The sequence below is a fragment of the Misgurnus anguillicaudatus genome, chromosome 21 (assembly GCF_027580225.2).
Source record: "Misgurnus anguillicaudatus chromosome 21, ASM2758022v2, whole genome shotgun sequence".
Taxonomy (NCBI): domain Eukaryota; kingdom Metazoa; phylum Chordata; class Actinopteri; order Cypriniformes; family Cobitidae; genus Misgurnus; species Misgurnus anguillicaudatus.
The window spans coordinates 6,013,034-6,085,122 of record NC_073357.2 but is presented as its reverse complement, the minus strand read 5'-3'; the positions used below and the strand labels follow the sequence as shown (position 1 = coordinate 6,085,122).

At 38.5% G+C, this 72,089-nt stretch overlaps 2 protein-coding genes across 2 annotated transcripts; both read left to right on the top strand.

Annotated features, from left to right (window-relative positions):
* The first annotated feature begins 15,226 nt into the window (after positions 1 to 15,226).
* LOC129424417 (transmembrane channel-like protein 3) lies at positions 15,227 to 63,473 on the top strand. Its single transcript, XM_055181109.2, is given in 24 exon segments — positions 15,227 to 15,529; positions 18,387 to 18,533; positions 29,384 to 29,459; positions 30,343 to 30,424; positions 34,587 to 34,693; positions 36,826 to 36,924; positions 37,008 to 37,150; positions 37,497 to 37,644; positions 40,627 to 40,670; positions 42,700 to 42,847; positions 43,064 to 43,173; positions 43,271 to 43,355; positions 45,406 to 45,690; positions 46,264 to 46,392; positions 50,441 to 50,508; positions 50,824 to 50,952; positions 54,914 to 55,024; positions 58,290 to 58,415; positions 58,520 to 58,598; positions 58,768 to 58,810; positions 60,377 to 60,641; positions 60,753 to 60,824; positions 61,191 to 61,980; positions 61,982 to 63,473. Coding segments are annotated over 24 exon segments (3,465 nt in total). The 5' UTR covers positions 15,227 to 15,422; the 3' UTR covers positions 62,054 to 63,473.
* A 1,390-nt stretch (positions 63,474 to 64,863) lies between these two features.
* On the top strand, positions 64,864 to 70,921 carry stard5 (StAR related lipid transfer domain containing 5). The gene is made up of 6 exons (XM_073859421.1): positions 64,864 to 65,406; positions 65,494 to 65,543; positions 65,816 to 65,948; positions 68,722 to 68,842; positions 69,086 to 69,176; positions 69,301 to 70,921. Exons 1-6 carry the CDS (start codon positions 65,317 to 65,319, stop codon positions 69,443 to 69,445), a joined length of 630 nt encoding a protein of 209 aa, XP_073715522.1. The 5' UTR covers positions 64,864 to 65,316; the 3' UTR covers positions 69,446 to 70,921.
* The last annotated feature ends 1,168 nt before the right edge of the window (positions 70,922 to 72,089 follow it).

The following is a 72,089-nucleotide window of genomic DNA, read 5'->3' as shown; positions in this document are numbered from 1 at the left end:
TTTGGCTAAACTATTAATTTAAATGTTAATTTAAAGCAAACACATTTGACCTAATACGAAATTTTTGTATAAGTGTAGCAAACTATCCGTCCGCTAGATGTCAGCACTGCCCTATGCATCCTTCAGTTAAACTACACTACTAGCTTAGTATCTTAGAATGGTCAGATGAGCTTTTATAAAGTGGAATAAATATCAAGGTGGTTTTCTGGAAAACCTTCAAACATGTTTGAAATTGACCAAGCAAAAACACCCGACCACAAGAGACATGGACACTTTGAGCTATACAGGAGCACATCTTTGCAATAGTATATACTGACAAATCTTTGCATTAGCAGGACAAAATGTTATGGGTTTGAACCCAACACACATACTGATAAAAAATGTATACCTTGTAATGCACTGTAAGTCAATTTGAATAAAAGCATCTGCCAAATGCATAGATGTAAATTAACCGAATATACTCATCATTTGGCGAATGCAAAACGGTTTCTCCTACAAAGGCATCAGTGTTTTACCAACCTGGGCCGTATGAACAACTATAAAGTGCAGAAATGTAACTCTTTGCAACTTATTTTTATCAGCTTCTTCAATGTGTTGTGACTCATCATCAGTCCTCATCTCTCAAAATAGCAGGTAAGTTTATTTTTGTGCTGAATCTCTGTTTCTTTTATGTTTCTAATAAGCTTTAGTGAAGCGAACTACTACGTAGACACATCCATGTCGCGTTTTACTCTATTTTTAGGGCTGTAAGGATTTATACCTTATATTTTACTTTGGGGATAAATCACCCAAAAATGACAATTCTGAGTTTCTTTATCTGATGAACACAAAAGAAGATATTTTGATTAATTATGGTAAGTACATAGCAGATTGTCACAATTGACTTCCATAGTAGGAAAACAAATATTATGGAAGTATTGTAATGTAACGATGATATTTTGATAAATGATGGTAAGCACACAGTTGATGGTACCCATTGAATTGTATTGTATTTCTTTTTCCTACTATGGTAGTCAATGGTTACAATCAGCTGTGTGCTTACCATCATTTATCAAAAGATCATCTTTTGTGTTCACCAGAAACTTTCAAAAAAGAACAACATGAGGATGAATGATGACATTTTTGGGTGAGCTATCCCTTTGAATACTGTCCACCTCTGCTATATTCCACTGTTCATCTGATCTGTCTTCCATCATGAAATGTTTTTGACATAACCTGGATTAAAGTCTAATAAGAAAATCGTGTTTTAACAGTAACATGGTTCAAGCAATATCTTCAAAAACATCATAAGGTAGTGTTACTCAAAATGTACGCATATGGTCTGCTCTGTGGCCCCTTTTTGAGAAGGTAATTGTAATTCCTAATAAGAACACAAGGTGTCGCCATTACATAGGGCACCATTTGTCATTTTTGCTCTTTATGAAAAAGACTTTACCTTTGGTCTTTCTTATTGTCAAAGGAGTTATATGCAAGAATTTTCTATTAATCGTTTTTTTTTTATTGTCGATGTCTGAACAACTTGTAACCAAACTTAAAAAGCAAGACCTTCCCCAACCTCCAAGTCAGGTTGTCCATGAAAGCCTGTATTACATGAAGGACACAGGATAGTTTTGATAGAAAAAAATCATATGATTTAGCATTTATGCACGTTTTGTTGCCTTAATTTTAATCTTCTTTAATCTGCTTTGTTGTTATGAGCTATATTTATATACAGCAATATTAATATTTAAAGCATTTTAATACTATATTTTATAGTATACCTTAAAATATTATAAATAATATTAATTTTTTTTAAATATATTTTTAAGGCCTTTTATGCCTTTATTTTTGGATAGTGTAGTAGGAAAGTGTAGTAGAAAATTTGACAGGAAAGTGTTGGGTGAAGATGGGGGGAAAGGGGAGCAGGACCGGCAAAGGACCACAGAGCCAGGAATCGAACTCGAGTCGCTGTGAGCGCACTGGCGCTATATGTCGGCGCACTAACCACAGGGCTATTGGCGCTGACATATTAAAAATTTTAAGGGCGCACGATGCGAAGTTCGTCATAACATATAAAGATACAACGAACAATATCGTGTCTTACCTCAGGTATCCAGCGCTGATGCAGTTGCTGTGAAACTCACTACATAAATAATGCTTTTTTCCTACCACACTGACTACGTCATAAGGTAAGATATTAACTTAGATTTTACAAACTAGTTTTACTGTTTAGACTTACACGAAACACAGCGTGTTGAGGACATCTGCTGGTTAGCCGCTGTGTAAATGCAATAAGAACAGCATATTTACATATTCAGTGACATGTTATCAATTGCAAAAGTTTTTATTACAAGAAATATCCCCCAAAAAAGTTAATGTCATTAAAGGCAAGTATTTGTGCGAGGGCCCCATGCGTGAGCGAATTAGCATAAAGTTATCGTCATAACGTGGACGCTAACATAGTTATCGTTATAATTAACGTTACATATATCGTTATAATGTAAACAGCCCTTAAAGCTCTTTTCACACAGAGATTATGGAAAATACGCAGAACATGCATGCGGGATCGTCCGATTATTGGTTCTTTCACACTGCCAATGATTTTCCAGAATCTGTGCGTGCATTCACACACATACGGTAAAGATCCTGTAAACACACAAGATGTATTTAAAGTCCGGCACTTCATAGGTTTTTTCCACAGCGTCTGAAGTTAGCTAATTATCCATAATTTCTCTCTTGAGATACCGAGCTCATGTTTGTAGGCTTATTATAAGGAGCGCATGATGCGGTGTTAGTGTCACAATTGGTTAGGAGAGTGAGGACGCAAATGCAGAGATCAATGAAATAAATAACATTTAATATAAAACAGGAAAATAAAACACGAGTATGAAACAACGGACGTAATGAAACAACGGGAGTAATGACAATGATCCAGCAGTGAGCAAACAGAAAACAGGAGTATATATACACACAGACTAAATGACAAACAGGTGTGATGAGGCAGGTAATTAATCAAACAATCGGAACAGAGACAAGACATGACACGGATTAACCGTGACATTACCCCCCCCTTAAGGAGTGGCTCCCAGACACTCAAACATAAACAAACAAAAGTCTGGGAGGGAGGATCTGGGGGAGGGACGGAGGGCTTGGAGACCAAGGTGGAGCCGGCGGAGGCCGTGGCAAAGCCGGCAGGGAGCCGGAATGAAGCCGGCACGGCACGAAGCCGGGACGAACCCAGCAGTGCAGAGAACCGGGGTGAAACCGGCAGGGTAGGAGGCCGGGACGAAGCCAGAAAAACCGGAACGACCATCTCAGGAACCGAGGCAGATGACTTGACCCTCCTGGGAATCGACGGGGATCCGATTCCCCCGAAAGTCACCTCCCACCATCTCAGGGAAACGGGCACCACACGGTGGCGACCACCCCGGGGAAACAATCGGGCGTGGCGTCCGTTCCGAGCCCTGAATCGAGCACGGTGGTGGACCTCCCAGGAATCGGAGTAGACGACTCGACCAGCAGGCGAACCAACAGAAACGATTTTACCCTCACATGAGCCGGCTCGAGTGTCGTGGCCGCCACCTCGGGGAATTAATCGGGCGTGGCGACGGGTAACTTGAGCTCAGCCTGGAGTTTCGAGCATTCCCTCTCGGTAAGCTCCAAGGGGCACCGGGACTTCTAAGCTTGCAGATCCCAGTGCCCACTACTCCCCCTCAAAAAAATATTAGGGGAAGCTCTCCTCCGCCAACTCGCTGCGTCCTTTGATGGCTGGATCATTCTGTCACGATTGGTTTGGAGAGTGAGGACGCAAATGCAGAGTTCAATGAAATAAATAACATTTAATATAAAACAGGAAAATAAAACACGAGTATGAAACAACGGACAGGTAAGCACAACAGGAACAAACGGGAGTAATGACAATGACAATGATCCAGCAGTGAGCAAACAGAAAACAGGAGTATATATACACACAGACTAAATGACAAACAGGTGTGATGAGGCAGGTAATTAATCAATGAATGTCCAGGTGACAACAATCGGAACAGAGACAAGACATGACACGGATTAACCATGAGAGTTAGGGTGTGTGTTAGAGCTAAATCATAACTTTATGTTGCAATGACACCTGCGTCCTCACTACGACACGCCCCTTACGGCATTGTGTCCACCTCTTGTTCAGACAGAATGCTTTTCATGATCATTACGGCGATGTTACTAGGTCCGCTTTACGCAAGCGATCCCAGAACATTTACGGGACATGTTGTGTTCACATAGGAGGTGCTCTGCCAATTTTAAGGAAATTTCCCGTGACCAAAGTGCAGTGTGAATGGGGTTTAAGGGTTCACAGAAACTATTAATAGCTCACACGCAGGTCCATCAGAACAGGAATGTTTCAGCTTTCAATTGGAAAAACAAGTTAAGAGAGACAAACCTCATATTCAAAATCCTGCTTTTGATTACACGAAGAGCAGGCTGAATGTTTAAAGATTCCCTGCTGATACACCAGATCTTCTTCCAGAACGGTTCGCTATTTCGGAACCCAAAAAGCCATTTCTGCTAAACAGTATCATACAATTTCTGTCTTGAAAATCTGCTGAAACACTTTTCATCTAATGTAAGAGTTCAGAAAGCTCAACAGGAATTTACAGTGCTACAGTAAGTAATGGTCTACTGTAGCTTTATCATCCTTTCAGCAAACTGCAATCTGGCCTTTTTTGTAAATTTGTAAATTTATATTTGAAAATATATTTCTTTGACGTATGGGTATGTTGTCCTTTTTATCTCCAGGCAAACCAAAAGGCTTCACTAGTCCAGCGTTACTCGATTAATTCAAGACGTACAAACAACTTTTAATTTTTTTTTTTTAAATTGCCAGCTACTAAAAATAGTGTATTGTAGATATACAGTGCAACATCAATAGCCTTTAAAATAGTGTAGATGTGGTTGGTCCTATAAGCACAATCAATACATGGTTAAATCAAGTGTAAAGCGAAGCTGAGTAATTTATAAACATTATCTGACATGACAAGGTTATGTATGGCAGTGAGTTGTACATAAAGCCTTAAGACATCTTTATAACAAGAGTTATTTATTTATAACAACTTTATTTATAGTGCTTTTTGGTGATTAGTTTTTTTTCTAATTAAAAATCCTACGTAATTACAATAACTTACTGTGAAAATATAATCATGATATCTTCAATATTGATTAAGTAATGTCATGTTAAAATCCCAGCAGATCAACATAGGCTAGCATGAAAAACTCAAGTCAGCCCATCTGGCACCATCAGCCATGCCACAACCAATGTCAATAAAATCCACTTTTCTGATCCCCATCCTGATGCTTGGTTTGAATTAACAAATCTTCTTGCCTCAATGCACTGAGTTGCTGACACGATTATATTTGCATTAACAACTGAACAGGTGCATCTTATAAAATGGACAGTGAATGAGTGTAATGCTGATAATATCATTCCAGAGGGCTACTTTTTTATATAGTCTACTCAAAACTTTTTTATTTTACTTGTTGATATGTTTTATCATTATTTAAAATGCAATATAATAATTTAAATGTACATGATAATATAAAAAATATGTAATCAATAAATATTAAAATTGAGGTTATAATTGAATGTGCTTTGGCGGGCAACTCACAGACTCTGTGCACCCACGGGCGCCATGTTGGAGACCACTGATTTAAACCATATTAGAGTGCAAACATTGACTAAATGATTTGTAAGCAGTGCCAAATGTTAAAATGTACATTTAATTGAATTACATATTATTTCTTTCAATACTTAAACTACCCCTTATTATCAATGCCTACTTTAATAAAAAATCTGATTGAAAAAAAAATTGCATACTTTACATCCATCCCTTATTTGTGTGTTTTGAACATTACTTTCAGCATTTTTTAAGTGCAGTTTTCACAGATATATACTTCTGGGAGATCCGTTGTATCTTCAACACCAGGTATGCAAGCTAAATGCTCCCACCTACCGCAGGAATTGCACTGCACCTAACAAAAAAGAGGGGCATGAAATAAAGCAAAACATTCTAACAATACATAAAATACAAAATTTTGTGTCACATTTATGAAAATCACATACTGACAGAATTCACCATAATGAGGATGTCATTTTGCATTGAATAATAATAAAATGAAGTTTAGTCATGGTACTATTAAGCAATAGTGTTCTAAATGCTTAAAAAAAGATTTACTGGAATTCTAGTCAATGAAATTTTTCTTCTAAAAACACTTGTGTGTGTTGACAACTGGTGTGTTACAGTAACTGAAGTATGTTTTCACAAAGAAGGTGGTGTGGTAGGGGCTGTATTTCTTGATTTACAGAAAGAATTTGACACTATAAACCATAATACTCTATTGCATAAATTATATGATTTTAATTTCTCAACACATTCTGTAAATTTGATCAAATCTTATCTTTCTTCTTGTTCTCAATTAGTAAAAATTGATAATTGTAATTCTAATTTAGTAGGTCTATCAACTGGTGTACCGCAAGGGTCAATATTGGGCCCAATTCTCTTTAGCTTGTACATTAATGATTTACAATGTAATATCTTAATGTATGCTGATAATACAGTCATCATAATACTGTATAATACTAATATCATGGCTGAAGTATAATAGAGAACAACACTACTCATACATTTTTACTGTATTTAAAGAAAAGGTGCACATATGAACATGACACTAAAACATAGTCAAGAGTCAAATTTATTTCATCCATAAAAATGCTCATACTAGCTTACCATCATGTTCTAGCACTCCTAACAGATCTCACATCGGTCTGCACGTCAAGGACCACTCCTGTTTTAAGGAACTCTTCAACAAACTTAAAGAAAGGTATAAACATCACATTTAATAAACACTCCAAATGATTTTTCAATTTTTTTACAATATAATTTACTTTTAAGATGAGGACTCCACAACTAGTCCCTTCCTCTTGTGTCTGATGATGTAACGTCTTTGTAGTCCAAACTACATTCCGCAAACAGTGGTCCAATATTTTTAAGAAATTCCTGAAAACAAATAATTTTATTTGTTAAACTCTGCATGAACCACTGTACAGTTGAAGACACTTTATTTTCTTTCTGAAGAATTCACTGTGCCTGCACAATGTTCAAAAGTTACATTTCTTTAATTAGCAATACAAACATGTTTTCAGTGCTTCGTGAAATGAAATAAAGTCCTACCTCCAATTCCTCAGTAATTTCCTTTCATACCAATGTTCATTTCCCATTGGATCTATGACAGTTAAAGAGTTATCTGACATTGTAACAATCTGAAACAAAAAATGTACTAATTATTTTGTATATTTCTAAGATTTGTATAAGAACTTTAAACATTCTTTCTTATACATACCACAAGAATCCAATTATTTCCAGGGTTGTATGGACATAGCCACACATCAGTGTCTGGGATGATCATCTACAAATGATAGAATTTAATGCCACTTCTATGTAGTGTACCATAAAAAAAGGGTATAATCTGAAAAGGAGTGGATCTATTTTTTTCACAGACTTAACCTGTGCTGACTGCTCACCTTTCTCACACATCTGAATCTCCCACTTAGTGCAGGAGCAGACAGATGGCAGGAGATGGATCTTCAGTGAACGTGCATAAAGTTATACAAATTTTGGCAGACTTAATATAAATCTACACTAACAGAAGTAAAACCACCTGCTGACTAAAAATAAAGCAGAAATCATCTAACAAAGAACAGGAAGAGAACGACATTTATTTAGAATTGCTCTTATAATTATGCATTCAGGACAGTTTTCTATGAGACAGCAAACATGTATTGTGGTGCATTTTGCAAGTATAGATATAACAAGATGCACCCGTGCTCACCAAAAATAAAACCTGGGAAGCGTATTTAAAACATCCCAGTGTCTTGTTTAATAGTCCTACAAAACTACCATGGGAAAAATTGGGCAGCATAAAAGTGTAATACAAGTATAGTGTTAAAAGTCTGATATTATAATAATGATGGTAAATGGTGGTTGATGGTAAAACTCCAATCTGCGATAATGTTATTCACCACGTTTTTTGTCATTGGATAAAGGAATGCTAATTGGCGTCAATGCAGAGATTACATATTTACTAGGAAAGGTTCAACTTCGCAAAGAAAATAGTATTTTAATTCCGCACAGTGTGTTTACCTCAAGCACTTATTAAACATCGTGCCACAGGGCAAGGTAAACCCCGTCTGCGACCATGTCATAACTTACACCTCATTTTTTCGCAGACAAAACATAGATTATTAAAAATTTACTTTAAAAGATTTGATTATGCAGTGAAAACAGTATTTTAATTAAACAAGATTTATTTTACTTAACACAGTTATCCAGATGTGAGGCAAGGTAGCTCAAAATTATGGGCGGGACTTCAGATATGAGCCTCCCAAGTGTGACAACGTAATGCGCGTGCCCAGAGTGTGTAGGTAGCTCATTCTGAGAGGTAGTTAGTTTAGTTAGTTTGGTTAGTTAGTTAATAAGTTAGTTAGTTAGTTAGTTTGGTTGGTTAGTTAGTTTAGTTGGTTAGTTAGTTTGATTAGTTTAGTTAGTTAGTTAGTTAGTTAGTTTGTTTGGTTAGTTAGTTAGTTTGTTCGGTTAGTTTGTTTGGTTAGTTAGTTTGTTTGGTTAGTTAGTTCAGTTAGTTAGTTAGCTTGGTTAGTTAGTTGGTTAGTTTAATTAGTTAGTTAGTTAGTTAGTTAGTTAGTTAGTTGGTTAGTTAGTTAGTTTTTTTGGTTAGTTAGTTTGTTTGGTTAGTTAGTATAGTAAGTTAGTTAGTTAGTTGGTTACTTAGTTTGGTTAGTTAGCTCGGTTAGTTAGTTAGCTTGGATAGTTAGTTTAGTTAGTTAGTTTGGTTAGTTAGTTAGTTAGTTAGTATAGTTAGTTAGTTGGTTAGTTAGTTTTTTCGGTTAGGTAGTTTGTTTGGTTAGTTAGTTAGTTGGTTACTTAGTTTGGTTAGTTAGCTAGTTAGCTCGGTTAGTTAGTTATTTAGTTAGCTTGGTTAGTTAGTTGGTTAGTTTAGTTAGTTCAGTTAGTTAGTTAGTTTGGTTAGTTAGTTAGTATAGTTAGTTATTTAGTTTGTTCGGTTAGTTAGTTTGTTTGGTTAGTTTGTTTGTTTGGTTAGTTAGTTAGTTTAGTTAGTTAGTTAGCTTGGTTAGTTAGTTAGTTAGTTAGTTAGTTAGTTGGTTGGTTAGTTAGCTTTTTGCCCCAAATTTTGTATTTTTGAAGAAACCTATCCATATTTAACTGTTTTCCTGCCATTGACAAGTTCTCTTATCAATTATCAATTGATATTTGCCACAAAAAAAGTTCTCCTGACGAGTTTTTATGGTTATCTGTAATACCGCAATAATCCACTAAATGTAGTTACCCAATTTATTAAAAAACTGAAGCAAAAAATTAAGTTAAATTTAATACAACCCTTCATGTATGTTTTGATAATCGTTCTGAATCTGATCTCTAACAAAATTCCTTTCAGAAAAAATGCAATTATTTCAGCTTTTTGCTATTTTTATTATTATTATTATTATTATTTTTTTTTTTAAGAAAAATGCCTTTATTAAACATTTATAAGCAGAGAAAAAGGTATAGATTGGATGAAATGTTTTTTCCCCATTTTGTTTGTATGTTTATTGTTTGTTTGAAAGCAGAGGGTCTGTTCTTTCATTTGATATATTTGTATGTTTATATATTTATAGAAGAAAATTTTCCATGAAGTCATTTTGTGAAACTTTTGTAAAAACCACAAAATGCTGCCAACTTTTAAAAAAAAGGCTGGCTGGAAATGAGTTAAAGCATTTATATTCACGTCACATTGAAAGAAAAACTTTTTATGTTACAAACCTGTAAACATAAATGTTTAAAAAGGTTAAAATTAAATATATTTTCAACTGCAAAATATTTACATACTTATACATTTTATACAAACTTTTATATTTATATATTTTTGCTGTATGGGTTGTAAAAATTAGAAATGTATTTTGTTGCCCTTGAAATACATTTTGAAATATATGTTTATATTTTAGCCAGCATACCCAACGTTCTGTTTGCCATTATTAATGTTATTCACCCTCATCTCGTCCTAAAAACATATATTTGTGTAATATTAAAGGAAGTGAATGCCGTAATGAAGTCATTACAGCTCGAATGATTAATGCACTGTTTGTGTTTCTTGGTATGATAACTGATATTATAATAAGATTGTAATAATGACTGATGTGATTTTTACATGTCAGTTTCAGTAAAGCGCTAACGCACTCAATAGGACCTATTGATTTGTTTTTATTTGGTTAAACCTTAAATTGGAACCTTACCTCTGGGACTATTTTTAACGTTTGTTGCTGGGCTCAAGATAGACACTCCATTGTAAAAAATAAACAAAATGGCTGTAAATCTGATAATTGAATCCTTTTAAAGGTATTTTGGGACTTACTGTAACCTCAGTCTGCAGTCACCTAAAAATAACTTCATATGAACAGATGTACTAAAGGCCCACAAGTGTATTGAAGTGTAGAGAATGAACACGATGAGAGAAAATTAGCAAAGAACGAAAAAGGACTCGGCCATTACCTTTCATTTAATTTATGCTTGTTTGAACACTAGGATTGGCACAGGTTTTCCTAACAGTGCTCGGGCGAAGGCCTGATGTGTGTAATGTGAGACAATGCCAAACTTTTAGTGTCCTAATAAAATCATCTCCCTGTAGAGGTTTGAAGGGCGTTTAGTGCAGTAAGAGTTCTCAAATAATTGCTTTTCCTCAGGTTCACATGACTTTCGGAGGGATAAAATGAGTTCTAGACATGCTGTATTAGTTTAAAGTGCACCTATTTTAAAGTGTACAATGTGTTTGTGTGGTTTATAATAAAAAAAACACATTATTTTCCACATACCGTAGATTTTTGTAGCTCCAGATTTCTCTTACTTCCCGAAACGTACTGATTTTGTACAAAACTCGTCGATTTGAAAAGTGCCATGTCCCTGATTGGCCAGCTAATCTGTTATGTTGTGATTGGACTAAATACCTCTGACCTCAACAGGAAATGTGACGCTCCTTACCATGTTTGAAAGATTTGGTCACAATGCAATGCTAACAGGAGTTAACTCACAGGCTTTGAGTCCAAGTGTTTGTTTGTTGTTGTCCAAAAGAGATTTACGTTGGAGACGATAACTCGCGTTGTTGTTTACTTTGGGGTTTGTACTTTTGCATATCATTAATATGTACTAATACACACTTACACACCAAAGGAAATGTAAATTGTGAATCTAATAATAGGTGCTTTTAAAGGAAACGACTGGACTTTCTATCATAAATCTTATCGAGACAATATTCATATTGTAATAAACTAGTTACACTAATTTACAGTATTTTATTTTTCTTTCATATATTTCTCTCTTTATGTTTAGTTCTTTGCTGGTGTTAAAATGTCTAAAAGTATATACGCACCAAAAGCAAATCGAATATGCACATCGAGGGACTTCTCTATGTTACTCATGGGATTACTTTTTCATGTCACTTCAAAACAATGCTCTCTTCCATTTCCTTAGACAATCGAACGTGTCAAACCAGATGTATCAAAAAGCTCTTTGCTGATTGGCTTGCGTGAAATTGTGTCATGTGAATTTCTGACTCGAGTTAAAACGTTTCAACTTGCGTGGAGGAAGCGATTGAGGTAAGTCATGTGTTCGCAGCAATCACCAAATTCGCATAATTTGCATCATCGGGTGCGATTTTGTGTCTATTTGTGTCTTTGTGTAGCCTGACGTTGTCATACTCAATTCTAGTCAGAATTTGAGTCTGATACCGCTCCATTGAGCTATAATTATGAGGCGTGTTTCAACCGAAAAATGCCTCCGCACTCAATTGGATAGACCTACGACCAATCAGAGCAACGGAGTGTGTGACGTATGTTGAAATTACGTCTTTGCAGCCTGACCGAACTGCTAGTTATTTTGCTACAATGACACTAACATTGTGATTATACTAAGTCTGAGTTATCGAACGTACATCAACACCTACTATGTTTACAACGTTTTGTTTATATCACAACATGAAGTATTTACTAAGTCATACAGTAAGATTATCTCTTACCATTTGTACGTTAGGTGAACTTCATATTTAAATATTTAAATTCACATTACGGTATGTACAAAAGCGTAGTGAGTATGCGCATCATGTACACGCTCTAGATTACTCATGGGATGACTTGTTTTTTACGTCACTCGCGCAAATGAAAACCACACTCTTTATTTTCTCATGAAATCGGACATGTCAAACCAGACGTCTCAATAAGCTCTTGACTGATTGGCTTGCCCAACAACGCGTTATGCAAATTTCAATTTCAACTTGTGAGGAAAATGCAATTTCGTGCGTTTGCAGTGAACACATTGCCCAATGTGAATTTGCGTCTACTTGCGACTTTGCATGTGATCTACTTGCGCAAATATTTAAATTGGCTTTTGGTGTGTACGTAACATTACACTATCAATGACGGCTTATAAACTGCTCCCTACAGTATTTTTTACTGTAGGTTAAACTTACTGTACCAAATTGATTAATTCCTTAGTTTACCTTTTCAAAAATAAATGCTTTCCATTTTCAGCAATGTGACGATTGCAGATGCGCACATTGCGATGTCGATGCTGAAACTACACTCTAAAAATGTTTGGTTACACTGTAAAAAAAACGCAGCTTTTTTTTTAAATTAATATATCTTTTTATGTTACTTTAACTTAAAAAAATTAGTTTTATAGGCTATGCCAACTTATCAAAAGGCATAATTTAAAATATTAGGTTAGATTTACTTGCAAAACCAAGTTGTTTTAACTTCATGCTTAATTTTTTTTCAGTATATTTTTAACCCAGCATTTTGTCAGAAAAGTTGTGTTAAAAATTAATGCTTAGTTGTTTCGACTTATTGTTAGGTCAAATCTAAACATTTTCTGGGTTAATTTAACCAAGACCTGGGTTTGTCCCTTTTTAAGGTAAGCATTTTTTTTCTTTAATCTTTCTTGAATTTAGTGTTTAAGAAAAATGTTCCAAGATTTTTTTACTTCCCCATTGGCAGATTTTTTTGCTTGTTTGATGCACAAAATCACTTAAATTTTATATTTTTGGTCTAAAAACTAGACTTATTTTCCTAGGTCATTTTGCTCATCAAGAAGCATCTTCATTTAAGAATTTTTAAATATTTTTACAGAAAAAAAGACAAAATACTAAGAAACTTTTTCTTGAAAAGTATTTTTTGCAGTGTACTTTATTATGCAGCCCTAATTCAGAGGTTCATGTTAGGGTTTTTGTGTGGTGGAGGACGAATGACAATTAACAGAACTTTAATGTACAAGTACTTGGAATATACAACAACAATGTAACATACAACAATCAAACATACAATAATGCAACCTACTATGCAACAAAATATAAAATGCAATGCAAAAATATAAAACTTAAGCTAATTTGTGCTTAAAACAAGTAAACAAATCCAATGGAATAAGAAACATTTTCTTGAATTAAGTGTTTATGAAAAAAGTAAACAAAAAATCTTATTCCATTGGCAGATTTTTGATTTGTTTTAAGCACAGATTCCCTTAAATGTTATATTTTTTGTCTAAAAACTAGACTTATTTTCCTAGGTCATTTTGCTCATCAAGAAAATACATCTTAATTTAAATTTTTTTTTAGATATTTTTACTGAAAACAAGACAAAAATACTAAGCAAGAAAGTTATTTTTTTTGCAATGCATGTCTTTTTAACTTTAATAGTTTATAAAGCAGAACCTTTATCCAGTATAAAGAAACTTTTGAGCTGCAAAAAATGACTTTCTTACTGACTTTTTGTCTTGTTTTCAGTAAAAATATCAAAAAATTCTTAAATCGTGATGTATTTTCTTGATGAGCAAATGACCTAAGAAAATAAGTCTAGTTTTTAGACAAAACATATCAAATTTAACCGAATTTGTGCTTAAAACAAGCAAAAAAAAATAATCTGCCAATGGAATAAGACATTTTTTCTTGAATTTAAAGAAAAATTCAGCAAAAATTCAATTGAATTTGATATTTTTTCTCTAAAAACTAGAGTTGTTTTCTTAGATCATTTGCAATACATCTTAAAAAAAATAAATCCTGAAAACAAGACGAAAATACTTAGTAAGAAAGTAATTTTTGCAGTGTAAAGGTTGTTTATTTAGTACAGGCAGACAAAAACATTTAAGGAACCTTTATTTTTAAAAGGTGTTTTTAAAAGTATATTAAACCACCTTTACTACAACCAAATGTTAAAACAGTAAAAGACTTTGACGTTCTCTGGGTGAAATGAGCTTGGCACAGGTTTCACTGGGATGCTGCATAAAGAAGATTAAATTACACTCTCCTGTTCATTGAATTCAATCTGGTGTCATTTGTCTCTACAGACCGTCTGCTTTATTTCGAGGGATGGCAATGTGACAGATAGTGGTGTTACATCTGGCACATTATCATACTAAGCTTCCACGGCCTCTTTGTCTTTTTCACGCGGGAACATTTATTTTCTTTGTACGTGACAACATATTATAATTTCAGTGCACCCTAAGCTCCAGTTCTGAGGAAAACTGGAAATTTGCCCACGTATACCTACTTAAAATTCACAAGACGTTGTTATCGGGTATATTATCTGTCCGTTTATTACAGTTTAGGCAAAATTTTTAGAGGATTGATCGCAGAACAATCACAGAAAAACTTGGAATGTGTTCGGGGGTTTCTGGTGGGACCTTAAAATCTGCACTAAATACTGTAGAAACAGTTCACCGAAAATGAATATTTAGTTTATGATCTTGTCTCTTATTTGTTTTGTGAGATGCTAATCAGTGTCCGAGGTGCTCTTTAACACATACTGCTTTGTGCTTTATATTGACAGGACTATAAAACATGACAGGACTACAGTGCCTGATCTCTGTATCATCATGGAAATCATCATTCTGAAATGTAGAAACATCTTGGAAAATCAGTGTCATATGGACTAAAATATATGTTGTTATTTTATGATGTTTTTGTCCATTTGGAGCTCATAAATCCACCATTGACTTTACAAAAAACAGAAACTGAGATATCCTGTCTAAGATCTCCTTAACATAGCATTTTAGGGTGTCCTATTCGTTCAACATTGTGAAATATTTTATCGATTTATATATTTTCTATCTTCAGGATCACTTTGTACAACACCACGTGTGTTCCCTGACAGAATGCAGCTCTTATACGCTGTTACTTTAAGAGTCCAGTTCATCCGTCATTGGAATGATGCTTAGTGAAGTCCTCTGGTGGAGGGGCTTAGTTCAGCATCAGTGCAGGATTCAATCAGGATCAGACTCATCCTCCCCTTCAGAACCACAGAAGAACTTCTGCAGAAACTTTCACAATTTCTGGATATAAGCGACATGACAGAACCAGCGACAATAACCAGACCACTGATATCCTCAAAGCGTCACAAGAGTGTAAGAAAGAGTACAAGAAGGATTTATTCACCATACCACGATGATAACGGGTGAGTCGCTTTTCCAACTCTTACAGAACTCACAGCCTGTTTTACTACTAAAGCTAAATTGAACGATTTCCCAATGTTTTGGACATTTTTATTAGGAATGTTTATACTGTGCTTCATCCAGTTGGTATTCTGTCAGCAGAAATAAGCAATATCTTCTTTGTACTCCTATTTTATTTTAAACATTTTTATTTTGTGCATTGATGTTTAAAATGTTTTTATTTATTTATTGACAGTTTGACTTTATATGATACACATGCAAATTATGTATATATATTATATGGTACAGTATATGGCCTAATTTTGATGCATCAGCTGCTTTGCATATACAGTGTACATTGATTTATGTGACCCTGGACCACAAAGCCATTCATAAGTCGCATGGATATATTTGTAGCAATAGCCAAAAATACATTGTATGGGTCAAAATTTTAAATCGATCATGTAAGATATTTTCTACTGTAAATATATCAAAATGTATTTATTATGAGTTATATGTTTTGCTAAGGACTTCATTTGGACAACTTTAAAGGCTATTTTCTCAATATATATATTTTTTGCACCCTAAGATTCCGGATTTTCAAACAGGTGCATTTTGACCAAATATCGTCCTGTCCTACACTGCAAAAAAATGACTTTCTTACTTAATATTTTTGTCTTGTTTTCAGTAGAAATATCTAAAAATTCTTAAATCAAGATGTATTTTCTTGATGAGCAAAATGACCTAAGAAAATAATACTAGTTTTTAGACAAAAAATATACAATTTAAGTGAATTTGTGCTTAAAACAAGCAAAAATTACTGCCAATGGAGTGAGAAAATTTCACTTGAATTATGTGTTTAAGAAAAAAGGAATCTTATTTCACAATTTTTTTTCTCACCCCATTGGCAGATAATTTTGCTTGTTTTAAGGACAATTTCAATTAAATTGTATATTATTTGTCTAAAACCTAGACTTATTTTCTTGGGTCGTTTTGGTCATCAAGAAAAAGCATCTTAATTTAAGAATTTTTTGATATTTCTACTGAAAACAAGACAAAAATACTAAGTGAGAAAGTCATTTTTTGCAGTGTAACAAACCATAAATCAATGGAAAACTTATTTATTCAGAATTCAGATGATGTATAAATCTCTAAAAGATTGTATAAAAATATATTTATAAGACTTTATTTGTCATATTTAAATACAAATGGACACTATGGGCCCTATTTTAACGATCTAAGCGCATGGTCTATTGCGCTCAGGAACAGTCTAAATGGGCGTGTCCGAATCCACTTTTGCTAATTTAACGACACGAAAAATGGTTTGTGCGCTGAGCGCACGGCCAAAAGGGTTGTTCCTATTCTCGTAATGAGTAATGGGTGTGTTTTGGGCGTAACGTGCAATAAATCAATGAGAATCTTATCTCTCATCCCCTTTAAAAGCCAGTTGCTGTGCTAATTGTGTTGTTTTCATTTGTATTGAAATTATAATTTTTTGAATTAAAACATTTAAAAGTCATTTTCTTTTAATCTTGAAAGTAAAAATACCAGGCTTTTAATTGCTGTAAATGTATGGATATTCTGAAAATACTTTATTTGTAACAAACAGGAGATAAAGGATTTACAAACGTGTGGAGAGCCTTCAGCACTCAGACAGCGGCATGTTTTTTTTTTATAAAGCATTACTTAAAATGTTTCTCATCTCACCGTATCCACAGGTACAGAGTCATCATATACAATAAATCCGTAGGGTAGCATTTAAAAAACATTTAAAAATAGATGCATTTGTTTAAAGGAAAACATTTAATTACTTACCAGACTACAGGTGAAGCAGCTCTTTATGCCTTCTAACGTCTCATAATTGGTCTTTATTTATGTCCAAGAGACTCAATAATAATCTTTTACATTTTAATCCTTTAATATTTCATATTATAAAAAGGATTTTGTTCTGCTGCGCATCATCCATGTGTGTGAAAAGCAAACGCGCATTGTCGTCCTGTATTGCGAACGCGCTCATTAAATAACAAAAACAATATTGCGCCATTGACTTTAGAGCAAGTTTTAGTTGGTCAATGGTGTAGTCTATTTTAGTTGCTTCAAAATAGCAACAAGCCAACAATGCGCCTGAACACACCTTGTTTTCAGACCAGAACCAGCTAAATTGGGCGCAAATGCATTTGCTATTTAAATAATGGGTTTATGATAGGGCCCTAAATCCAGCCCAGTCTCACGAAATTTTGTTATATAGTCAAGTAATTTTTTGATTCTTTTTTCGTGATATCACGAATTTACAAGTTTTTCGTGATCGTATAACGAATTCCTGTTTTTGTGTGATTATCACGTATTGGTTACTCAACTGTTTTTTCCTTCTTACCATTGTCGCTCGGTTTAGGGTTAGATTTACATAAAATGACATTCTTACCCAAACCCAACTCTAACCCTAACGCCAGGCGACATATAATAAATCAGAAAAAATAGTATAAACCAATGTATAAAGTGACATTCTAATGCAAGCAACAAATCTAACCCTAAACCGAAGCGACAATGGTTTAAAAATAGGAAAAAGCAGTTGAGTAACCAATACATGATAATCAAAAAAGGAATTCGTTATACGATCACAAAAAAGAATCAAAAATTTACGCGACTATATCACGAAACCTTGTGAGACTGGGTAGCCTAAATCAGATACAACTGAAGGGCTGTGAATACAGATTAACATTATCTGCAGTCTGTGTTAACATAGCATTTATAGCCACATCTACAACAGCTACAGTAATTTATATTTATAGTAAAGTAATATTTCTTCTTTAAAATTTTGCTCCAACCATGTTACTGTACGGTTTACTGAAGCGATTATTGATCTCTTTGATTGTGTTTCAGAGCGTCTGATGATGAAGATAAGGATGGAGAGAGAGTGGACAGTAATGATCCAGAGGAGATGTTCCAGAACATTCAGCAACAGAAGGAGATCATTGCCAACATCCGAATCAAACCCTGGCCAATTAGACGCAAACTGAAAGTGCTTAAGTAAGAACCTACTGAGTAGCTCATGGTTTTACTACAAATACACCAATAAACCAAAACACCATTAGAGATGCACCGATACAACATTTATGTGCCGATAAATATTTTTGTCTTGTTTTCAGTAAAAATATCTTTAAAAAATTCTTAAATTAAGATGCTTTTTCTTGATGAGTAATAAGTCTAGTTTTATAAGTCTAGTTTTTAGACCAAAAATATCAAATTTAAGTGATTTTGTGCATAAAACAAGCAAAAAAATTTGCCATTGGGTTACGCTAATTTTTCTCGAATTTGATGTTTGGGAGGAATGTTCAGGATTTTTTTGCTTACCCCATTGGCAGAGTTTTTTGCTTGTTTTGTGCATGAAATCACTTAAATTTGATATTTTTGTTCTGAAAACTAGACTTATTTTCTTGGGTCGTTTTGCTCATCAAGAAACAGCATCTTAATTTAAGAATTTTTCGATATTTTTACTGAAAACAAGACAAAAATATTAAGATTTTTTTTCTTGAAAATAATTTTTTGCAGTGTACTCCTTCATTCAAATAATGATGTCCTTAAATCCTAGAAGTGCAAAGCATAAAAACTACAATTATGTTGCCAGTGCCATCCAATTTCACGATTTTGCATTAACATGTAATCAATAGGGAATGAGATGAAGCATAATTGGCGTGTTGTCCGAGGGGAGGGCTCGGAGCTCGGAATTTTTTACCACAAACCCAGAGTACTCCCCCCTCTTTAATTGGGATAGATAAACTAGCTAAGATTGAGGTGTTGGGGTGGAGGAGGGATGCTGCAAAAACTGTCACGGGACAGAGGTGAGGGACGGCTATATATAGACACCACTTCGCGATGATTGGTTGGATTACATGACCATAAAATAAAATTCGTTTAAAATAATCACACACGTTTACTAACTATGTGTTTCCGGCCCTTGGACAACCAGGATTTAATCTGCTTGATCATGAGTCGCCCTGAGCACACTGGTGTTATATGTCGGCACACCACGGGGGCTATCGGGGCCGACATAATCAGGTGTTTTTAAACAATCCGCTAATGTCAAATAGTGGGTAAAATTGCTTGTCGATACCGATTATAGGCCGATATATCTGTGCATCCTTAGTTGCTATAGTTAAACAGAAACCATAGTTTAACCATGGTTCCCTTTCAGTCGGTCACTACGACGTCACGTCGTGACCGACGAATTGGGAACCGCTTCGCGGGTGACCTATCTGCTTCGAGAAACCTTTAAAACGCCAATGAACTTGGCATGCAGATAATTGCATCTGCCGGCGCCGCCCCGCCGCATAGGTATTTAATGAGCGGCAGGTGCAGTTATCAAATCAGCTTTTTAGCTTCGAAAGCTGGCAGACTAACACTGCTCACGAGAAGCTGCTCTAATTCTGAAGGAATAGATCTCTGCGTGTCAGTTGGTTGGGCGAAGGCACCACAGCGAGGCTCGCGAGTGTTTCCACCTCTTTCTTTTCACTCTCTTTTATTTGAGTGTGTGCGTTCTCCTCCCTGTGTGCTTCATCAACTACACAGCTAAAAGAGTGATTTCCCCTAAAAGAGCTGCAGTTGAACTTGCGTCTTTTTAAAGACAGCTGTTCACTGCTCACGGGCGTTAAGCGTCTTTTTAAAGATGTCTTTTCGTCCGTGTTCGACTCCTGGATGCGGCAAGTACATGGGTCCTCGCGATGGACACGATCGTTGTCTCTCATGTCTGGGTCTCCAGCATGCTGAGGCGGCTTTCGTGGGAGGGACATGCTCCGCTTGCGAGAGCCTGACTCTTGCGGATCTGCGGGGTCGTGTGGCGTTTCTCCGGGAACGCCGCCCTCCGTTGCTGATCACCGCCAAGAAGGCGGCTGTGAAGCTACGGAGAGACGACCTCCGCCTCACGGTGCTGAACCGGCAAGCTGGTTCGTCCAGCGGCTCTCAGCCACCGGATCCGCAACCATCTGAGGTTCCGATGGAGACGGAGAGCGCGCGTTCTGCTCGCTTTCTGCATCCGTTGGACCTCCCGAGGATTCCCTGTCTGTCGTAACATCGGAGGGGGGGCCGTCATTTTCGGACGTTGATCCGGATCCTCTCCCTCCTTCGGGAAGGGTTGCGGTTCCTGATCTCGACCCGGAGATGACGGCTATGCTCGCTCGGGCTGCGGAGACGGTCGGGTTGGAGTGGAGAGCTCCTCCCCCTCCCGTACCGTCCCGCCTAGACGATTGGTACTTTGGGGCTGCACGGGCTTCACAGTCTTCCCCACCGGTACCTTTCTTTCCCGAGGTGCATGATGAGCTGACTCGGACGTGGAAAACCCCGGTTTCCTCCCGGAACCGTCCGTATCAGCCATCACCCCTCACCTCCCTTGATGGGGGGGCCGCTAAAGGGTATGCCGGTATCCCGACAGTGGAGCGTTCGGTAGCGATGCAGTTGTGTCCTGCCGGCGTCTACTGGAAGGACCGTCCTGCCCTTCCCTCACGGGCCTGCAGGCATTCGTCAGCTCTGACAGAGTCTGCATACCAGGCCTGTGGGGAGGCGGCCTCAGCCATACATGCCATGGCTTTGTTGCAGGTTCATCAGGCTAAGGCTCTGAAGGATCTGCACGAGGGAGGTCACGATTCGGCGGTCTTTAAAGACCTGCGTGCGGCTACGGATCTGGCGCTACGTGCGACCAAGACCACCACACAAGCCGTCGGTCGTGCTATGTCCACCCTGGTGGTCCAGGAGCGCCACCTCTGGCTGTGCCTTGCGGACATGCGGGATGCCGACAAAACCCGGCTTCTAAACGCCCCGGTGTCCCAGGCCGGCCTGTTCGGCGAGGCGGTGGAAGACTTCGCACAACAGGTCTCCGCCACCCAGAAGCAGACTGAGGCTCTGGCTAACATCATGCCGCGTCGAAAGAGACCAGCACCTGCCCCGTCGACGTCGGCACCTCAGTCTGCCCCTCGCCGAGGGCGTCCTACGGGCGCCCCCTCCGTTCCTCATCGGGGCCGTCCAAGAAAGCGAGGAACCGGCCGTCAGCAGCCCGCCCCGCCCGCTCAGCCTGGTGGAAAGCGAAAATCTAAGCGGCCCTGAGATGGGCGACCTGGAGGTGGATGGGATAGCTCTTCGGGAGATGGTGAACGCACCACTCCCCCCCCGGAGGAGGACCGGGTGGGGAATCTTTGGTTTTCATTAATTTCCGTTCCGCCGGCTTTTCAGCCGGCACCCACAAAACCACAAAAAGAGCGAATTCCTCTTCCTCCTCCAGGTCATCAGAGGCAGTCGGGTGTGACGGATGGGCTCATAACCCTACGTTCTCCCCTTCCTCTCTCGCCAACGGATGTGTTAAGCGCACCGAGATATCTTCATCAGAGTCTTCCCCGCGCAGCCATCCATCAGCGGAGTCAGGTGAGTGCTCATTCTCACAATACACATGTCAACGCAGCCCAAGAGAGCGCGTCATCGAGCACCGCCGTTCCGCTCGCCGCGGGTACTACGATTGTGCCGTTAATTCCCCTCGCCCGGTATCTGGAAGCTTGGCAGCAACTTCCCAGTCCGTCGTGCTGGCTTTTACGCACGATCCGTCTTGGCTATGCGATACAATTCGCCCGGCGACCTCCCAAATTTACAGGCATCTGTTTCACTATAGTGAAACCCGCCGATGCGCACGTACTACGTGCAGAGATTGCTGTCTTATTGGCGAAAGACGCGATTCAGCCGGTTCCTCCAGCCGAGATGAGGTCAGGGTTTTACAGCCCTTACTTTATTGTACCCAAGAAAAGCGGCGGGTTGCGACCGATCCTGGATCTGCGCGTTCTGAATCGAGCACTTCACAAGATGCCGTTCAAAATGCTTACGCAGAAAACCATATTTAAATGCATTCGCCCACAGGATTGGTTTGCAGCCATCGACCTGAAGGACGCGTACTTTCATGTCTCAATCCTTCCCCGGCACAGGCCGTTTCTCCGCTTTGCGTTCGAGGGAAAAGCATATCAGTACAAAGTCTTACCGTTCGGGCTCTCTCTCTCTCCCCGCTTCTTCACAAAAGTGGCAGAGGGCGCTTTAAAACCTCTCAGAGAGAGCGGTGTTCGCATCTTGGCATATCTCGACGATTGGCTCATTATAGCACAGTCGCGTCAAATGCTTTGCACTCATCTAGATCGGGTGCTCAAACACCTCGCCCGTCTCGGTCTTCAGGTCAACCGAGAGAAGAGCAAACTGTGCCCGACACAGAAGATCTCTTTTCTCGGCATGGAATTGGATTCGGTCAATCTTACAGCACGCCTCACGGAGGCGTGCGTTCAGTCGATTCTGGCTTGCTTGAATACGTTTTCGGGCAAGACTGCGGTCCCTCTGAAACAATTTCAGAAATTACTGGGGCATATGGCTGCAGCCGCGGCTGTAACACCGCTCGGTTTGCTGCATATGAGACCGCTTCAGCATTGGCTTCACGACCGAGTCCCGAGGAGAGCGTGGCTAACCGGCTTTCACCGTGTCACGATCACACCGAAATGCCGTCTCACTTTCACCCCGTGGTCAGACCCAGCGTTTCTCAGGGCGGGGGTGCCACTGAGACAGGTCTCCAGACATGCAATAGTATGCACAGATGCCTCCAACACGGGGTGGGGAGCCACGTATGGCGAGCTTGCAGCTTCAGGAGTATGGACATCACCCCAGCTGCATTGGCACATAAATTGCCGAGAACTGTGGGCTGTATATCTTGCGCTCGTCCGCTTCAGCAGCGAGTTGAGAGGCAAAGATGTATTAGTTCGCACAGACAACATTGCGACTGTTGCGTATATCAATCGCCAAGGCGGAGTGCGCTCTCGTCACATGTCGCATCTCGCCCGCCATCTCCTCTTTTGGAGTCAGAAGAATCTGAGGTCTCTTCGTGCCATTCACATCCCGGGGTCGCTCAACGCAGCGGCAGACGCGCTTTCCCGAGCAGCGCGCCCCGGCGAATGGCGACTCCACCCTCAATCGGTCCAGCTGATTTGGAGACGTTTCGGCAGAGCGCAGAAAGATCTGTTTGCATCTCCAGAAACAACCCACTGTCGCCTATTTTATTCACTGGACGAGGGATCACTCGGCGTGGATGCATTGGCGCACAGCTGGCCGAGAGGTCTTCGCAAATACGCATTTCCCCCAGTGCGCCTCATTGCACAGACATTGTGCAAAGTCAGGGAGGACGAGGAGAAAATTCTTTTAGTTGCTCCATATTGGGCCACCAGGAGTTGGTTTCCAGAGCTCACTCTCCTCGCGACAGCCCCTCCCTGGAGGATTCCCCTGAGGAGGGACCTTCTGTCTCAAGAAGGGGGCACATTATGGCACCCCCGTCCCGATCTGTGGAACCTCCATGTGTGGTCTCTGGACGGGGCGCGGAGGTTGTAGGTGATTTACCCGTATCTAACACCATCGCTGCAGCGCGAGCGCCGTCTACGAGACAGGCGTATACGCTGAAATGGAACCTGTTTGTTGTTTGGTGTACTTCTCAACGAGAGGACCCCCGAGAATGCCCGATCAGTATTGTGCTTTCATATCTCCAGCACCGCTTGGAGAAGAGGCTGTCACCATCTACTATTAAAGTAGATATCGCGGCAATATCCGCGCATCACGCACCCATAGACGGTAGATCTGTGGGTCAGCACGATCTGGTCATTAGGTTTTTAAGAGGTGCACGGAGGCTCAATCCTTCGCGTCCTCCCTCTATTCCTCCTTGGGACCTGTCCATGGTGCTGAACGCTCTCAGGGACTGCCCATTCGAGCCTCTGCAGACGGTGAGTGTCAAGTTTCTCACTATGAAAACTTTGATGCTCCTCGCACTGGCTTCTATTAAGAGGATAGGGGATCTTCATGCATTTTCGGTCAACGATTCGTGCCTTCAGTTCGGGCCGGCTGAATCCAGCGTTACACTGAGACCCCGGCCGGGCTACGTGCCTAAAGTTCCCACCACTCCCTTTAGGGATCAAGTGGTAAACTTACAAGCTCTGCCTTTGGAAGAGGCAGACCCAGCTATGGCTTTGTTATGTCCTGTACGTGCACTACGTGTGTATGTGAATCGCACTCAAAGCTTTCGGACCTCAGAGCAGCTCTTTGTCTGTTACGGTGGTCAGCAGAGAGGGAGAGCTGTCACTAAACAGAGGATGTCTCACTGGATTGTAGACACAATCGCCCTGGCTTATGAGAAACAGGGCATTCCCTGCCCTTTTGGTTTGAGAGCCCATTCAACCAGAAGCGTGGCTTCATCTTGGGCTTTGGCTCGTGGTTCCTCGCTTTCAGATATTTGTAGTGCTGCTGGCTGGGCGACACCTAATACATTCACTAGATTCTACAGTGTTCGTGTTGAGCCGGTATCCTCTCGAGTTCTCTCGTCAGATCAGTGAGAACATCGAGGAACGGCTCCTGTGTCGGTTTGGAGCCTTTCTTTTTGGCTGCGCAGAAACCGCACCAGTATGGAAGGCCATTAAGGCAAAAACGTTACAAAAATGTTTTTTGTCTTTTTCCACCGCTTGGCGGCCGATGTTGCGGAGCATCGGCTGCCAGCCTCTCACTGGATGTATTCTTGACTATCTGGGTGAGGCTAGCGCCCACATTGCGCCCCCTAGTGGTTTCTTTGTGAGTATTTCCGTGGAAAGTTTATGATTTACCACGTTTCCCTTAGCGGAGTTCCTCTAGTGTTGCTAAGAGAGTGTATTTTTTAGAGACTTCGTGTCTTTTTTTCTATCACCTTAGTGGTAGACCCCTAGAGGGTTTTTCTTCCGCAGCGATCTTAGTCCCGCCTGACGAGTTCGCTTCCCAGTTCGCCTAGTCACTATCGTGGGTTAAGGAACAAGTAGTGACCGGCCTCTGCTTCAACCCCATTTCCGTTCCCTTAAAGGGGAGAGTCGGAGGGTTTACGCAGGCACTGGAAGGGTCAGCTTCAGTGGCGCTTTGGTAGGGATTCCCAATTCGTCGGTCACGACGTGACGTCGTAGTGACCGACTGAAAGGGAACGTCTCGGTTACATATGTAACCTTCGTTCCCTGAAGGAAGGGAACGGAGACGTCACGTCCCGTCGCCACAGTTTGCTGTTCCACTGCTGATATCGGCCGGACCCTTTCCTTCTGTCCAGCTTTCTCAGCAAAAAATAGCTGATTTGATAACTGCACCTGCCGCTCATTAAATACCTATGCGGCGGGGCGGCGCCGGCAGATGCAATTATCTGCATGCCAAGTTCATTGGCGTTTTTAAGGTTTCTCGAAGCAGATAGGTCACCCGCGAAGCGGTTCCCAATTCGTCGGTCACGACGTGACGTCTCCGTTCCCTTCCTTCAGGGAACGAGGGTTACATATGTAACCGAGACGTTTTACAAATGGTAACCAAAAATCATGGTTACTACACTTTTAGTCTAATAAAACTATAGGTATATTTTGTAAAGGTTAAAGAACGTAAAACAGGATACATCAGGTGATAAACTTGTATTGTTCTCCAGTCAGCCATTAAAACTGGCATATGAAAATAAGGATTTATAAGTTCAACATTTATTAGGCCAAAAAAAGTGGTCGTACAATGACCAAGCTCTCTGATATATAACACACCATTAAAAAGTTTTGAGCTACGGCTAGTGATGGTACAGCATTACAGACAGGACAGCGTTGATAGATAGATCTGCTTGTTTTTTTTTTCTAAAATGATAATTCAAGTCCATTATGGTAATTAGCTCACGTAGAAAAAAGCATTAAAAATATTTAAAACTGAGGATAATGGTGGTGAAAAGCATCTACGCATTAAATCCATAGAGTAAATAACAATTTACATTCAGCTCTTAAAACCGGCCACCATGTTTACAACACAACGCCTGGAGTGCAAACTAAATTAGCTGAGTAATTATTTCATTAGCCCCGCTGGCTCTTTCTCATTACTCTCGGTGCCGTTTACTTCAGGCGGGGGTCAAAGATGTACCCGTCGTGAATGATTATTTTAGGTGAAGTGTACAAGCAAACATTTATGATTTATGCATGGCACTCTCCGAATGTACAACCACAGTCCAGCTTAGATGTTACACGTTTTAAACATTTTGATTTTACATCTTGCTTCCCTGAATCACCAGGGCATGTAGACTTCCAATGGCCTGAACATTCGCGCATCCTCCCTAATGTTCAGAGATGATGGTGGCACGACTAATGCTTTTATTAGCCATTTATTTTTGAGGTTATGTGTGATGGTGCGTGGAAGACACTTCATGCTACATTTTATGAGCATTGTAATAATGCCTGGGTGAGCACCCGTGATTACATACACCCACCTTTAGAAAAAAAATCTATTTGTTTGGTTTCTCCATTATGTTGCCATTAATGTTTTATTACTTTATATGAATGATGCTGAAAACAATGTGCAGTGCACAACACAAAAAAATGATTTTCTTACTTAGTATGTTTGTCTTGTTTTCAGTAAAAATATTTAAAAATTTAAAAATTAAGATTTAAAAAATATTATTTTCTTGAAGAGCAAAATAACCTACTGTAGGAAAATAGGTATTGCTTGTTTTTGTTAGATTTTTTCTCTAAAAGCTAGACATATTTTCCTAGGTCATTTTGTTCATCAAGAAAATATGTCTTAAGGTGATCGCACACCGGTCGCGCTGCTCAGCGCCGCGCCGTTCTAAAAAATTCGAACACATTGGGCCCTATTTTAACGATCTGAAACGCAAGTGCGAAGCGCAAAGCGCAAGTGACTTTGTGGGCGGATCTTGGGCGCTGTTGCTATTTTCCCGGCGGGAGAAATGACTCTTGCGCGAGGCGCAAATCAATAAGGGGTTGGTCTGAAGTAGGTTCATTATTCATAGGTGTGGTTTGGGCGTAACGTCAAATAAACCAATCAGAACGCTATCCAACATTCCCTTTAAACGCAAGGGCGCAAGTTCCATGGCGGGTTGCTATTATAATGACGGATTTACCAGGCGCACGCCAGGAGCGGTTCACAGCCGAGGAGACCCACGTTCTTGTAAGAGCAGTCAAAGACAGTTTTGTATGGGGATGAGAAACCCGCACAAATCAGCGTCGGTTAAACAGGCGTGAGAGGAAATATAGCCACAATTGTCTCATCAGCTGGCATCCGCTATATCAGGAGACGAGGGAATCCCAAGCTTGCCAGCATAAATCGGGCACGCCGTGTAACGGGAGGTGGATCTGCCTCTACACATGACCTGACGCCAGCAGAGGACATTGCTGCGTCCACTGACTTCAGACTCGTTTTTTTTGGTTAGTAGCGCAATTGTTTTTTGAAACTGCAAAATAGCATAAGAGATGGTTTGCACCGGAACACGCCTCCTTTTTTGCGCTGAACCGCCCAGGGAGCGCAAGTTCATTCCCTAGTTTGCCGACGTGCATCTGTGGAGGGAAAAACCTGCTGTGCGCCGGTGCAAAATACGAAATGATACATGCGTCACTGACAAAGTCAATTGCGCTGGGTGCAAGATAGGGCCCATTGTTTTCTATGAGTATACGCACACCGGCGCCGCCAAGCTGTGACTCAGGAAGTTGCTCAAATTCCTGTCGCGCCACACAGCGCCACTCACATAGTTTAACATTAAATAACATCATATTTGTCCCAAATGATTAACGATTAACATTGGCTGCTTACGTATATTTTGCATTTTGAAGTAGTGGCTATCTGACGAAGCTCGCGCTATTTAATGTGCACATCCGGTTTACTATACCTCCGAGTTGTCCTAGATGCAACCCGACACGGTGTGTGACCGCCTTTAAAGGTGTAGCGGAGGATTTTCTCGAATTTTAGAAAATGAACCGCCTTCTCCACTTTTTAAAAAAATGCAATTGCACAACACTCCTGATTGACAACTATTATTTTCAAGAAAAAAAATATTTGTATTTTTGTCTTGTTTTCAGTAAAAATATCTAAAAATTCTTAAATTAAGATGCCTTTTCTTCAAAACGACCCAAGAAAATAAGTCTAGTTTTTAGACCAAAAATATACAATTTAAGTGATTTCGTGCATAAAACAAGCAAAAAAAATCTGCCAATGGGGTAAGCAAAAAAATATTGAACATTTTTTTAAACACTAAATTCACTTAAAAATTAAAAAAATTCACTTAAAAAGCACTTAAATTTGATATTTTTGGTCTAAAAACTAGACTTTTTTTCTTATGTCGTTTTGCTCATCAAGAAAAAGCATCTTAATTTAAGAATTTTTTGATATTTTTACTGAAAACAAGACAAAAATACTAAGATTTTTTTTTTACAGTGCACGTAAAAATTTGTCAGCCCTTTAAAAAGACACTTTAAAGCTTTTAGAAGTCACAAGTGGAGGTATTACTGGTGTGTATTATGTCTTAGAATAAAACGTAAAAATATATTGGGCTTATGTTAACCCAAGATCTTATTTAAGGAGTTTAACCAAAACCCCATTCAAAAAACCTATTGATTTCAGGACGATAGAACCGGAAGAGCTAAAATGCTAACTCACTTCCGTGTTTTGCTTACAAAAATATGTCATCCCTGCGACACTCTATAAGGAACAAGTGTGGTCCAACAAATTAATACGAATTAGCCACATGGAAATAAAACATACAAATTGCCATGAGATTGTCCCCTATGTTGTTCACCATTACCAATTGCTGGTCAACCAGCCTGGTCTTTTTGATGATCATGGTTAACCGTACTGTAAGACGCTTGCTGGTTATGCAGTTGTGGAAGTCTATGCACACTGTACCAGCATTCAGTCCCGAGGACCAGAATTTAAACCGCAACATATGCTGATGATTAGCAATGTCGATCTTTTCAACAGCGATCGCCATTCTGGATTCATTATTCACCACTGTACGGAAAATGATGTGGAATGATCCAGATGACCAAAGTTTTGTGTTTTTGCTTCTTCAGGCAGGCTAAAGAGATGGTCCTCAAGTATGAAGGCAGATTAACCAGGACACGAGGTTACCAGGCAGCCGGGGCAGATGTAAGTTGAATGCTATTTGTTTGGTCAGGTAGAAATAGAATGTGGCCCCATCTAAATCAGTGATTCCCAACTCCAGTCCTCGCACCCCTCGCAGAACGTTTTAGATGTAAATTTTGGAAGGAGCCTGAAAAGTGGAACCAGGCGTTTCATGTGAGACATCTAAAACATTCTGGAAGGGGGCCGAGGACTGGAGTTGAGAACCACTGATCTAAAGGAACTTGTTAAGGGATTATTAGGGTTAGGGTTGAGAATATTTATCTGTTGCTTACTGTAAAGAGACATGTATTTCTCTTATTGATCATTTTTGCAATGTTGCCAATGATTTCCTTAATTATTTATTTAAGTAAAAATCTATCCATGCATTCGTCCATCCTTGTATTCAAGTTTTAGCCCCTCTTTTACTTTCTTTCATTAGCTCTGCGTTTATGAGAAGTTCAGCGTCTCTGCCTCAGCGGCACTTCTCATCTGCTCTCAGACGTTGCTCTCAAATTTATGGCCTGTTGTTATAGCCTGGTTTAATTAAAATGTCCAATGCCATTCGCCGAGGCTGCCCAAGCACCATTAAAATTAATTGACTTTTTAGCAAGTGGATTTGATGGTGAATTATTAATTCCGATTATGGCTTTCATGGCAGGTTGAAAATCAGATACCCGTACGCAGTGACGCATCAGATTTATGCATTCAGATTTTCGTTACGCATGAGGAGCTCTTTTGAATTACACTTTGGATTAAATGTTTATTTATTTATGAATTTATTTATCTGCAAACTATCGCAGATTTTTTCTTGAGTGGCAAAATTGGCCGTTTAATACAGTTGGTGTATTGAACGCACAATTATGCCTTTGTTCATACCTGTACGTACCTGTTTGTGTCTCATTTACAGTTGCTGAAGAAGATTTCGAGAGTTCTCTACAACATTGTTGTTCTGTTTGTACCTTGGGAGATGAGGATTAAAAAGATTGAAAGTTAGTGCCAAGTTAAAGTGTATTTCGGTGCTGTTAATGTGTTTAATTTGCCTGCAAATAAGGCTATTAGTATATTTACCGCAGATAACTCATAAACACACTGTGGTGGTTTTCCGGACAGGGCTTATCATAGTCCCAGACAAAAATGCAGGTTTGAGCTGCCCTAATTTAAAAACCTTGTACTGAGGTATCTTAACATATGTTATTGCCATTGTTTAGTCTCAAGATACACAACAGTAATAATTTTGTATGTTTTGTTTTTTTTTGTAAAAAAAAATTCCTAATATAACTAAGGCCTAGTCCTGGATTAATCTAAACCCAGTCCGGGAAACTGCACCAATACTATTTTAGCACATTAAATATTTGTTAAAATGGTTTTGATACAGTAAATCTGTTAGGACTAACTTTGTTAATATTGCATTGTAAAACATATTTTTCTAGACGGGTGATTAATAGCAGGTACATTTGGTTTACTGCACTTTTCAAATGGTTATTTTTTTTTACTATTTTAATAATTTAAAACTCATTGTCGTGATCACAAGATTCCATTCAAAAAGTGAATCTTGTATATAACATTCATTCATTACACAGACTGATATATTTCAAATGTGTATTTCTTTTAATTTGGATGATTATAACTGACAACTAAGGAAAATCCCAAATTCAGAATCTCAGAAAATTAAAATATTACTTAAAGGAGACAGAGAATGAAAAACCATTTTTACCTTGTCTTTGTTGAATAATGGTAGTCTACCCACATTCACAAACATACAAAAAGTTCTAGACATTCTAAACATCTCAGTCTCATAGAAATTCCTCTTTTAGAAATGTCAACCAGAAAACAGCCCAATCTGAAAAACTGATGCTTATGACATCACATGCATCTCCCTGCCCCTTCACTTTAAAATAATTGGCTACATTTTACAAGAGTGGCAGCAAAGTCAGCCAATCAGTAATGAGATTGCAAGTTAAGCCAGTAGGGGGAGCCAAATAGGTGCAAAACCACTTGTTTAAAATCCCCCACCCTAATAGAGCTATTTAAGAGAGGTTTTTAGGAAGCTTCTAAGGCATTACAGACCCAAACAAAAAAAATTTTGTCTACATGTCACATCACAGAACAAGGATAAATACCCTGTTCAATCATTCTATGCCACCTTTAAGACCAATATAAAAGACAGGATTTTTAGAAATCTGGGCCATGAAAATATTTAGTTCAATACTCAAGACTTAGTTGGGGCTCCTTTTGCCTGAATTACTGCAGCAATGCGGTGTGGCAAGGAGTCGATCAGTCTGTGGCACAGCTCAGGTGTTATGAAAGCCCAGGTTGCTCTGATAGTGGCCTTCAGGTCTTCTGCATTGTTGGGTCTGGCATATTGCATCTTCCTCTTCACAATACCCTATAGATTTTCTATGGGGTTGAGGTCAGGCAAGTTTGCTGGCCAATTAAGAACAGGGATACCATGGTTCTTAAAGCTTTGGCACTGTGTGCAGGTGCCAAGTCCTTTTGGAAAATGAAATCTGCATCTCCATGAAGTTGGTCAGCAGCAGGAAGCATGAAGTGCTCTAAAACTTCCTGGTATACGGCTGAAAACACAGTGGACCAACACCAGCAGATGACATGGCACCCCAAACCATCACTGACTGTAAAAACTTTACACTGGACCTCAAGTAACGTGGATTGTGTGCCTCTCTTCCTCCAGACTCTGGGACCCTGATTTCCAAAGGAAATGCAAAATTTACTTTCATCAGAGAACTTTGGACCACTAAGCAGCAGTGCAGTGTTTTTTGTCTTTGAGACACTTCTGACACTGTCTATTGTTCAAGGTGGCTTAATGCGACAGTTGAACACAGGTCTTGCATACGTCTTTGCAAAGTGATGGTTTAAGCACTGACTCCAGCTGCAGTCCACTCTTTGTGAATCTCTCCCACATTTTTGAATGGGTTTTGTTTGACAATCCTCTTCAGAGTGAGGTTATCCCTATTGCTTGTACACTTTTTTCTACCACATCTTTTCCTTCCCTTCGCCTCTCTATTAATGTGCTGGACACAGAGCTCTGTGAACAACCAGCCTCTTGCACTGACTCCTTGTGCAAGGTGTCAACAGTCGTCTTTTGGACAACTGTCAAGTCAGAGTCTTCCCCATGATTGTGTAGCCTACAGAACTAGACTGAGAGACCATTTTAAGGCTTTTGCAGTGTTAATTAGCTGATTAGAGTGTGGCACCAGGTGTCTTCAATATTAAACCTTTCACAATATTCTAATTTTCTGAGACACTGAATTTGGGATTTTCCTTACCCCTAATTTCCACCGACTGCGGAAAGGCTGCGGATCCGTTGCGGAGCGGCGGCGGAGTCAATCGGTTTCCATTCAAGTCAATGTGTGTATTTCCACTGACTGCGTTCCGAATCCGTCACAGCTCCGGCCATCCGCAGCTCTCCTTCACAAATACGCCGAGCTTCTATTTTTGACGGATGCCGGACAGCTCCGCAGGGCGGAGCCATGACTTTATCGCGTGATCATACCTGAATTAGCGAGATCTCGTGTTGTGATCTGGGCTTGTTTGTAATAACGTCATAATTCAACGTCATAATGGGCGGAGACCGAACTAGATATCGTGCGATCTTCATGTGAATTTGCGAGAACTCACGGGTCCTCGTCACTTCAGCACGCAGCCGCTCTGCAACAAATACGGATCCGGTGGGTATTGACGGACGGCGGAGTGCGGAGCCGTAACGCAGCGGACCCGCTCTGCAGCCGTTCCGCAGTCGGTGGAAATCCAGGGTTAGTTGTCAGTTATAATCATCAAAATAAAACAAAAAACAAAAAACATTTGAAATACATCAGTCTATGTTTAATTAATGAACATAATAAACAAGTTTCACTTTTTGAGTGGAATTAGTGAAATAAATCAAGTTTTTTGATAATATTCTTATTATATGATTAGAACCTGTATAATATTTTCTTTTAAAAGGTGATTATATAGGTGGAAATCATGATTTCCTGTTGTCCGAATTAGTCATTGTCAATTCTGTTACTGTCGAACTGTGTTACCAAGGTAGAGTAAGAGTGTTGACAGTCATGTGATAATGAGAACCAAATTGTTAAAATCCTTCAAAAAATATAGCCCTTTTAAAAAACATAAAAAAAAGAATGACTTTGGATACCAAATGTACCTGCAATTATGAAATTCATTGTACTATATTTAATAACGCCTATATACTTTAAAGGGCACATATTATGCAAAATCCACATACAATGAAAAAAATCCACCCTCCTCCTCTTTTTTTGAATCCCCATTACACCAAAGCAGTCCCATTTTGATTCTGTTGTTAATGTGATGTCACACTGATAAAGCCCCGCCCACAGCCAAAAGCTTTTTGAAATGTATTTGTTAGCAAGTTGTAGCACTAATGTGACTAAACATACTATTGTCTCAGACTGTATTCACAGAAATCAGATCTATTTTTAACTGTAAGTGCTCACCATCTGTTAGTAAGGGAGTGAGGTGCTGTAGCTCATTTTCATTTAAAGGTACACACATTTTGTAAAAATTGGCATAATAGGTGGCCTTTAACTCTTTCACCGCCATTGACGAGATATCTCGTCAATTAAGAGAAAACGCTTCCCCGCCAATGACGAGATTTTCCATCTCTCCGCAATACCACTATTATCCTTCCGCAACTTTTTAAACCCGGAAGTATTGCCCTATGGCAAGCGGCTGCATCTCCGTGTTTGTTTTAAAGATCGCTCTGAATGGGATCTCTATGAAAAGTCCGTCACAAAAATGGAATTATCTCTGCTTTTTGCTCAAAATGTGGTGTTTTTGCAGAAACCTACCCATATTCAAAAGCTGATTACAAAAGAACCACTGAAGGTAGGATGAAACGGGTTTTTTGTTTGAAAGCAGAGGGTCCATTCTTTCATTTGGTATTTTTATGTTTATATATTTAAAGAAGAACATTTTCTGGAAGGCATTAAACTTTGGTGAAAATCATGAAAAACGCTGGCGCTGGCTGGCAACTTTTTTTAAAAACGCTGGAGGTGAAAGAGTTAATGCATCAGAATTATTCAATATGACTGAATCAACCTGACTTTATAAAATGTTATTTGTACTGTATTATGTTATTATACTGTATATAAAAGTATATGTTGATCTTTGCAGGCCACTTTGGATCAGGCGTGGCCTCTTACTTCATATTCCTGCGATGGCTGTTTGGCATTAATATTGTTTTGACTATAATGACTGGAGCATTTATCGTACTTCCTGAGGTAAGTGTAAATATATGATTATATATATATATATATTTAAGCAATATCACTCGAGTAGGAGTGTGATATAATTGCCTCCGGCACTCGGCCTACGGCCTCGTGCCTCTGGTCTAATCACAGCCGTGATGATATAGAGCTATATCACACGACTCCGAGAGCGATATTGCTTTTATACAACAGTTCGACGGCACACGTTTGAAAAACGAAAACTAGAAAACAACACCAGAGTTATTTTAAAAGCCTCTTTGTTTGAGAACGACTTCTTCCGCCACGGATTTGAGGGCGGCCAGAATGACAGGTAAAACTTTCGGCTGCTTTGAATCTCATAACAACTCAATGGACGGAAAAGCCGTTACTTTATATTACCGTTTCTTGGTCACAAAGTGTAGTTTTAAGATTAGTTCAGTCGAGAATGTATATGTATTATATTTAAATCTGCAGTCGATTAGTAAAGATAGCGCCTGTTTGAAAGTTTGCTTAGTGAGATTCGGTACGAATGAGAACCAAAGCATGAGCGGACGTCAGTGTTCACTCGCCCCGCTGACCACCGTCCTCTCTGGGCTACATCACTGACAGGGATTCCCTGGCTCTCATGTTGGCCTTGCTTGTTTATGATCGTCAAATGAGATCAAATCAGCAGTATTTGGTGTCATGATCAAACTAGTACTTGTTTTCTTATTCATATTTAGTGTTGTTATTGTTTTGGCGCGAGGTAAAAGTTAATAAAACTATACTTGTATAACGTTACTATTGCTTTCTCATTTATTCTTAATGCGATACGAGCACTCGATTATTATTATTAAACTTGTCAGTACTATATAAAAAGTTTTTTTATAAGTGTCAGAGAGATGTTTTTGCATGCTGCTTATAAATATACCAGTGGCGATATCTCATAACATGTTTTAATAGTCACGTCACGATAAAGTAAATGATCAATGTCCACATTTAAAAGCTGCGGGGCTTACCTGCTGTTTCACGGTGTTTTCGCGTTCTGATAAAAGATATAGCTCCAGAAAAAAAACGAGTGTTTATATTCCTCTTTCCAAGTGTTAATCGTCCACACGATGTGACAAGACATTTCTCCCATTAACTTTAACGTAACATACAAGAGCGCTGATCTTTGACGGAATAATAACTTCTGATTGGGGATTCACAGACTGATTTATGAGCTAGTGAACTAATGAGACACACGGAGAGTGTTTAAAAACAGCGCGTCTGTGTTTTTCCATTCAGAGATGAGCCTGCTTAGGACCTCCATTCACTAGGTGGCGGAATGATACGAAAGGTGAAGCGGTTACTGTGCCGTTATCAGCACAATATCGCATAGCTCTTAGCCAATCAGATTCGAGAACCAGAAAGAACTGTTGTATAAATATATATTTCTAACAATTTCAAAGTAACAATTCGATTTGTTTTATTCATAGCATTATGCGGTACACTTTTTTTTACTGTGTCACTTTTAAAGTGTAAACATACATTTAAGTAATAATCAATTACAACTACTACTATGTACTTGCTGAAGGGTTAGAATTAAAGTTTGGTGTATGGTTAATTGCATGTAATTACAGTATGCATAATTTACTGTTGTAATAAAATTACAATAAAATTATAAGCGACTTTGTCACTGTGTGTCGCTCATCTCTTTCAAAAGCGGCGTTTCTAAACCCGGTTGTACGATCTACTCCAGTAACTGCTTTGTTCTCATTGGTAGTCGCTCTCAAAAGTCTTTGATTTGCATAAAGTTAAAAAATATTTCTCAACTTTGTTGCGCGACTGGACTTGTTTCATTCAGTCGCCAACAGTCACTGTCGCTCATTTCGCCGGAAGTCGCCAAGATTGAAATCAATGAGATTGCGTCGCTCTGCTACTGCTAGTCTGAATGCAGCTTTACCCATTATGCAGATTTAAAAACTAGTTTTAAAATGCTAATACAGTAATTCATATAAACACCTTTCCTAAAGCCCAAGGCCATGTCTGTCCTTGTGGAATTTAAATAAAAGCCCTGAAAATATGCTTTGATTTATTTCACACCCTGAAGCAAAGAGACAAGGCAATTTCCACTCCGAAATTACCTGTTGACCTTCATCTTTCTTTATCTCTTGTTCTCTTTCTGATCTGTGTTGTCCAATCAGCTCCTGGCTGGCGCTCCGTTCGGTACGACCCGCAGCAAGACCATACCTAAAGATCATCTCTCTTCTGCACAAGACCTGGACACCATCTGGTCACTGGGGGCAAGGCCATTACCTTCCCTGTTGTCTGTTTTTCCAAAATGACACACATATGCCGTGTTTATACCATTTTGTCTGTTTTTTAGGGATATCTTCAATACTCTGTACTTTTCTACGGCTACTACGGCAATGTCCGTAAAATCGGCAGCGCTGGCTACAGACTACCATTGGCATATTTTCTGGTTGGGATGGCTGTTTTTGCCTACAGTTTCATCACTTTGTTAAGAAAGTAATCATCACAATGAAAATACTTTGCTTTATTTACCTACTCTTAACAGTTTTTATCTTCACACCGGTCCTGGCTGGCTTTATGCTAGTTTGATGCTGGTATACCAAGTTTAAGCTAAAAAATTTTTTTTTTAATAAATGGATATCGGAAAAGACATCAGTTTGCTTTAAAACTGTGATTTGAAGCAATGATTCACCTAAATATAAAAAATTTCACCATCCACATTCATGTCGAAACTCTTTTTTGTCATGTGCCTTTGCTTTATTTTGAGGGATTGACAAAATGCTTCTTCCGGCATTTGATCTTTTCATCTATAGTGCAACTATATTTGTGTTTTTTTTAACAGAATGGCTAAAAACTCACGCATGAGTTTAGCCGGAGCTTCCAGTGAGAACTTCACATTCTGCTGGCGAGTCTTCTGTGCGTGGGATTACCTGATTGGAAATCCGGAAGCAGCGGAAAGCAAAGGAGCAGCTATTGTCAACAGCATCAGAGTAAGCATTCTCTACATTCCCAAAATTCACATGATTTACTGAAACAATGCTTAGAGGTTTATGTTTTACTTTTAGCACTAATGTTGGAAAAGTGCATGTTATTATTCTCTCTGGGGAGTGTGGACAAAGGTGTTCGTATTGAGTGTAAGTTTTTGGTTTGGTCATGTCAAAGATAGAAATCAGTAATTGAAATCAAACTACTTTAGTCTGGAATTCACATACAGGGTCACAAGTAAGTGTTCACAATGTGGGTGGGGGGGGGGGTTGTACAGCAAAGCGTTTAAGGCGGATGCCAACTGTGGGCACTTGCAGCGTTTATTCAACTATAAGTGCTTTGGTTGCTATTATACTTCTGTTTTAGTTATCGGTGTGATGCACCAGATGGTTGTTGTGGTATTTGTCCCACCCCTCCTGCACTGTAATTGGAGTCAAAAGTGACATTGAAATATGACATTACCATTTTTTCAATTATGGGTGCTCAAAAATGCTTTGGTGTACACGCCCCCTTAGTTTTGGCAATTAACAATTTCACAAAAAAGTCTGTTGTGGTAAATGTCAAAAAATTTGATCAGATTCGGTAAACGTACAAAGCCAATGAAATTAGACTATCATCATATATTTGCAGTGTTAAATCGAAAAAATATTAGTTTAAACTTAAATACCAGAGAGTTAACACCAAACAATGAACTTAGGTAAGAAAAAAACTGTAATGCTTTATACTACAGTGGCTTTGTTACACATGTTACATTTAATTACTTTAGTAATAACCAGTGTTGTAAAAGCTACTTTGAAACTGTAATTATTACAAGCTACTTATCAGTAAAAGTAGTTAAACTACAAGCAAGCTACCATCTAAGAAAGTAGTTAGCTACACTACAAGTTACTATTAAAAAATATTTAGTATAATATATATATCAAACTAACAGACTTTTAAATTGACAATGAATAAAAAAACATAGAAAGCAAAAAACTATTTAAATGACTTAATTATACGTATCAATTAATTATATTATAATTATTATAAAAAACTAAGATTTATATAATTAAATCATGTAGTTAGATAAATGCAAGTATATAATATAAGTTATATCTGGATTTCTTTTTCTGTTTGATTGGCAGATGCAAAAGCAGTGATTCATTACTGCACATAAAATAGAAATAGACATTTGATAGAAGCAATAAAGTGGGAGCATGGCCGGACCATTTTCAGCCCACTTCACTTTAGTTCATGACTGATTATATTAAATTAATATCATTAAATCCTCAGTATATGAGTCTGCAATAGTGCACTGTTCTCTGCAGCCTTGCAATTCATTGTATTTTTCAAATATATCATTTCAAATTCTGTGCAAATACAGTAGACTAAGCATTTAGGATTCTTGCCATAATTGGGCAGCTCAACCATAAAGTTTTTGATTATTGTTCAATTAAACTTATTCAAAAACTACTGAAAGGAAACAAATGTGTTTGTGTTTTCCCCTATTTTTCTATTATTTTATTTTTTTAATTGTGGTCTTGAGAAACCCTTCTTATACAATTCACATGCAAGATTTATCAAGTATGCACAGAAAACAGATGGAAAAATAAAAATCCTTATTTTTAATTTGTAGTAGTAAGATCATGTATATTACGAAATAACGTACTTTGTGTAAAAAAGAACAAATATATAATGGACTTTCAAAATTTTGTTTTACTTAAGGAAACATCATATTCATGAAACTTACTTTTTTCCCATAAACTGTTGAGTTTCGCATTAAATAGATTTTTGTTACTTGCAATAAACAATGAATATTTACTATTCATAGATGATTCAATGTTACATCTATGACTTAGATTTTAAAAATTATGATTTGTAGATTATTTTCTTCTAGTGACCTTTCGAAGAAGCGTTTATTTTAAATCTAGACGCGCAGCAAGCGCACTCAAATAAAGCTACCCAGTCTCACAAGGTTTCATGATATAGTCACGTAAATTTTTTATGATTTTTTCGTGATATTATCACGAATTTCTGCATTTTTTCGTGAACGTATAACGAATTCCTGTTTTCGTGTGATTATCACGTATTGGTTGCTCAACTGCTTTTTAAACCATTGTCGCTTTAGTTTAGGGTTAGATTTGGTGCTTGCATTAGAATGTCACTTGATGTATTGGTTTATACTATTTTTTCTGATTTATTTTTCATATGTCGCCTGGCGTTAGGGTTAGAGTTGGGTTGGGTTTGGGTATAGATGTCATTTTATGTGAATCTAACCCTAAACCTAAGCGACAGTGGTAAGAAAATAGGACAACATAGTTGAATAACCAATATGTGATAAATCACACAAAAACAGGAATTCGTTATACGATCACGAAAAATCGCGGAAATTCGTGATAATATCACAAAAAAAATACAAAAAAATAACGTGACTATATAACGAAATTTCGTGAGACTGGGCTGAGTGAACAAGAGTTTGTGATCTAGTAAGAAGAAAAGACACTGCTGTGCTCAGTGGGACGTATTGCGTAAGCACGCCGTGTGTCGCGTCACACATATCCAATAAATTCTATTAAATTTTAAAAAAGTCCTGGAATGGTTTCCTCTCGACTGAACAAAGAAAGACATGAACATTTTGAATGACATGGGGGTGAGTAAATTATCAGGATTTTTTTAATGAAAGTGGAGTAATCCTTTAAGTACAAAGGACACCTTAAAATTAAGTGCAACTATATAAACATATACAATGTTACTATTGTGTATGTTATACGTGTTAATAACCCCCCTTAACCCTAAAACTCCCCAGAATAGCACATAAGTAGGTATGTTTCTAAATGTTATATTTTATGTAAGTACATTGTATAAATAGAAATTGTGACTGACCAAACCTAATATGGGAACTTTTTTAATGACAGTACAGTGAAAGTGCTGTAATAATGTGTGTAATAACTAACAATAGTTTCCATGTCAACTTTAAGTCCTAATAGTTTCCCTTTTTGTGTTTTAAGGAAGCCATCGTCGAGGAGCAGGAGAAGAAGAAAGACACAAGCCTGCAAGTATTCCTCTTTATTTGTGTCACCATTAACACCTCGGCATAACCCTAAAGTGCTGACTGAGGCCTTTCTCAGCGCCCTCACACTTTCTCAGAAGTGCACGTTTAACAGAGGCTGTTTCTGGCTTTGGAGAGCAGGAATGATTGTATCAGTAAGTGAATTACAGCTCTCTCTGTCTGGGGATGTCACACCGCCTGTAACGTTTCTATTGGCCGCTGTGATTTATACACCTCCTCCCCGTCCAATGCAATCGCAGCAGAAGCCAAGCGAACGAAACATTCTCCCGTAATTTATGCAAGCGTCCTTCTGCAGTCAGATGACTGCACTGAAATCATCCTTAAGACAAGATTAATAATATGTTGTGTGGAAAAAGGCCCTACATCACATACTGTATGCGCACAGAGTTTAAAATTCTAGATAAATACAGCTAAACTATCTTTTACTTGGTATGTTTTATGTTTAACTTTAAAGAGACATTCCACTTTTTTTGAAAATATGCTCATGTTCCAGCTCCCCTAGAGTTAAGCATTTTTACCATTTTGGAATCCATTCAGGCGATCTCCGGGTCTGGCGCTACAAGTTTTAGCATAGCTTAGCACAATCCATTGAATCTGATTAGACCATTAGCATTGCGCTTAAAAATAAGCAAAGAGTTTTGATATTTTTCCTATTTAAAACTTGACTCTTCTGTAGTTACATCGTGTACTAAGACCGACGGAAAATTTAAAGTTGTGATTTTCTACGCAGATATGGCTAAGAACTATACTTTCAAATTAATTTAATAATCAGTGACTTTGCTGCTGTAACATGGCTGTAGCGATATTACTGCCCGAAAATAGTTCCATGCTATTGAAAGTAACCAAGGGGACTATTTTCGGTCACTGTGTAATATCATTGCGCCTGCTGCAGCCATGTTACATCAGCAAAGTCCTTGATTATTACGCCATTCTTAGTACTCGATGTAACTACAGAAGAGTCAAGTTTTAAATAGGGAACATATCAAAACTCTTTGGTTATTTTTCAGCACGATGCTAATGGTCTAATCAGATTCAATGGATTGTGCTAAGCTATGCTAAAAGTGCTAGCGCCAGACCCTGAATGGATTCGAAACGGTAAGAATCAAATGTTTAGCTCTAGGGGAGCTGGAGAATTAGTAATTTTCAAAAAAAGTGGAATGTCCCTTTAAATATTGCTCAATATTTTGAATAAATGTATTCGTGCTATTGACAAGATTTTCCGCTGTTTTTCGTGCCCCTGGAGCCCGAATGTCTTTTTCGTGGCACACAGCACAAATTTCTATAAACAGTTTAGTTTCTGTATCGTTTCATTTTATATTTTGTTTTCTCATTGTTTTGTACTATTTTTTTACCATTGCCGCTTGGGGTTAGCATCATTCTGCGACATCCTAACCCCAAACCCCAACTCTACCTCTAAGTCCAGGCGAGAATAGTTTTGAAAGACGAAAAAACATGTAGAAACCAATGCATAAAATTACATCTTAACGCAAACCACGAATCTAAGTGACAATTATTTAAAAATAGTTAAAACAATGATACAAAAAAAATTAAGCGATACAGAATTAGTTTTTATAGAAATTTGTGCTGGGTGCCACGACAATACATTCATGCTCTAGGCCCACGAAAAACAGCGGAAAATCATGTCAATACAAAAATAAATTAATCAAACATTTTGTGACTATAACACGACTTGCTGTGAGAGTAGTTTAGGACATGCTTTTTGCCGTTAAATAATGGCACAAATACCATTACATAACATTATAAAATCGTGTTGCGTGAATCATTTAAATAATCTCCTCCCATAAATTTTGCGTCTGAAAGGAAAACTATTAGAAAAGCATGTGCAATAAGACCAGTCGCAAAAATAGCTAGACCACAACTTTTCAGCGCTAATTATTCACTGCCCGTCTTTAATCTTGACAGTTGTTATTTAACGACAAAATTTGCGCTGGCATATAAAATACTATAAAAACTAAATTATGCTTATAAAGATTTTCTTACATGCCGACAGAGCCGTACTGATCAGTTTGAGGATTCTGGCAAACATTCTGGTCCTCCTCTCTCTGGCTGGCAGCATCTACATCATCTACTTTGTAGTAGATCGTTCTCAAAAACTGGAACAAGAGAAACCTGAACTGACACTGTGGGAGAAAAATGAGGTACAGATTGAGTTTTATGGTCAATATAGTTCTTCTTTGAATACTTTTGGAGTCATGATCTAGCAGTCACATATTGAATCTGTGAATGTGCCTCAAATCAACTGTCAATCAAAATAAGAGAAACAGAAAACGAAGTCATTTAAAATTTCTGCAATGTCCACTTACAGTATTATTTGAATGAATGTCTGTGGTGTGTGCACTGGATTTTTACTTCAGGTTAGTGTGGTGGTATCTCTCATCACAATGATCGCACCTTCAGCCTTCGAGCTGGTGGCACAGCTGGAGATGTATCACCCCAGAACAAGCCTTCGCTTCCAGCTCGCCAGGTCAAACTAGAACTATTATAACACTCATTTCTAAGGCTGTTTGTTTGTGTGTTTTTAGTGTTATTACAGAGATATATACTTCATCTGTTTTCTATAGAGTACTGGTGTTGTATCTTGGAAACCTGTACAGTTTGATTATTGCACTCCTGGACAAAGTCAACAGTATGAGCTCTGCTATACAGGTGACAATACTCTGCATATTTCATTTTTAACATTGCTTCATATTCCTTACTTAAAGGGAGGGGTCAACAGTATTTCATCCATTCTGACTTATTAACACAGATTAAGAGTTGTTTCCTCATGCTAAACATAGGAAGAGTGTCAAAAAACTTTCTTTTCCGTGGCATTCTCACGGATTGGTTACTCAACCTATTTTCAAACCATTGTCGCTTCGGTTTAGGGTTAGATTTGCCGAATGCACTTTGCCAGGGTTCGTACAAGTTTCGTACACAGGTACATCTTACATATCATGGGTAGACCTTTTGTTATGGGCACTTCCCTCGGAAAAGCACGCCCACACATCATTCAGCGGGAGAGCAAGAACCGAGATGGCTAGAAATCACAGGCAACACTTTACGCGACAGCTTTGTTTTATATCAAACTAAACAATGGCACGAAAGAAGAAGTGTGTTTTTGGAGATAAGGAGAAGTAAGCCAGCATTATAGAAACAATGGATATAGTTTGTTTATAGCAGCTGAGTTTGCGTGTGTGTTTGTTTAACGCTGTATTTCGTTGAAAAGTCCCAACCAGGTCACGAGTTGCATGCGGTAAGTAAGACTTCTGTGTCATGTGAAATAGATGCGTAAGTGCATATAATGCAAATGGCACGAACATGTAGTGCATCATAAGTTATCCGGTGTTGTATACAGTGTTTATACAACTTGGCTCGTGACTTGCTCCTCCCGCAGCCCTTGACTCCTTGACTTCTTCTGAATGTTTCAGTGCGTTTTTCAGCAAGAATTGCTAGAGCTGATCTGTCTTTTATAAATCTGATAAAACTAAAGAGTTTTTAGAGATATATATATATATATATATATATATATATACACCCAGTGGTCTCATTTATAAAACTTTGTGTACATTTCATTCTTAAGGGGACATGTCATGAAAATCTGACTTTTTCCATGTTAAAGTGCTAATTAGGTCCCCAGTGCTTATATTAACCAAGAAAATGTAAAAAAACAGCAATTTAGTTTTAGTGGAAAAGGTCACAAGCTCCCCTTATGATGTCAGAAGGGGGTTCTTATTATAATAATATCACTGCTTAATCTGCACTATCCAACCACAGCACTGTCATTTAGTGCAGAGAGAGAGAGAGAGAGAAAGAAAGAGAAAGATAAAGAGAGAGAGAATAATTGACAGCACAATTGAGTTGGCGATCAGTGTTTGCATTTCATCCGCTCATTTGCATTTAAAAGGACACACCCAAAAACTGCAATTTTTTCCTCACACCTACAAAGTGCCAGTTTTAACAAGCTATAATAAATTGCTTGTGGGGTATTTTGTGCAAAAACATACGTTGACTGGGGATACCAAAGACTTTATTTTCATTTAATTTAACTCATTCACCGCCAGCCTTTTTGAGAAAAGTTGCCCACCTGCATTTTTGTGATTTTAACAAAATTTTAACAAAATTCCTTGCAGGAAAAATCTTTTTCTATAAATATATAAACATACAAATTATATCAAATTAAAGAACACACCATCTGCTTTCAAACAAACAATAAACAAACAAACAAACAAACAAAATGGGGAAAAAACGTTTCATTATATATTTACTTTTTCTACTTAATTTAACCACTGAAATATGGATATTTCTTTTCAAAAATACAACATTTTGAGCAAAAAGCTTAAAAATTGCGTTTTTGTAAAGGAATTTATGTTAGAGATCAGACTCAGAATGACTATCAAACATAAAGGCAGTTAAAATAAAACATAAACTCTTTTTAACTTCCGTTTTTGATAAATTCGATTTGGGCCATCTGGTGGATAAAAGCGGTATTACACTTTCACTTTGAAATTCGTCCAAAAAGGCATATTTATTAGTTAAATATGAACTCATAAATGACGAGATAACTCGTCAATGGCGGGGAATGAGTTAATTTGGGAAATTTCCCCTTTAAATTGTGCATACGCATATAAGGCAGATTTTGCGTATGCACAAACGCTTTCAGATGCATCACAAACTGTGCAAAACTTCCTTTATAAATCCCAGTCGATCTCTTCTTAAGATTCCTGTGGCTCCAGGAAACCTGTCGGACTCAACATCCTACCTTGCGACCATTTCCCAACCCACCGAAGACAACCTGTCCACCATCGTCCCGGACATCACCGAGCGACAGAATAGCACGCTGACCATGACTTATTTGGATCTTAACAACAACATAACCACCATTAAAAGCACCATGTCCTACGGACAGGCAATGAGAATGCAGTCTCCGCTAAACCAGACGGTCGTCTACGAGTACACTACTAGATCACAACAAGACCCTTGCTGGGAAACGTATGTTGGTCAGGTAATATTTCCTGTCATGACATTGCTCTTATAATAATTATTATTATTCCGTAAATACAATGTCCTGACTAAGCAACTTTAACAAGGGATATCCAAAATGTTTTCAGATTTGGCAGGGTGATAAAAAGAGCCTATTAAAGAGTTATTTATTTCCTCTGATGAGAGGTTATAGAGAAAATAACCAAACAATTTAGGATAACAGGAGTGCTTAGCATCCTTTAACAATATCGCCTAATGAACTGTGTCTTATTCTTTCAGTATTGCTACCGTAGACTATATAGTTATTTATTAAAGGCTTATTGGAAATAATTGTTCATTTTTCAAAAAGAAAATAAGATGTCCAATGGTAATTGTTTTTCTTGTAGGGGACTGAAGTATGGATTAGATACATAGGTTGAAATACGCAGCCCAGCATTTATTTAATGAAACTGCTGTCAGGGTAGGCTGGGTCGTGCATCAGCCCTCTTGGTGTAAAGCCAAACAGCTGATTTAATGGGCCGTTTTAGGAGGCTTATGGTCTGCGGAGGAATAAAATTGAACTCTACGTGGGGGATTTTGTTTGTCTTTTTCACAGGAGATGTTGAAGCTCTCCATCATTGACATGATCTTCACGGTGGCAAGTATCCTGCTTATTGATTTCATCCGAGGGTTGGTGGTTCGATATTTGAGTGACTGCTGCTGTTGGGATTTGGAGAGCAAGTTTGTAAGTAGGATGCCAAATGTCACTTTTAGAGAAATGTTAAGCAGATTTATGCAACCCAGGCTCACTCACTATACGTACTTCTGCCTAAATATCTCATAACCTAAAATACATTGCTGCAGGTATCTTTCCAGTAGAGGCGTTTTAAAACAGGATTTACATAGAAGTTACAAAGCAAACACATACATAAATTGAAACCTGCTCGACTTTGTTAAGTAAATTTGGGGCGTTTGGTCCTTTATAGCGCAGCATGCTTAACGGATAATTCCGGTATTTAACACTTTGAGTCTCATTTCTGGTTTGTTTTGGATGAACTACAGTGATGGACACTGTATGTTTTTCCCATATTTTTAGGGCTGGACCAGAATATTCGAATATTCGTTCTGTGGGTTGACATTCGATTTTCAGTTTTGAGATTCGAATATATATAAATATTTTACAGCGTTAATGCAGAGCTTTTGCCAAGCAGGAAGTGCGCTTCACACTCCCGCTCTATAGGTGGCGCAGAGAGACCAACATCCATAGCCAACAGCCACCAAAATGCACACCAGTGGAAGAGATCACCTCAAACGTAAAGCGCGCTTCCTGCTTTGGCATTCACGCTAATAGTGTTATAAATAACGTTCAGTTTCTTGCAAAAACGGATTGATTTGCTTCACAAGACGTCAATATGTAACACGGAGTTATGGGGGATTACTGTTGTATTGGATATATATGCTTTAGCTCTTAAAGTGTGCGGATCTGTTGACTTGCATGACGGAGCACCGGGGTTTCTGCAAAATATCTTCTTTATTGTTCTGCTGATGAAAAAAACATATTGGATGGTGTAAGTGTTATAAATAAACTTGATTTTGAAAGTATGCTACCGTTTTATTAGTGTGTTGGACTACGTTCATTCATGCTTCAGACTCAAATATAGAGCGAAAGTATATACGCGGTTGTGAGGTATCTGAAAAAATAGTTCCACTATAGCAAATAACACGGATTGAAATCATACATTGCGCCAATATATTTGTTTTTAATCATCAACGAACACCACGAACCACTCGGTGAGTAGTACAGTTTTGAAAATGAACGTTAAGTGTTGTTTTAATGACATGTTTGTGCATGGCCATTGACTTCCATTCTGAAGCAGTCAAGAGACGCTTCTAAATGAGTCGAAAAGTCAAGACACGACCCATTGTCAAAATTTCTGTGTCCATCACTGTAGTTCATCCAAATCAAACCAGAAATGAGACTCAAAGTGTCAAATACCGGAATTATCCTTTAAGAAACTTACGCAAACACATCCGACTAAAACATACAGATGTATTTTTGATTGGGGCTGTCAAAAGATTAATCGCGATTGATCGCATACAAAATAAAAGTTTGTTGTTGCATAATATATGAGTGTGAACTGTGTGTAATTATTTTGTATATATAAATACACCCACATGGATGAATGTATTTAAGAAACATTTACATAAATGTATTTATTTATTTTGATTTTGATATATTTTAAATTTAAATTATATATATTTTTATGTAATAAAAAATACATAAACAACATTTTCTTAAATTTATAGATGTATGTGTGTGTTTATATATACATAATAATTACACACAATGCAAACACAAATATTATACAAACTAGTGCCGGCCAGTGACTTCTTTTTTCGCTCAATGCGACGTTTGTCACAATATGTGTGGTTCGTAATTTCAAAATACAGTATGTGTTCGGCGCGTCATGTAAACCTATGTGCATCACATGTCTTGTCAAAATAAGTGCCTGCTGCAGACGCGTCTAAAGGGTTTATGATAAAAGAGACGCTCGCGTTTGCCAGACACTCGCATAATCTCATGCGTAATTAAAGGCGGAGTCCACGAAGTCTGAAAGCCAATGTTGATATTTGAAATCACCTAAACAAACACGCCCCTACCCCAATAGAATCTGGACCTTCTGTTGATAGACCCGCCCCACACATACGCAACCCGGCAAGGATGTCGGTTAGTAGACACGCTCCTTACTGCTGTTTGGTTATAAGTGTGTTTTGGTAGTTGGCCCGTCTCCTTTTCCAAAGCGTTTTTCAAACATCGTGGACTCCGCCTTTAAGGGAGTGTCTTGCGTGTATTTTGTGAACGTGAGCGTCTCTTTTTTCATAAACGATTTTGACGCATGTGCAGCAGGTACTTATGTTGACCAAACACGTGATGCACATGGTTCACATGACACAACAAACACATATTTTGAAAACACGGGCAACACACATGACACTCCGAACACTTATTTTGAATTTGCGCCCCTTGGAAGAGCAGTCACGAGCCACCACTGATACAAACACAAACACTTTTCTTTCGTATGCTATTAATGGCGATTAATCTTTTGACAGCCCTAATTTTGGTCATCGCTGTCCCTTCGGTTAGTCGCCACTATGCTTCCAGTATACAACAAGTTTTTGACATACCTTGGCCGAAGATGTCAATCCTGACAGTAAAGACATCAGACGTTTATCCATTATCCAGAAAACATGAACCGAAAAATATACTTAAATAATGTTTAGTATTGTCTGCTTAAAACAAGCGCCTTCAGTGCCTCTAGTGGACACCAATGGAACACCATTGCTTATACTTTTAAGCATATAACATACCCATGTTTTCCTCCAAAAAAAAAAAAAAAACAGGATCGATAAACAACCCCTAATCCCAACGTCACAGGGCGAAAGCAAATTGTACAAATTTAGACTTCATACAAAAATTATACTTTCATTAATTATAACAGGATAGGTGCGCTAATATTTTTTTACCTGGCGGACAATAAATGGGTGAACAACTGACAGAGGGACCCATTTTTGTAGATCTGAATTTTATTTAAGGGGACATACCATGAAAATCTGACTTTTTCCATGTTTAAGTGCTCTAATTTGGTCCCCAGCGCTTCTATCAACCTGGAAAATGTGAAAAAGAACAACCAACTTAGTTTTGGTAAACCATTCTCTGCAAGCATGTGGAAAAATAACTCATTGAAATTTGGCTCCCTTTGTGATGTCAGAAGGGGATAATACCGCCCCTAATCTACACTACCCAACCTCAGCACTACCATTTAGTGCAGAGATCAGCTCATTTGCATTTAAAAGGACACCCTTACAAAGGGACAATTTTATGCTATTTTGAGCTAAAACTTTACATACGTACTCTGGGGATATCAAAGATTTATATGATCTTAAAACAGTCTTGTGAAATAACCCCTTTAAGACTGAAGGAAAGGCTCTTTTGATTTGGGCCAGTTTGCAACCATTTTCGCCCATGATAGCAACCAGATTGCATCCCACCGGGAGCTTTTCCATTGTATAGTATGGCTTGGTACAGTACCAAATGGCTAGGCTCAGCTCGCTTTGCTTTGGCTCGGTTTGCTTTTCCATTGGAGTTTAGCTTCAGAGTGGGTGGGTCTATAGATTTATTGTTACAACTGCATCGCCTCTACTGCCGCGACATCACCGTAAACGCGCTACAAACAAACGCTTAACACGGGAGCAACGCAGCATGCCGATGAAATGCTGTTTTTGATTCTTGGCATGTGGATGTTTTTCACTGCTAAATGAGAGTTTGGGAACTTTTACAACCAAGCACTTTTACTAAAAAAAAGTGTTGGGTACTACGTACTGCACCCAGTGGAAAAGCTCACAAAAGTAAGCTGAACCGACCCAAACCAAACCGTGGGGTACTATGAAAAGCGCCATTAGTTTGCTCAATGGCGCACAGGGGTAAGCTAATCTTGCATTAAGCAATGACGCTGGTAGGGACAAGGTGGTACTAAAATAGTATCGGGTACTAGGTATTGTACACAGTGGAAAACCCTCCAAAAGTGATCTGTACTAAACCGTACCGGGCCGTACTATCCAATGGAAAAACTCCATTGTGGTTCCTTAGCAACCACACAAGAGCAACCTAGCATCACACTACTGTACTTACTCTACATACTCAATCTGTTAAGTTTCAATGTGGGTCCATTTACCTCCCTAAATATGTCAAAAATAAATTGATGGTTAAAACTGTTATATGTTCTCTATTCCAGCCTGAATATGGTGAATTTAAAATAGCTGAAAATGTTCTTCACCTGATATACAACCAAGGAATGATATGGTAAGAGAGAATCCATCTCTTTATCAATACACTGTACATAATACAATTATCATTATAAGAACACTTGATAATGATTTATTCTTATATTACTGTGTCTGCTCTTTAACTCTGGTACACAATCCTAATGTGAAATATTAATCCTTTCGCTCTGTATTATTATATATTGCCTTACCTATCTATTTCACCCATGAACTGTCCTGTTAACCGGTGCTTTTTACACAGGTACTCACAGCTCCATTGCCCTCCAGTTTTGTGATCCCACAATAATGGCTTGCTGTAAGAAATAAATCTTGTGTCTCTTTTCTTTGCCTGTAGGATGGGAGCGTTCTTTTCACCCTGTCTGCCCGCCTTTAACGTCCTGAAGCTCATTGGTTTAATGTATCTTCGCAGCTGGGCTGTGCTGACCTGTAATGTTCCTCATCAGCAGGTCTTCAGGGCCTCCAGGTCAGTGAGGCAGATTGAGGTCATTGGAGGTTATTCACTTACCACTGATCTGAGACCACGTTTGGATTTCGCTGTGAGAACGTGACCTCCGGCTATAACAATTTGGTCCTCAAAACCAGTCGGCATATCATTTATTAGTAAAATAGTTGAGCCATCAATACAAAATATTGGTACTTTTTCCCAGTGGGATACGAGAAGAGACGATACCGTTTATACCTATATGGTCTGATTTGATCGTCTTTCTTTGCAACAAAAACTCGGCCAAAAATGTACCCTGAGATCACATGAAGGCACTGTAAGTATTTTAACCAATTCGCATGTTGCGCAATTGTTAATTTTCAAACAGGGATGAAAACCCTGTCTTTAAATTTGTGTAAATGAACTACAGAGGTATAATGAACTGAAGAGAGAGAGAGAGAGAGAGAGAGAGAGAGAGGTCAGGATACGCTCTCTTTCAATTTCTCGCTTCATCTTGTCGCTCATTTTGTCGGTCTCTTCAGATAAAGAATATAATAAAGATGGATGACGCATCTCCATAGACTTCCATTGTAAAAAAAAGCAAAACTATTGCAGAAATGGGCGCTGACATCTTGGGTAGATGACATCATTTATAGCCATATTGTGCAAAGTAGTGATCATGAGGTGGAGCCGCAGAATCAAGGTCCTGCCCATTTTCCTGCTTTACTCGATCACAAATGCAAAAACAAGTCGCAACGCCCTGCTTTAATAGTATATAACTAACTAAAAAAGCAACAGAAACCATAATTGGGATAGAATGATTTAAAGTGTAATTTGATTTGTAAGATTTGTCTCACGCCCCATTTGTTTACATGGGAAGGGCAGAGTTTATGACCTATATTGCAGCCAGCCACCAGGGGGCGATCAAAATGTTTTGGCTTAAATTTTCAGGGCATGTGTGGTGCTTAATGAGACATTCCACTTTTAAAAAATATGTTCATTTTCCAGCTTTCCTAGAGTTAAACATTTGATATTTAGCGTTTTGGAATCCATTCAACCGATCTCTGAGTATGGCGGTACCACATTTAGCTTAGCATAGCTTAGCGCAATCCATTGAATCTGATTAGACCATTAGCATTGCGCTCAAAAATAACCAAAGAGTTTCGATATTTTTCCTATTTAAACTTGACTCTACTAAGTACTAAGACAGATGGAAAATTAAAAGTTGCGATTTTTTTTTTTAGGCCGATATGGCTGGGAACTATATTCTCAATCTGGCGTAATAATAAGGGACTTTGCTGTAGTACTATGGCTGCAGGAGGTGCAATGATATTATGCAGTGCTTGAAAATAGTCCCCTTGATAACTTTCCAAAGCAGGGGACTATTTTCTGGCACTGTGTAATATCATTGCGCCTCTTGCAACCATGTTACAGCAGCAAAGTCCTTTGATTATTATGCCAGAATGAGAGTATAGTCCTTAGCCATATCTGCCTAGAAAATCACAACTTTTAATTTTCCATCAGTCTTATTACACAATGTAACTACAGAAGGTGAATTTTTCCTTAAATAGGAAAAATATCTAAACTCTTTGGTTATTTTTGAGCGCAATGCTAAATGGTCCAATCAGATTCAATGGACCGCGCCAAGCCATGCCAAAAGTGGCACCGCCAGACTCGGAGATGGGCTGAATGGATTCCAAAATGGTAAAAATTCTTGAACCTGACCTCTCCAACTCACACGTACTCAAATAATTGATTTCCGGGACATTTTACATCATTTGCAGCATCAGGAAGCTGCTATCAATATGCAGGAGACCCCTGGAACATCCAGGAGAAGGTGGGATGTCGGCATTTCTCAATTTTTTTTATAAAAACACCATTTACGTAAGTGGAAAAATGGATGAAACATTTTCATAATTATTGTTAGCATCCAGTACTCATAGACATACAGACATTCACGGGCACTAACTGGCATTGATACTTTTTCTCATTAGTTTAACGCGTGTCGTTAGCCTGGCTAACACCAGACCAGTATCATGGAGAATGGGACGTGGTCTAGGAATCACATGCTCATTTTCTCGCATTTGAGGCGTGGTTTACGAATGCCCAGAGCCGTTTATTGGGCGCTACGAATGTCTATCAAATGCGTCTGTACAACAAAAAAACAAGGCGGACTTAGAAAATGGAGACAGGACTGCTTTTAGTTACGATTTGGCAAGTTATAAATTTACTAGCAGTGCAGCTTGTAATTGCCAAACCGAATGCTGTGCACAGAAGAAGGAATGCAGACTTTTTGATGCCGGCACTAGCAGCAAGGGCACTGTGACGACGTCAAACCCTGTATATGGGAAAGACAACAACAGTTGAAACAGCTAGACGATCAGTCACGTGGGTTTAATGTTTACTACGTCAGAATTGATTCGACAAATGCGTTTCCATCTTCCATTATTCGCATTTACTCTTTTTTTCGCATATGTCAAAAACAAATGTCAAGCGATCGTAAAAACTTTTTTAAAAGATTTTTATGCGAAATTTGGCGTTTCCATCACTCATGTTCCTATGCAATACTTGAAAATACGAATTGAAACCCAGGTAGTAACAATAGAGTCTCTCTAGAGAAGATAATTTTTTGACACAAAGCAAAATAAATTACCTTAGTTCAAATCATAGATAAATCGTATCAACCATTACCCTGCGTTTACACCAGTCGCGTTTGAGGTGTCAAAATCGTGTCTACTGCACCTAGTTTGCTGCTTGAACAGATCTCACTTCATTCGCGCATGATATTCTAGTCATCAAGACATTCACACGGAAATTCGCGTCATGGGAGGTGCTTCTGCGACTCCGCTCGCAGTCTGTAATCACGTCACTACTAAAGCAAGCTCCTGATTGGTTAACGCAGCGTGTTTTTCCGGCAACGTTCAAATTTTTTAACTTGCGCATTTGCCCCGGAAACACTCAATTAGCATCATTCGCGCCACGCTAAACGCCTCATTCGCGTCGCGAGACCTCCAGACGCGCGTCAACGTATCTTCACATTGACTTAACATTGAAATCGCTCGCACTTGACGCCTCTACCACGGCTGGTGTAAACGCAGCATTACACTGAGCTAACGTTACTGTGTAAAATGAATGTATTCAATGTTAGCTACAGATCCTTAAATTCATTGCATGTTTTGAAACGTGTAGATGTGTACATTGGTAGTGAGGTGTAATATTGCGCAGCCATACTTTCTGATATTTTTTTCAAAACCAACTTCTTTAAAGATGTCTGCACACAAAAACCGTTGAATCTGTATGTTAAAATTGCCTGACAGGGAAGAAAGGAAGCACTGACAGTAATAGATGTAATATTTACATGCAAATATTATTCCCTAAAAATCAACGACACTAACTTATACTGACTTGTTGCTGCCATAATTACAACATTACAGCCTGTTTTGATTAATGCAACATAAACAAAACTGTAATTTCTACCTCTCCAACCCATTTCCACACAAATTTTTTTTGCTGAAGAAAGACATTTGCGAAGATCTAAATTGGGGGAGAGTAAATTCCTGTGACAAGGGTTGCTATGTGAAACTCAATTGAATTTTAAATGAGCCGTGAGAATAATTTAAAGTCAGTGAAGGTTCGATGTGCGAATCAAGGACTCTCCGCTTCATTGAATTCGAATCTCTCTCATTTTCCACCGTGGTGAATACAGAGATAACAATGGATGCTTCAAAGTGACAAGCGACTGCGCCGGTCAGTCTCTCTTTCAGGGTTTTATCAGTCTCCCGCAGGTGTGAGGGAAAAGATTACTATGTAGTGCGAACATAATTCACACTCATTGACACTGCAGGCTTTTATAGGATAAAAAGAAATCACTTCACTGCTGGAAGTGGATAATAACTCATCATCAGATATTATACAACAGTTATGTCAATGTGCTTTTATCTTGTAACAGGGTCTACTTAAATATTTGAGTGTCCAGTTTTCAAATTGAGTTTTCTCTCCCCAGATCGAATAATTTCTACCTGGCGATGCTTCTTTTCATGCTTTTTCTGTGTATGCTGCCGACCATCTTTGCCATCGTGAGGTACAGGCCATCTCAGTACTGTGGACCTTTCAGGTAAATACGATGAATGCATTATTTTTAAAGAATAAATTGATTTACAGTAAATACTTTTGTAACACATGTACAAAAGGTCATTGAAATTAGTTAATACATTGGCTAACCTAAGCAAAATATATTTTTGTTATATATTTTTTGTTAAAAATATATATATTTTTACACCTGCATTGCGCCGGCTGTATGATAGGGCCCTTAGGGGCCAGTCACACCAAAAGCGCTTTAAACGCTTGCAAACGCAAGGCGCGACGCACTGCCTTTTTTAAAAAAGAGCAGTGCGGCGCGGCTTTTCATATTGCTAAGCAACCACAGAGTCAGCTGTCTTGTCAATCAAATATTGAAGCGTGAGCGCTCTTTTGCTGTTAACTGTCATATTAGCAGAAACTTTAAAAAGAGGGCGCTTGCTCTGACCTTGTTTGAGGGTGAGAGATGCATAAACACAGGAGAGTGAGCGAGATGAGTCCGGTTCTTCAAAGCCCTTGTAAACTTCCGTTACCACAACGTAAGGCCCGCCTCTCCCCTCATTCGATTGGACAATGGAAGACGCGAATGACGTCAGGCGCTTCTCCGCTCTCAGCGCTCCTTCAAAAACGCGTGCGCGGCAGGCGGCAGAAAACCGCAAGGCGCTCGGCGCGCATAAACAGCGCGCAAACGCGCCCTGCCCATAGAATATCATTCAAAAAAGGCGCCTGCAACTGCCATAAACGCTTTTGGTGTGACTGAGCCCATAGAGTGTTTTAAAAAAAATCAAATAAACAATCGCATAATGCATACAAATTTCAAAAACAATGCAACATGAGCGCAATTCCCATAAAAAGAATCATCAACAGAGTTTTTATTTAGGGGGGCTCTAAAGGTATTTCATGCATTCTGACTTATTAACACTGTTTAAGAGTTGGACTCCTTATGCTGGCTAAGTGAATGCACGTTTCGGAAAGTTTTTTCGAAAATATGAAATATTTATATGTAACAATCCTGCTTGATTTCCTTTATGGGCCTTTATTTCAGTGCAGGAAGTACAGTGGAAGTCCTTATATGGGCACACAAACACCAACCAGCGGCTGACACAAAATCAGCGTCGCCAAAGAAGTGTGTTGTTGTTTGTGAGGCAAATTTAAACTTGTTCAGCTGAACCCAGACTTATGAAAACAATGGATATAGTTTGTTTATCCCGGGTAGCAGCGAAGTTGTGCGCGTGTGTTTATTTAACGCTGGATTTCGTTGAAATGGGACAGTCCCAACCGCATCATGAGTCGCGGGCGGTAAGTAAAATTGCATTCAATGTCTTTGTTTTGTAGGCAATCGGCATGTAAGTGCATATAATGTAAAGAACACAAACATGTAGTGAATCATAAGATATCCAGAGATAGTGGGATAATTTTTTGTGTGTGCTGCTTGCTTGTGACTCGCTCCACAACCTGTACACCTCCAGGAGCTAAGAATATTTGAAAAGAATCGCTATACAGTGGATCGTCTTTTATAAATTTGATAAAAGTAAAGACACTCTGGATATATTAAGGATGTAAAACTACTCTATTGGGATTCTGATTGGCCAGCCGCAACATTCCAAGGTTCGTTCTTTTCAGATAACTACCGCTTAAAACTAATAACACACGGCTGCAAATTATTTTTACAAGTACAGTTTAGTATTACTCAAAAAAATAAATATAAATATGTATTTTAATAATCTTTGTGACATTATATTTACAAATGATTAAACCAAATACTCTGTGACATTTGAACGTCTTATTTTATCCTAAAACTATAAAAATGTAAATTTGTTGTCCTCGCTGAAAGTCTGCATTTGTTAAAAATGAGCAATAAAAATATCTAAAATCAATATTTAGTATGCCTTACATTACTTATGAGGTAAATAGCTGTGTAGTTAACAGGATAATGTACAGTCAGCAGGTTGTTATCGTGAAATAAGCCTGCCTATACATTATTTCTTACTTAATAGTTAACACATTTTTAAATGTTTTTAATAAAGTTTGCAAGAGGTAATGGAAGCTTGGTGGTGATGACGTTGGAGTTGAGCAACCATGGTGTAGTTTGCTTTATTGCATTGTTTAAAAAAATTAGCTTTTATTTCTAGTAACCAAGCTCCTAAGGTGACATTGGAGTAAAAAAAAATCTAAATTTTTTGTGAAACTTTCATGTGCTCACGCGAAACCTTCATGTGCAGAATTTTTTTTCAAAAGGTTACTTTTGCATGCTCACGTGAAACTTTCACGTGCGCACGCTATAGTTTTGCTATATTAAATTTTTTTAATTGTATTTTTTTATTTATTTAAAAAATATTTAATTTATTTTAAAAATATTAAATTTTTGCTCCATGTCCCCTTAGGGGCTCCGTACTAGTAAATACACAAGCTAATAAAAATGCCCATTGACTTTTTGTGGAGGTGAAGCCATATGAAGCTAACTGCCTACAAAAATACATCATCCCTGCCGCTCTATAGAGAAATGCAAGAAATTATTATATGCCAACGGTCAATTTTACTCTGCAATTTACGTTAGATTTTAATTTAGTTAATTTAAGTTGCAATCTGTAACTTTTGCCCTTCTATCGCCCTCTCTGTTTAAAACATTTAATTGCAGACGTTATGTGCCTTATGATTCGACAACTAACATCAAACTAACTTTAGTTTTTTTAACTGATAAAGTTACAGATTGCAGCTTTAATGTAGGCCTACCCATTTACATTTACGACCCTGGACCACAAAACCATAAGTTGCATGGGTTTATTTGTAGCAGTAACCAACAATACACTGTATGGGTCAAAATTAACAATTTTTTTATACCAAAAATCATTCAGATTTTAAGTAAATATTTGTTCATGTTATATGAAGATATTTAGTACATTTCCTACCGTAAACATATCAAAAAAAATTGTATTATCTTCATACGGACAACTTTATTGGCGATTTTCTCAATATTTAGATATTTTTTGCATCCCCATAGAGTCTAGATTTTCAGATAGTTGTATCTCTGCCAAATATTGTCCATTCCAATTTCAAAAACTTGACCCTTATGATTGGTTTTGTGGTCTAGGGTCACATTTATCAATTTGTGTGTTCCCTGGATTCAAACCCATGACCTATTGTGCTGCTAACGCTGCTACCACTAAACTATACAGGTGCGTTTGATCACATACATCGATCACAGATGTATTGAAAGGGCTTTGTAATAAACTTCTTTTATGAAAATATCATCATTGATTACCGTCAGCACTTCTTTATGTCTCGTCTCTGCTGTCCCGTAGTGGCCAGGAGAAGATTTACGACATCATCTCCGAGACCATCGCAAATGACTTTCCTCTGTGGTTCAGTAATGTGATGGATTATGTCACCAGTCCTGTGGTAGTGCTGCCTGCATCGCTTCTACTGTTGTAAGTGATCCAAGTTTGTAAAAAAATTTTAAAAGCACATCAATAGCTTCCTTCATTGTACCTTATTTGGGTTTTTTAGTACTGTGTATCATTGTCTGTTTTAGTATGCTGATCTACTACCTGCAGTCCATCGCTAGATCACTCAAAGTCACCAACAGCCAGCTGAGACTGCAGCTTCAGACCGTAAGTTAGTCTAAATCGAATCTCATCATGATGGATTTCGGTCTGTTTAACAGGTCTGTTATTTATAATAACTAAGAAACCCAGGAACAGGATTAGGTCATAGTATTTCATTTAATCTCATTTCCCAGCAGTTTATTTAATAACACTAATTTAATTTTCTTTGTTTTAGGAGCGTACAGACGACAAGAAAAAAGTATTTCAGTTGGCTGCAGGTATATTATCAAAAAACACCCTATGTTGCGACTTCAAGTGTGCCCACCTCTGAACAGAAATGGCAAACGTCTATATGGCAAAAAAATTCAAATGTAATTTCAAAATATACAAAAAAAGGCTAAAATATATTTTGAAATGCTTACAAAAATGGCCATTTTTTTGGAATATATTTAAAAAATAAATATAACTTAATGATTTATATTCACGTCACATTGGAATGTTATGTAAACATAACAGGTTTGAAAAGATTAAAATTAAATATATTTTCAACAGCAAAAATACACTTATCATTTAATATTTTATACACTCACCTAAAGGATTATTAGGAACACCTGTTCAATTTCTCATAAATGCAATTACCTAATCAACCAATCACATGGCAGTTGCTTCAATGCATTTAGGGGTGTGGTCCTGGTCAAGACAATCTCCTGAACTCCAAACTGACAAAATGGGAAAGAAAGGTGATTTAAGCAATTTTGAGCGTGGCATGGTTGTTGGTGCCAGGCGAGCCGGTCTGAGTATTTCACAATCTGCTCAGTTGCTGGGATTTTCACGCACAACCATTTCTAGGGTTTACAAAGAATGGTGCGAAAAGGGAAAACATCTAGTATGCGGCAGTCCTGTGGGCTAAAACCACTCGTTACAACCGAGGTATGCAGCAAAGCATTTGTGAAGCCACAACACGCACAACCTTGAGGCGGATGGGCTACAACAGCAGAAGACCCCACCGGGTACCCCTCATCTCCATTACAAATAGGAAAAAAAGGCTACAATTTGCACGAGCTCACCAAAATTGGACAGTTGAAGACTGTAAAAATGTTGCCTGGTCTTATGAGTCTTGATTTCTGTTGAGACATTCAGATGGTAGAGTAAACAGAATGAGAACATGGATCCATCATGCCTTGTTACCACTGTGCAGGCTGGTGGTGGTGGTGTAATGATGTAGGGGTTGTTTTCTTGGCACACTTTTGTCCCCTTAGTGCCAATTGGGCATCGTTTAAATGCCACGGCCTACCTGAGCATTGTTTCTGACCATGTCCATCTCTTTATGACCACCATGTACCCATCCTCTGATGGCTACTTCCAGCAGGATTATGCACCATGTCACAAAACTTGAATCATTACAAATTGGTTTCTGGAACATGTCAATGAGTTCACTGTACTAAAATGGCCCCCACAGTCACCAGATCTCAACTCAATAGAGCATCTTTGGGATGTGGTGGAACGGGAGCTTCGTGCCCTGGATGTGCATCCCACAAATCTCCATCAACTGCAAGATGCTATCCTATCAATATGAGCCAAAGAATGCTTTCAGCACCTTGTTGAATCAATGCCACGTAAAATTAAAGCAGTTCTGAAGGTGAAAGGGGGTCAAATACAGTATTAGTATGGTGTTCCTAATAATCCTTAAGGTGAGTGTACATACTTATATTTCTACGTTATACCTTTTATGCAAACTTTTATATTTTGGCCAGATAAATGTATTTTTTTGCCTTATGGGATAACGTCACAAGGCAATATAAGCTTGTCACCACGTGTCTGAACGTCCGGTGTGTGATTTGCAGCGCGCCTTCAGGCACCCGAGGGTGCCGATAAAAAGCCAGAGCAGGAAAGTGACATCACAAGCATGGAGTCCTCCGCTCGATCCACTTCCCCCCAACGGCCCAACGGGAATGTGGTCAACTTCGAATCTCCCATCCGCCAGGGCAACAGCATCCGTACCATAACCCAATCGGCATCACGGCCCGACGTCTCCAGAGCAGCCGGTGCGGCGCGGAGCTCCTCCGCCCCCGTGAGACAGAAGCACAAAGCGGAGCACGCATCCAATAGGTCTGTGGTGCCCGGTGGTATTAAAGCTTTAAATTTCAGTGCATTGCTGCTGGCTGTCCCACACATCTGCAGTTCATAAGGTATCACTGCCCTTCATTTTTGCCTGTGTAGTGCTTTCAGAATGTACAGCAGCCCCTCAGTTCCACAAAGACAAGTACGACGGGTGGAGTACATACCCATCAGGTTTGGTATTTTCATGGAATTTGTACACATTTTTGTTTCAGGTCAACTTACTGTAAAAAGATCCATTCACAACCCATTTACTGTATTTATTGATCAAATCTGCTATGTTTTAAAAATTAGCAATGAGAATTATTAAGATACCAAATCTTTTATCCATTTCTTTACGCCATGCCATAATTTCAGATGAGGGAAAAGAAAAGAGTGCTTGCATTTTGAGAGTAAATTTCTAACTTCTAACATCTGACCTGACACCCATTTCATAAACTGCAATGCACTTTGCAAAATTGCACAAACATTCAAGCTGAATCATAAAGTGTCTTTTTCCGACTTAATATGCGTAAACATATCATATTCTTCTATATCCAGGCACGCTGGGTACTTGGGTAGCAGCAGTGGTCCCGGTCGATCGAAATCCTATCACCACATGGCCTACACCCCCAGGCACGGAGAGAGCATCCACTCGGATCCGCTGTTACGGAAGACCCTCCGACCCATGCACGCAGAGCCCAGCATAATCGCGACACCGAGCTACGTGGGCCGGCGGGCTCATACCACGCGCTACGTCATCGTCAACGAACATGAAGCTCGAAAGAAGATGCGCTCAACCGTGCGCTTGCCAAGACATTACCGCCTAGCCGATGAACTGACAGAGATCGTAGAGCTGTACCCACGCAACGTCAAGTGTTACATTCCTCGTACCCCTCACCGTAGCCACCAGCCACACCTAAGTGAAGAAGACGAGGAGGAAGAAGATCCTAAGAGCACCAGCACGAGAAGAGGATCCATCAGACAGTCACAACGTCCGCGGTCACTGTCCGACCTACACCAGACCGCGAGGTTCTACATTGGTGATACGGTAGGCAGCCAGGTCTCCATGGAGCAGGGTTTATATGCCGATGAAGAAGATGAGGACGACTGGGTCGACGACAGCTCTCACCTTTGCTCTCAAACAAACATCCGAGGTCCGGAGTCGGCACACAGGCACAGGGAACCGCACGTCAAGTCCAAGGCCAAGCATAAAGTGGAACCATCGCTGACAGAGTCCGATTCGGCATCGCTCGCATCCAGCAGCGACCCGCAGAACAGCAGCACGGATCAGTACATCCAAATCATTCACAATAAAGAGAAGTACCTGAAGCCCAGCACAAAGATGGCCAAAAAAGAAATCCAAAAACCGCATTACAGTGAATGCGGCTAGTTCGAATGATCTTGTCTGCTCAAATGTTTAAAGTATTATTTATAGCTAAAAAAAAGAGTATGGCTCTGTTCCACAATCTTGGGGGCCAGTCACACCAAAAGCGTTTATGGCAGTTGCAGGCGCCTTTTTTGAATGATATTCTATGGGCATGGCGCGTTTGCGCGCTGTTTATGCTCGCCGAGCGCTTTGCGGTTTTTTGCCGCCTGCCGCGCACGTGTTTTTGAAGGAGCGCTGAGAGCGGAGAAGCGCCCGACGTCATTCGCTTCTTTGCATTGTCCAATCGAATGAGGGGAGAGGCGGGTCTTACGTTGAGGTGAGGGAAGTTTACAGTTGCTTTGAAGAACCGGACTCCACTCGCTCACTCTCTCCTGCGTGTTTGTGCACCTCTCACCCTCAAACAAGGTCAGAGCAAGCATCCTCTTTTTAAAGTTTCTGCTAATATGACAGTTAACAGCAAAAGAGCGCTCACACCTCAATATTTGATTGACAAGACAGCTGACTCGGTGGTTGCTTAGCAATATGAAAAGCCGCGTCGCACTGCTCTTTTTTTAAAAAGGGCAGTGCGTCGCGCCTTGCGTTTGCGAGCGTTTAAAGCGCTTTTGGTGTGACTGGCCCCTTAGGCTGCCAGTGTGTACTGGAGTTCAAGAAAATGCAGATTGTAAACAGTAAACACACAATCGATTTTAAACATGTAAACGGTAAAACATGTTGAAACAAAATGCGAGTACACTCCACTTGCTTCATATGAGGAGCACTACAGTATATGTTGCCGACTATGTAGTGAGTTTCAAATCCAGTAATGAGGTTACATTTTAGGATGCAGGCAGCACACTAGATTATAAAACAGAGCCATTCATACATGTATAAGGTTTTATCATATGGATATTGTTGTTTTGCCTTGTGAAGCACACCAATATGACCAAACTGCACAAGTGTACTTTGCATGTATTCCATTAAATTCAATATAGCAAAAAGTGTTTGGACATTTGTACACCCCAGCATTCAACACAACGCCGTTAGCAGCCCATGCACAGGAATAAATGTAAACATTTAAGAATTAATCAGTGAATCAGACTTCTCCGCACAGTTGTGATCCACGCTTGTCGTCTAACGTTACCCTCCCCATATGGCAAAAAATATGTTTTAAAATATATGAAGAGTTTGGTTCCAAAACGAGATAACTTCGTTTTTAACATTTTTGTCAAAACATGTTTGTTATCATGGTTTTATTGTGCTACTTAGCTGTATTTTATTAGTTATGAAGGCTCAAATCAAAACAAACCAACTGCAGTTTTATTAATATTAATTGGAATGCACAATCTGATTTTTTTTAAAAACAGAGGTTATCTAATTTTAGAACCAAACTTTTCATATTTTTAAATATGTTTCAAAATATGCTAAAATATATTTGCTGAAATGAAATGTTTAACAATAATATGTTGGCCATTTTTTTTATATTTTAAAATACATTTTAAAAATAAATATATTTTAAAGCAAGAAAAAATACATTAGAAGAAAAACTTTTAGCTTACAAACCTGTAAACATAACATTTTTGAGAAGGTTAAAGGCAGGGTGCATGATCTCTGAAAGCCAATGTTGACATTTAAATTCATCTAAACAAACACGCCCCTACCCCAATAGAAACTGGACCTTCTTTGATAGACCCGCCCCAAACATACGCAACCCAGGCATCCATGTCGGTTATTAGACACGCCCCATACTGCTGATTGGCTACAAGTGTGTTTTGGTAGTCGGCCCTTTTCCAAAGCGTTTTTCAAAAATCACGCACCCCGCCTTTAAAATTAAATATATTTTCAACCTTAAAAATATACTTTATAAAATCTGATTGTATTTGGCATATATTGAAAAAATATTTTGGCCAAGAATACATTTCTTGCCATTTGGGTTGTAAAATTAGAATTGTACATTTTGAAATATATTTTCTTTTAAAGGAGAGATTTCACAAGACTTTTTAGGATGTCAAATAAATCTTTGATGTCCCCAGACTACGTATGTGAAGTTCTAGCTCAAATACATTTTAAAATTGCCACTTTGTAGGTGTGAGCAAAAATGTGCCGATTTTGGGTGTGTTCTTTTAAATGCAAATGAGCTGATCTATTCACTTAATTGCAGTGCTGTGGTTGGATAGTACAGATTAAGGGGCGGTATTATCCCCTTCTGACATCACAAGGGGAGCCAAATTTCAATAGCCTATTTTGTCACATGCTTGCAGAGAATGGTTTACCAAAACTAAGATCTTTTTTACATTTTCTAGGTTGATAAAAGCTCTGGGGACCCAATTATAGCACTTAAACATAAAAAAAAGTCAGATTTTCATGATATGTCCCCTTAACCTTCATATCAACATATATTTTCAAATTCAAAAATATATTTAGCATATATTTAAAACATTTTTAGACAGAATTTTTTGCCATATGAGCTTGTCTTTAGCAAACCAAAACACGGTATTTTGTTTCAAATATCAGATTAGCCACTAGCCAGACCAGAAGTTCACTTCGATTCAGGCATGTAACAGTCTTGTGAAATGTCCACTTTAAAGTTTAGCACAATGTTTATTACAGTTCATCAATTTACTTTAGGTAATATTACAGAATATAATAAACTATAATTTACTACTATAGTATATACAGTCATGTGGATAGCAACAACATCATTATTTAACAACTGAAAATATATAAATATATTCACCAAAATATTTTTACTTACTTTTAATTGTTGACGATTTCTATCTTTAAAAAAATAATTATTATCTAATATTTTATCAGCTATGCCACGTCGTAATATGAAACCATAGATATGAAACGAACCTTTCAGTAATCGTATAGACTACATTTCCCAGAATGCACCATTTTTCTGACACGTTACATAGTCAGGAAGTGATCTTTTGCTGATTTTTATTTCTTTTAAACTATCCGACGACACATTGACTAAATGTTTTTAAACCCGTTTTGATCGCGTGTAGATAACCGAGGTGTCGTGTACTTTACTTCAATACGGTATCTATAATTTAGTGTCGTCGCCTGTAGGTCACGATGGTTTGTTAACTGTTAACTCATCATCTTTAACTAATGAATGAACTGGACACATTTCATCCGCAACAAACTCTTTTCATCCTTACTTTATGTCAAATTAGACGCATTAACGTATCGATGATAATCGATTTCATTTTAACCTTTATGTGTGAAAGGTTACAGCCAATCGCGCGCGATAAAGCTTGACTACATATGCTGTTAGGGGTCAAATAAATATTAAATTGTATTTCTTTAACCGCCATGGATTATATAAACACTGCCAGATCAGTCGAAGATCGTCTCTTGTGCTACAGAAAAGACGAATCGGGATGGAAAATATGCAAGAAAACTGTAAGTATTGAATGCAACTCCATAAAGATTTATAATATAACATACACATACTTTTTACTTGTATTTTTTTATATTATTATTTTTCAGAATGACGTTGTGGTGTGTTGGAGACCTTCCTGTGAATTTTCAGGATACGTGTAAGTTTGTAAATGAATACACTTATTGTAAATGTCATCATGCCGTGATATGCTTTTGTCATGCGATTTTTTTCTACTAGGACACTTTTTGATTCAGTCATCTTTATTTGTGTCTTAGTTTATGCCATATATTTTATTCTATAGACGTTTTATACATATATATGTTATTTCCCAAATATTTACACACTGCAGGCAGTGCAAACAAGATAAGTGACCCTGACCTTTGTCCAGCATGCATTTGTATATTGAGTGTTTTTCTCTATGTGTCACAGGTATAAGGGAGAAGGGATTGTCAATGCCAGTCCGGAGAAAGTTTGGGACTGCTTGAAACCCGAAATCAATGGCTTTCGTGTAAAATGGGACAGTAATCTTAAAAAGTTTGAGCTAGTTGAGCAGGTGTCTGCGGTAAGATACTGTAAACTCACACACAACTCATAAGAAATAAGTTTATTCCCAGTTCCCTCTTCAATCGTTTCAATTCACTATTCTTACTTTAGATTTATTGTTAATAATTTTGCTTTCCAGTTTACTTGTTTTTACTTGTTTTTAAGTCACCTTTGTATTATGGGGATTTAGTATTAGGGTTGCAAAATTGTGGGAATTTTTAAAGGGGACATTTCACAAAAAAATGTTTTTCTTTCTCTTTTCACTAAAAGACAGTGCTGTGGTTGGATAGTGCAGAATAAGGGGCAGTATTATTATAATAAGATCCCCTTTTGACATCATAAGGGGAGTCAAATTTCAATAATTTTTTCACATGCTTGCAGAGAATGGTTTACCAAAACTAAGTTACTGGATTTTACATTTTCTAGGTTGATAGAAGCACTGGGGACCCAATTATAGAACTTAAACATGAAAAAAGTCAGATTTTCATCATATGTCCCCTTTAATGCTGCGTTTACACCAGCTGCGATAAAGGCGTCAAACGCGACTGATTTCAATGTGAAGACACGTTGACGCGCGTCTGGAGGTCTTGTGGCGCGAATGTGGCCGAATCACGTCTGCCGCGCCTCATTCGCGCCACGAGACCTCCAGACGTGCGTCAACGTGTCTTCACATTGAAATCAGTCGCGTCTAGCGCGGTACGTGCAAATGGTGCTTTTTGTGCATTTTGCGTTTCACGCGGATTTGCGTCTGGTGCCTGAAATTTGGCGGATTTTCGAGGCGCGTTAACCAATCACAGGGCTCAAAATTAACTTTTTTATTTGGTAGCACTGGTGCTCCCAACTTTAAAGAGTTAGGAGCACCAGCAAAAATTTAGGCGCATCCATCCAAAAATTAAAAAGCACCACAACTACAATGTAAATGTTAATAGATTTATTTTATTAAAAATAAAACACCACCACCGGGCTTTACACGTCCTATGGCCAGCATTTAAAAGTTGGTCTTCTATTTTATTTTATTTTATTTTTTGCTGCATAAATTCCTAAATTAATACCCAACTGCACATTACAAAAGTGACCCTAATATAGAAGGCTAATATATATTGGTATTGATAACTGCATTACCAGGATGCTTTTACTACCAAATAGGCAATGTTTTAAAAAAACAACAAAAACATACCATCAGCATTGTCGTATTCCACAGCAACATGGACCACAAGGATGTTTGTCGAATGTCCATTCACCAGCGCATGCGCACATACACCATCAAACACACTTTGACAGACAGCTCGGTGTCTCCATCAATTATAAACACATTTGTCATGACACGTCTTGTGTTTTTGGCACTTTCGCCATGTTTAAGCAAGGTACGTCTTGCGCTTAAAATGTTTTGATTCCGCCATTAACGCCGTTTTACAGGATCTACAGTAAACACAGTAAGTTACATTTTCATAGCGGAGACACTCGAAATCTTTAAGCCACTCTCTCTGAAAGGTTTAACGTCAACTCGTATTTTCCGGTGGTGGAGTTACATTTGAATCCGGATCGTCGTCAAAAAATACAGTAATAACCTTGGCTGCAATCGGCGTGCTCTCGTCATGCTCGCGACGCGTTCGTCTTTTCACATTTCCGCGCTTCACGGCAACAAGGAATGACTGACGCTCATATTAGCCAATCTGCGGTCTTCATTAAATGCAAGAACTTAATGGTGAAATTTGATTGGTTATGTGTCATTGGAGAGAACACTGAACCTGGGACAGCGCCAGCACGCAGGATCACAATCAACTCGCGTCACAACAAAATGGGCAGTCGCACAAATGCTCCCAAATATATTTTAAGGTCGCACAGATTAAATTTCGGTCGCATATGCGACCAAAATGGTCGCAATTTCGAGCCCTGCAATCAGGAGCCAGCTTCCTGCTGCTGTGGCAGCCCGGAGTCACTAATTTAACATGAAGGAACGCTTAATATTGACCGTTAGCAGTGACCCGGAGCTATACGACAAAAGTTCTTATTTCTATAGAGACAGGAATAAAAAGAACCTCGTTTGGAAGAGAGGTCAGTGAGGACATTGGGCAACCTGGTAAGTTGTAAATACACATTTCACTTTTGAGTCACGTAACGTTTATCGACCTGCGGCATTCTCGCCATTTTTTTCAAACTATTTTCCCCCTATAGTAAGGTGACCAAATACAAACCGGTAGCTCTCTCGATAAATGCACGATCAGAATCAGCCATCTTGCAAACAGACAACGGCAGAGCACTTGCCCCTCCCACGAGAAGCCGATTTCGCCTCTGACGCGCGTTAAATGCTTGCTTTTTCCGCGCGTCTACTTCGCTCTAAACACGCAAATGCATTCAATGGTCAAACTAGATGCGATTTTGACGCCTCAAACGTGGCTGGTGTAAACCCACGGTAAGGCTGGAAATTTTCAATGGGAATATATTGGCATTAACGGGAATAAACTGAGAATTTGACAACATTGTAGAGTTGTCTATAACAGGGAACTTAAATGTAGTTTTTAAACTAATAGGATTTTATGCAATTTCAGTTGAATTTCTACCCTGCACATTCCTCAGTCACATTTCCCAAAATTTCCAAATAATTCCTGTTAAGTTTCCAATTTGGAATATTTCCAGTCATTTCCCAGATTAAGTTCCCATGAAAAGTTTCCGCCCTTTGCAACCCTATTTACTATATAATGCATCATTTAATACACAACGCGTTATTTAGTACGCAATCCATTATTTAGTACACAGTGCGCTACTAAATCCTTCTCTTTTTTATTTCTTAGGATGTTAGGATCTGTCGAACTGTCACGCCGTCGGCTGCTATGGGCATTATATCACCTCGAGACTTTGTTGATGTCGTTTCTATCAAACGCTATGAAGATGGCACAGTTTCATCAAATGCTATGACTGTAAAGGAGATAAAAAGGCGAGCCCTTGAAGTTGTTTAAAGTGAAATATTTGTTTTTATAGAAACGTAATTATTAAAATATGTACTAGGTGGTTTATATATAATTTAATTTTGAAAATGTACTCTTATTAAATTACAAAAATGCAAACTCATAAGACTGGATTAGTATGGATGAAATCATTATGGAAAGAAAAGGAAATCTGCTTATTAATAATCGCATTTTCATTGTTTGGCAGCTACAAACGTAAGCCATCCCAACTGTCCTCCGCAGCCGGGCTACGTCAGAGGCTTCAATCACCCGTGTGGCTGTTTTTGTGTTCCAGTTCCTGGGTAAGTTTTGTCAGAAAGCATCAGTGAGAGAAGATCTTTGATCAGACAGCAGATGGCAGCAAAATCATGTCAATGTTTCATTACAATATTTCCTCTGTAACTGAGCACTTTTTCCTCTCTTCAGGGAACCTGGCAAAACCCAGCTGTTTAGTTTCTTTCAGACTGATCTTGGAGGTTTGCTCCCTCGCTCGGTTGTTGATTCGTTTTTCCCCAGTAGTATGGTGGAGTTTTACAACAACTTGAGCAAAGCGCTAAAAACGTTGAAATAACACCAGCAACACTTTAGAGATATTATCACCCTTTTAAACCTAAATTAGACTCTTTTATCAATTTAATGCACTTTGCATTTAATCATGCTTTAGTGAAATTAGATTTTCGATTCGTCCAAGTGTACCTGCACAGTTTAAAACGTAGTTTTATAATAGAAAGTTTCATTTACCATCTAAAACGTAGAGATTCATATAAAGCAATGCACAAATATTTATTCCACTTCAGTGGGTTTGCAAGCCTCACAAATCCATATCTTTACTTTCTGCCAAGATTCAGGAGTGTCGGACGGTAACTCCACAGTGATCGTAGCCTTTGAACCTGTAATGCATGCTGTAGGCAGCACACTTAGTTTTGGGAATGAGGCGAGCCAGTATTTTACAAGAGCCATTTCTTGAATTTCAGGTACATTCAATGCAGTTGTCTTTTAAAGGACACCTATTACGTCTATTTGAACAAGTCTCAGGTGTGCTCAGAATGTGTCTGTGCAGTTTCAGTTCAAAATACCCCATAGATCATTTGTTATAGCTATTTTCGTGTCTGTTCCTTTAAATGCAAATGAGCAAGAGCTCCTCAGTCCTTTACCAAAAGACAGCACTGCAAAAAATGATTTTCAAGAAAACATTTTCTTAGTATTTTTGTCTTGTTTATAGTAAAAATATCTAAAAATTCTTCAATTAAGATGCTTTAAAATATCAAATGTAAGTGATTTTGTGCATAAAACAAGCAAAAAAATCTGCCAATGGGGTAAGCAAACTTTTCTTGAATTTTTCTTGAATTTACTGTTTAGGAAAGATGTAAAAAAAATTTGCTTGAATGCACAAAATCACTTAAATTTGATATTTTTGGTCTAAAAACTAGACTTATTTTCTTGTGTCATTTTGCTCATCAAAAAAATTTTTTTTTGATATTTTTACTGAAAACAAGACAAAAATACTAAGAAAATGCTTTTTTTTCTTAAATAATTTTTTGCAGTGTGAGCGCTTTTAGTTAAAATAGATCTGATTCCTGTGAAGACAATACTACCTAACCCGATGATGGTGGAAACTATGATAATGCGTGACTGTCAGTCAGTGGCTGTGGGCGGAGCTTTATCAGTGTGACCTCACATTGATAAGAGAATCAAAACAGCATGTTATTAATGGGGATTTAAAAAGGAGTTGGTGTTTTTCATTGTGAAGTGGTTGTGTTTACAAACTGCCAACACACATTAATATCCAAACACTTTGTAAAAGTGGATTTTGCATAATAGGTGCCCTTTAAGAATAAAATGCATGATTTTAGTATTTTCACAGATCTTTTAAGAATTCCAGTTGCTTCAAGGTTTACATAAAATATTTTATGTACTGTATGTTCAAGACTGACAAAATGGACCAGAACAATCATGACAGAGAATTCTGAAACGAAAATTGAAATGATAGGATGCAGAATCATCCTTGAATTTAAGTAGAAATAAAATGTCTATTATGATTTATGTACATTCACGTGCATTTAAAAACAGACTATACTCCGGTCTTAAATGCGTCTGACATGTTTTCTTGTAAAGGAGCATTTTTTAGTCTCTTAGGGGCGGTTTCCCAGACAGGGTTTATATTAGGACTACACTGCAAAAAATTATTTTCAAGAAAAAAATTCTTAGTATTTTTTACTTGTTTTCAGTAAAAATATTTACAATTCTTGGATTGGGATGCTTTTTCTTGATGAGTAAAACGGCCCAGGAAGGTGAATCTGGTTTTTGGACCAGGAGTATCAAGTTTAAGTGATTTTGTGCATAAAACAAGCAAAAAAATCTGCCAATGGGGTTGTTTATTGCACAAAATCACTTAGGTTTGATGTTTTTTGTCTGGAAACTGGACTTGTTTTCGTGGGTCGTTTTGCTTATCAAGGGGGGACATCTTAATTTGAGAATTTCTGGATGTTTTTACTCAAAATAGGACAAAAATACTAATAACTTTTTTTTGAAAATATATTTTTTGCAGTGTATTAGGACATTTAAGGAGTTTTTACAAACATCCTTTACAAAAAACAAGACTGCATCTTTAGACAAAACATTGGTACTTATATGTTAAGATATGTCAGTGCAAGTCATTTAAAAATAAAGTCAGATCAAACATGCATTTTAGTCTGGGACTGGGATAAACCCGGTCAGGGAAACCGCACCTTAGCCTCTTAATGGATTCTGCCAACAAAGCGTTATTTCTGAATGGCCTGATGCCTGGTTTAAGTGAATTTGAAGCATAAGCATCAAATGATGAATTGATGAACATATAATATGTGGTCGAAAGCATTCGGTTAATATAATTTTGCATCTGAGCTCTTCGATTTTAAAATGATCAATTTTGTCCAGTGCTGCTAAAGGGAGTTTTAAAACAATCCAGAAAGCAAGAAACTGTCCCTGCGTCTCTACACCTGAGTCCTATAGTCAGTCTAAATTGCACAAGGACAGAAGGGACACTGTTTATACCCGTGACCTCATTGAATAGGGTGTGTGACCAATTAATTTTTTTTGTCAACTGTGATCTCTTATAACCATTTGCTTGGTTATACGGCCAAGCGTGTGTGTGTTTGTGTAACCAATGTGTACTGTGTATTTTATTGCCTGTATGATGTTAGATGAAAAACTGTCAATGCATGTCCATTACATGG

What these genes read in the sequence shown, in the direction of transcription:
- stard5 (XM_073859421.1), top strand. Translation starts at nt 65,317, where the DNA reads ATGGATTATATAAACACTGCCAGATCAGTCGAAGATCGTCTCTTGTGC. An exon ending in GGAAAATATGCAAGAAAACT is followed by an intron (nt 65,407 to 65,493) that starts GTAAGTATTGAA and finishes ATTATTTTTCAG; the next exon opens with AATGACGTTGTGGTGTGTTG. An exon ending in CACAGTTTCATCAAATGCTA is followed by an intron (nt 68,843 to 69,085) that starts TGACTGTAAAGG and finishes GTTTGGCAGCTA; the next exon opens with CAAACGTAAGCCATCCCAAC.